Genomic DNA, 71,300 nt, shown 5'->3' with positions numbered 1-71,300 from the left:
ACAAGTTCCTCCTCCTACGCCCTGATGATCTGTACTCTGCACTGACAATCTCTGTATTAAGCATGTTTGTATACTTATTCCTCATTTTACAGAATCCCAAATACAGGATCTTGTGACTTTCTTGCGTTTTCTCAAAAACATTTGTGATGTGGTTTGACTTCATTCTGTCATTAAATAATACAAACGATGGGAAAATAAACACTACAAGAATTTTGTGTTTTATTAAAAATATGTACTGACTGTTGAATATGACAAGGCATAATAACAATAATGCTCTTTTTCAGTGGCTGGCTTGCCGCTCTCCTGCACAGGGAACGAGCATTTTCCTTTAAGCTGGTTACCAGTGGTTACAGGTGGCCATATTGGGCTTGAGTCAACAGCACAGCCTTTATGGGCAGGTGTGTTACCTGTGGCTCCCTCAGGAAGCACTTCCCAGGGCTCTGCTGCCACAGCTGACGGACACAGAAACCAATGAGTCAGACGACGGGACTAATCATGAAATAGCTCTTCTCCTGTCCGTTCACCATTCACAGCAATCCGCCTTTTTTTGGTCGGAGCTTAAGAATTAAGTCAGTCCCGCACGGCTCTTTGGTAGCAGAAGGAGGGAAGTGCTTCCTGATAATAAAGAGGTGCGTCTTATTTCCATTCTAGTGACTGACTGCGCACGGCTTTCACCGGCGGAGCTGGGGGCATTGACGCATTGTGGAGTCGACAGGGGGTAGCACTGCAACCCCGGCTTCGCTTCACAACGGAGGCATCTATCGGCGAAACCACGATGGCCGTGGTGCAGCTCGACACGGAGGACCATCAACCGGAGAACGGCTTCGTGTCCCCCGAAACCACGTCGCCGGAGCTGCTGACACGCATCGACGGTTCTGTTCTGCCGTTTCTCGGGGGATTTGGGAAGTACCAGAAACAGCTGATCGTGCTGACATGGATTCCGGCGTTATTCATTGGATTCAGCCAGTACTCTGATAATTTCCTCCTCGCCCAGCCAAACAACACATGTGTGCAGCCTTTGGCGAACCTGACGAATCAGACTGCAGGTCATTCCTCGTTGTTAGACAGTCCAAAAAACATCAGCGCGCGGCCGGCTTCCCTTTACGCCAATGGAAGTTACGGCAGCCACAATGACACGAACAACATGCAGTGTAGGTGCAGCGAGTGGACGTTCGAGCTGCACACGGGACTTGTGCAGAATGTGGTTACCAAGGTAAGCTGTCCATCTTGAGGACGGGCATCCTCTCCATCATATTGTGTTATGCATATGTGATGCCCTGTCCGCTCTAAGCCTCTTAGGATCGATTTACGTTAGTAAGAGGGAGACACACTGGCACTTATCAACTCTACACCCATCGCTGAAAAAAAATATGACTAAAATTACGCCCAGATCGCATTCTTTGACAGCTTTCTGCATAGTGGCTGTGGTTGTGCCTCCATTATTGCACCCGAGCCGTGCATTTCTCCACACGAGCGCTGGAATCATTTCCATTCTGTAGAGATCCACAGTAAGCTCGCACTTGGGTTGAAAGTAGTAGGGATGTGTAGGTGAGAGGCTGCATCATGCATCACCGCGACAGCTGACACAAAGTGTGACCTATGGCAGAGCCCCCATCCTTGGCACATTGGGCAAAAACTGCCTGGGCTGGTGGAATTTGCCGTTGTCATAACGGACATAATAGACTTGGAGCCTTAGATTTGGAGCAAAGGTCATTAGTGCACTCTCTAGAATAATGCAACCCCATCCCTGGTCAAACACTACCTGGCCTATAAACTGCACTGAACAAACACCAGAGAGATATTCTTACAGCTTTCAGCCTGGGCACTTTTCGTGTCACTGTAATGTTGTGACATTCCCTACCTGCACAGGCCAGGCTGAGGAGACAGCTCAGGCCTGCAGAGTTGGGCCGGTAGCTGGAGGAGGAAGGCTTTTTATGTCAAATTACGCCTATCAGCTCTTCTCCCTCTCTTGAGGATGCTGCATGCTTATGTCAAGATATCAAGTTTTATTTTGTTTGTGCGGCAGGGCATGACACTTTGAGCTCGCCGTTAATATTGATGCGGTAATGTGATTGAATCTTTGGAGAAATGATATTCTTATAACAGAGTTCAATTAAGACCTTGTGATCAGATTCAATAGAAGTTATTCAGCATTCGGTTTTGCTTGTAAAAAATCTAAAATGTTCCACGCTCTGATAACCTCATGATGAACTGCATTTTAATCTGCAGCATCTCCACCACTGAAGAGTTTTGCATGCATGCCATAATCAAAAGGCTTATCGGAGACAGTTAGATCTGAAGCCGGGCTTTGAAGCTTCTCTGTGTGGCGGGAGGGGTTGTGGCATTCTGAGCTTGCGTCCACTGTGATGCCAACAGCCCATCTGCTTATCACTGATAATGTCCCCATTTAAATGGAGCAAATAAAATGCTGTTCTGGCCTTTTAATTCAGTCATGAGCCCAAGAGGGGGGAACAGTTTAAGTTTTGATTTCATTTACTGGCTGTAGGGTAATTTGGGGGGTGGAGTTGCATGAGCTAAGGCCAGGCTGATAAACATTTTTATGGAAAGAGGCCTTCAAAACACTCAAAACCTGCAGCTGAATGTGAAGTCATATGCGAGGGGAATCGATTGGGTGTATCCACATTACCAAGAATCAAAAAATGTCAGTTCTCTCATGGGTAATGAAACAACAGTGAGAAGTTTCCAATATGAAGAAACACTGCTGGCCCTCCGGTCATGCTGGCATCGTAACCTGTACATGCTAATGTTTGTGTTGCCTTTGCATGCATACAGAGAATGTCATGTTGACACTACCACCACTGCAGATCGGTGACAGGCCCGAGCAGTTGGTGAAAGCATCTCCGGCTGTGCTCGTCTTCCCTGACCCATGCGGTTCACATTCTGACAAGGTCACCTGAATCGGATGGCAAAATGGAGCCAAAAATGTCGGAGAATTCAACCTCCAACTTGTCTCTTTTGACAAGCTGCCCCTCACTCTTTCAAGACCTCGTTTCTCTACCACAGCACAGAAACTAGGATGTGACACTACGGCAGGAAGTGATGACTTGGCATTTCTCCCTGTGTTTGGATTGCATAGGCATAACTGCACACGACTGGGCTCAGCTATCTGTGACATCCCTAAAAGGCAGAGCAGAGTGCCAACACTCTGGAAGTGTGGTAGTGCCTCTGTCACAATGTGCAGACACATTCTAACCACACATGCCTCTGCTAGCCTTTCATAACAAATGAGATAAACATGTAAATCTGTTTTTACATAGGGTTTGCCTCCAGAATCAGCAGCACAGCAGCACATTGCTGCTCACTCCTTTTTCTTGGGGTCACAAAGAAGGCTCTGATGGAGGCGGTTGGAGGTTGAGGTGGTGGTGAAGGATCCAAAGCGGTTAATGTGGACACCCATCCTAATTGAGTCTAAACTCTCCTCAGGGCCCATCTAAATTGGACTGAGCCTTAGAAATGAGAATGTATCATTACTCAGGAACAGATAGTCTCTCTGCAACGTACCCTTTCCAGCTCCTGTTCAGATGGGTAGCAGCTGCACACGCCGACCAAAATAGTGGCCTGAGAACCTCTTCAAAGCAGAGATTAACCTCCACGCTGATCCCTGTGAAAGTGTGGAGAGACACTTGTCGTGCAGGGATTGATGATCATTTTAACGCGTGAAAGTGAATGTAGGATTCCCCTTTTGTAAAACTTCGTCGTATAATGGCCTTTGGATTGGTCCATAACTACAAAACCATCCCGCATTTAAAGTTATATTATAAGGAACTGTCAGTTACTCTTTGTACACAGTTTTCAGTGGTGCATCTGCATTTTTGTAGCTTCCCCTTGATTGCATGCTGCTTACGGTCTGGCGCTTGGTTATTACCTTTTTAATAAAGTCACGACCTCACCTGAGAGCTGTTATTGGCTGTCGGTTAAACGCCCACTGCCCAAAGGTTGCAGCCCAGAAATGTCCTGGACACAGCAAAATAAGAAAACAATAAGAAAATACAGGCAGAGGGCAGAGTCTCTGCGGATGAATACACTGCTACACACACACTGGGTCATAAGTGATGACTGAGAGGTTACTTTTGTGTGTCTAAACTTGTTTTTTAGGAAAATCCTGCGTAGTATACATTTAAGCTATTTTTAATGTAATGACTAATGTTTTGTCTATGTGATGTCAGTAAAGGTCACAGGTTACTACAGTCCAAGTTGAAGTTCCTCATATTGCTCATTTTGTCTGACCAACGGTTTAAAACCCAGAGACATTTCATTTAAAATGATCATTTAAAATCTATGAAAAGAGGCAAATTCTATGCCTCCAGTGCTGTGCATTCTTGCTTAATAAATGAATTGTTGCTGATTATTTACTGTTGACTCTTGAGTCGATTAATCCATTGGTTGATCAATAGAAAAATAGCTCTAAGTAATAGCAGTTTTTAAGGCAAAAAAATCGAAGAACTGTTTTTGGGCTTTGGTAAACTGTGATATACATTTGAAACTATTTTCTATTTTTAGTTTAATTAAATAGTTGAGAGAAATAATATACTTCTCGGGCAAATTAGTTGCAGCCCTGTTAATTAATTGATTGTTTCAGTGCTGCTTCAGTATATCTGGTACAGTTAAACATGACAGAGTCTGTCATGCTCATGTTATTTTTCTTACGATGAAGGTTAGAGTATTGTGTGACAGTGATAAGGAAGATATGTTGTAAAAGCATGTTAGTGGGTACACCCAGACCCAGTATCACTGTGCTGGAGGTTGCACACCCATAGATCTGAAAGATGATACTGTAGTTGAACACCCATGCAGGCCTCTCTGGTCTGTGTCCCTTCATACTGTTTACCCAGCTGGTTGGCTCCTTCCACAGACCCAGGATCAGTGTGGGACACTGTGAAACAGTCTCAGCTGTCGCAAGGCGATGACCCCGCTGCAGATACCCAGTCAGCACACAATGACAGCCACTCTAAGACGCTTGAGACCAAAAGATAAAACTCTGTTGAGGCGCTATGTGTCTGTGTCTGTGTGCTGCTGGCTTGTTTCTGATAAGCGCCGTTCTGTAACAGGGAGGGGGGGAACATTATGGGGTCTCTGATCTTCGGCAGAGGTTTAAGTTTGTTTTTAGGATTGTGTGATGGAATTCTTGCCGTGGGAGTGTTCCATGCACATACATACATACATACATACATGCCGGGTCTCTTTGGTGACAGATGTGTAGTTTTGGTTCACAACTGTCGACAAAAGAGGCATTGAATAAAGGACTGTCAGACAAAGGTTTGTTGTTTCACCATCTGTCACTGTGGAACATAACTGCCATCAGCCAACTTGTCAAACATGTTAGCATTTTTCACACGATGTGCTGTATAGTCAGGATGATACAGTTGTATGACAGTTACTTCATACATGGTCACACCCAGATAATATAAACATGCTCTCAGGCAGTGAGTCCCTCAGGCTACATCTGATATATCAGATATCTGTACTGTTTGTTTCTTTGCTGCTTTTTACCGCAACTGCAATGGAAACTACAGATGAACTGCATTTGCCATTAACAGTTTTACGAATGTACCCAAGCCCATGTAGCAACATCGTTTGTACAGTCCACTAAGTGGTGAACCTCACTCCATCCTCGCTTGTGAACGCCCAAGTCTTTCCAAGATGTCTCTTTCATACCCAATCATGATGCTATCACCTGTTACCAATGAACCTGTTCACCTGTGGAATGCTCCAGGTGTTTTTGGAGCATTCCACATCTTTCCCAGTCTTTTGTTGCTCCTGTCCCAACTTCTTTGAAACATACATGTACAAAAACCAATGAAGCCCATGAAGTAAAATACGAAATATATGAAACTGAGCTTAAGTCAAAATGGATTAGCAAATGATCACATTCTGTTTTACAGTGTCTGAACTCTTTCGGTTGCTTTCTTGCAGATTTATCTTTTTGCCACTCTCCCTTTGAATCCCCTCTTTCACCCTCACCTAAGCTCCTAGCACATTGTGGGATTTCAACCCTTTGGCGAGGCAGCGATGCTAAAACTTGCACTTGGAAGCAGAAAGAGTCTGATAACCACGGCGACGGTCTGTTGCTAGGCAGTAACTATGCAGCAGTCCCTCCATGTGTTTTCTGCCTTCCCCTCACAACTGCCTTTAAGCATCTCGATCCCTCTCTCTTTAGCCTGTCATCCTTTTCCATACTCCTCTTTATTCTTTGCATTTCTCTGCATATCTTTCGGTGTTCTGCTTCTGCATTGTATAATCTGTATTCCTCCCTCCTCCTGTGCTTTCCTCCACTTCCCTCCCTCCTTCTCTCCTTCTCTCCCCCACCCTTTTGAAACCCCCCACCCACCACTCTGTAGTTCAACGAGTGCAGAAATGTGCAGCTGTAGTAGAGAGCGTCTTCATCGGAGCTAATGAGACTGTTTGGTGCACGCCAATCATCGGTGGCCAGTCATTTGAGAGAGGTCGACAGACACCCTGTGGGTTTCAACTGATTTGCTTTCGGCCCCTCATTGTTCTGCGTTTTCTGTCAGCTAACAGATTCATATGCGTAGAAACCCAACTCCACACACTGACTTCTATTCATTACTCCCAAATGAGCAAGACAATAGCGAGGGAGCAACTGACAGAAATAACAGGGGCATAGCAGACAAGCTGCGTGGATTTGACTCATGCTTAGACTGAATCGCAGTTTTCTGGGATTTCTGTGCTCTGCTGTAGCTGAAAGTCCGTCCATATGTTTTGCACTTGCTAATAGCAGTGTGGATGCCCATTAATGACGCTGTATGAGCTCGGTCAGAGCGTCGGCCTGGAGGAAAAAGCTGGTTAATAATACATGCCAATTGATACTTTTAAATAAAACACATTAATGATACTTTGGCTATCAAAATCTGCCATGCTCTAACCATTTGGCTACAGATTTCAACAGCACGTAGCACTTGCTGTGTTGTCTCTGGCATGTGAGTTGGGAATGCCCATATGTTGACAATCTTCACCTGTGGTCACCCGCAGATGTGTGTTGGGCACAGTCACCAGACTGTCATCCAGGCATGCAGTGCCAGCCCCTGTATAATTGCAGACTCAGAGTTTAAATTCAGTGCATATGCCGGTTTGTCACAGTCATGGGGGAGGACAGCCTGAGTTTTTTTGAACACCCTTGCTTGTGCAGTGATTGTGCAACAGGAACTTGTTTGCCTCCCTCTGTCTTTTTCTCTGCTGACATCGATACTGAAACCATGAATGAGTGGCATGCCTGGATCATGTGATGACTGGGTGGCTCAGGGTAATCCTGGAGCGTTCCATTCTGAACAGGTCACTATGGTAGAGGTTATGGGAGGTTAGACCCTCTCAGAGAAAAATGTAAGAATTAAATAAATAAATACACGCTGTGTTTCAAGACAAGGTTGAGCTGCTGCATGAAATACATTTTTGTGACATGGCAATATATTTTGCAATATATTGACAATGATAAATTATATGAATTCATATCATGTTTGGTGTATAGACGAGGCGCAGTCGAGGTCAACATTGATCAGCCTCCCATACGCTATGCACCTGCTATGGCTGTCTGCTCCTTCCTGCTGCTTGTGTCAGCACAGACAGCTGGGAGGCATATGGTGCCAAAAAAGATCCAAATATCCTCCTCCTCGCCGAAATTCATCTTCTGTTCAAACCAGGATCAACTGCCCATCTGGGATCATTACGCGATAATGCTAGAGGTAGTTGAAGTTGCAGGTTCGGGTAGATTTCTTTGGGTATTGAGTTTCTCCCTACAAGCAGTTCATGTGCATGAGAAGTGCACTCCACTGGGCTTTACGTTTGCTGCTGCACCTCTCTCTCTCTCTCGCTCTGTCAGGTCTATTTGTCACGACTTGTCGCAACTGTGGGGGCAAAAAAAATCAGGGAGTGCTTGATTCATGCAAAAGCAAGCACACGCTGCATTGTTTGCGCTCTAAGAATCCTTCTGCTGCTGCAGTAGAGAGTTTCAGGCAAAGAAGAAAATAAAGAGAGGCAGTGTGTCCTGTAATGCCGTGTACCACAGCAGGGGAGGCATAGATAAATCATAAACTAAGAAATGTCATCTTGTACACTCAGTGATTTTTGACTGAGGAAATTGTTGGTGTTAGTACAGATGTTTGAATCCCTGATCTTGGTTTTCAAGGACAAATAAGCTTCTCCAACCTTTCTGGTGGCACTGTAAGGCACAAGCATGATGTGGGCTTTGCATAAACATGCATACATTTATGAGTGGAGGAAAACACCAATGCATCATTTTGAAAATTTATACTGTATTTTGGTGCTCTCTTGCAAGTCTACTTATTTTTTGTGCTTTATTAGCTAATCACATATTAGTAAGGTATAATCAGGTACTCCATCAGAGTGTAACATCAAGTCTGTTTCAGATGTGTGTTATTTTGGGGGACCGTTGAGCCTAAAGTGCCAAACAATTAACATAAAAAAAGTGCTTGCAGTGTATTCTGTGTAAAATAATGCCTGGAATAGTTAGCAAAGGAAATGTAATTGTTGCAGGAATATCATGTCAGTGTCCATATTAGACGAAATAACAGGAAGCCCTTCTGTTCCAGGTTGTGCACGTCTCACGTTTCAGTGTTGTGTGTTCTGAGTGATAATAGTCAGACAGACCTAGTGAAGAATGAGAGTCAATAGATAAAAATATCTCATCCTCAAAAAAACAAACAAACATGTATTTATCTATCACTTCTACATTTGTTACCCGGCATATATTTCTGAACTAATGCCTGTGTTTGTTTGTCTCCACAGTGGAGTCTGGTCTGTGACTCAGCATGGAAAGTCCACATTGCAAAATTTTCTCTGCTGGTGGGATCCATCTTTGGATATTTGGTGTTTGGAATCCTTGCTGACTGGTAAGATTTTCACCAAAGCCTTTTTTCCCCACATTGAATACACACTGAGTCAACAAATCATTCTGATCGTACCCCTTAGGTTTGGCCGCCACCCAGTGCTGATCATATCGGTGCTGTTCATGCTGGTGTTCGGTCTGACTGTGGCCTTCTCCGTCAACGTCCCCATGTTCAGCACCCTGCGCTTCTTTGAGGGCTTCTGCCTGGCAGGGATCACCCTTTCCCTCTACGTCCTCAGTAAGTCTTTTAAACGTTTTGTGCTGATAGAACCTTAGCTAAGCCTTGCCCCTCATCGTTATTATTGCTTTGCACAGCACACGTGCAAGTTTTCGACTATAATGTTGACAGATTAACCACTCAAAATTTGAAGCAATATTTGAAACAATGGAAGACTTCACATGGAAGTGTATGAAAGCAGGATTCATGTTTCTAGCCAGTGACCATTGATTTTGATAGCTGAAATGACAACTTTGGAAATAGTGTTAGGTTACTGCTGTACGTATAGATAAGTTAGCCCGGCATGCTAACATCTGCAGTCTACCTTGCAGCAAACAAATAGACTGTTTAATCCATTAAACTTTGCTTGTTTGTTTGTCCCAAACTCATTTAATACAGAAGATCGCACTTACTGGCGTCCCATGCGCACCAATTTAGCGTGTTGAGAAATTACGTCACCATTTGTGGTTCTAAGCTGTGACTAGATAATCACTGTTTCTCAGAGGTTTAGCAAGCGATCAGATGACATGTGAATACTTCTTAGTATCTGTACTGACTGTCAATGCTGAATATTTTTCCCAGTTTGTGTCTTGTACTGACGTCAAAGTTGGCCCTTCGCAGAGCAGAGTCATTTTGCTTGAGGCTTGAGGCAGAAGTGCCGATGAGAAACGGCTCAGAGTTAATGCAGCAGTATACTGTGCAAAACGCAGGCTTGTTCCGCTGACGATCCACCTGTTGGCCAAACTGGTTTGTTTGGGTTTGGCTCCATGTCTCCGATGTAGGAGCAGCTTTTATTGCACTGCAGGTTGGAAGGGACAGTTTTCTTTGTTCGGCTTGCGTAAATATTTAAGCATTACATAAACATTATCCCCTGTCATGTCAAAACATAATCCCTCACACATCTCACCCTTAAAGGAAAGAAGGAAAGAAGATACACTGAATTTTAATCTAAATCTTTAGATCTTACATACTTGAAAAAAAAAAAAAAAGTATATATATATATATATATATATATATATATATATATATAAGATGTGGCCCACTAAAAGGCAACATAACCATTTTAACGAATATGATGAACATACATTTTTATCACGTGTGTTTGAATGCTGAAGTACTGTAACCTTCCGCCCAGTATTAGTCCTTGGTATCCTCCCACTGACGCTGTTCTCATTACGACCAGACACACCTAATCAAAAGGCTGTTCTACTTCAATTTTTGTCTCTAGCTGAGGGAAGCATTCAGCGAGAAGAAGAGTAATTGTGTTGCAGTGGCCTCCTAACATTTATTAAGCTGAATGCCATTGTCGGGATAAATTCTCATTACAGGCTCCTTACCCTTGAAGTGAACTCTTTAATTTTTATTTATGTGTACCAGCATGTGTCTTTTCCTGAGATTTTAATCCTCGTTACTGCAAATCAATAATGTGATAACGGCAGAGGGGGTGGGGGTGGGGGTAGAGACTGTAATGCTCTCGGAGATGAATCCTCGCTGTTGATATGACCTTCAATAATTAGTTCTGTGGGAATGTTGTTAGTTTCTAAAGAATGGGAAGGAGGGGACTTTTTGATGGCATCCTGATAATTGGACGTGCAGTTGATGTATATTTTGGCCTTAGCGATGGATCCTTAAAAGCCTGTTTGGCTGCAGTGCTTGACCAGTACAGAGAGAGGTTTGCAAAAGTGGAGGAAAGGGAGGAAGTGAAGATGAGAGGGAGGGAGCAAGGGTGAGATGATGAAGGAAGGGGCCCTCAGTGTCCTTGTCATTCTAATTTACTCCACACTGTATACCTTGAAAAGCTTCGCCGCGCTCCCAAAATAGAAGGACCGTTTAGTCTGCGCCCAGGACAAAGGAAAGAGGGTGGGACAGAAGGGGGCAAAAAGGGTGGAGTCAAGCTGTACAGTGCGGCGCCATATCATATTTAAATGAACTTGACATCTGCATCCATTGTTTTCACATTAGCCCGCAGTTTATGGTTCAGTACATCAGCGGTTCTCAACCTGGTGGTTGGAACCCAATAGGAGGTGTCTCTACATCTCTACAATACAAGCTTATATAACAGGCCTATTTCTGCTTTTATCCTGTGAAATTTAGAACAGTATCCAGCCTGTAAGCTTATTCTGAAATTTAAAGAATTAAATGAAATAAGATAAGAAAAAAATCATTTATTGGTTGAATTATTACAATTAAGACTTACTGCAGATACTGCAGTTCTTATGTATCTGTCTTGTTTTATCTTGACTTATACAGTCAGTTTAATGTGCTAGCCATCATAAAGGATAAGATTGATCTGATTTGATCAGCTTTATGCAACTTGTTGTTATTTGACGGCTGAGTTAAACAAGCATTTCGAAGCATAAACCACTCGCCTCTGTAATGGTGGAATGCCGGAGCAGCTCCACAGTATTTGACCTTTCTGACTGATAACAAGGAAACAATATTTGAATGTATCCGCTGGTTTCATCAGCAGCAGCGCTATGATGTAACACGGCTGCATTCCAAATAGATTACACTCGCGTCTGGAGTCCAATTATTGTGAGTCGGGGTTGAGATTTATGTTTTCCCCCCGTTTGTGTCCTCCTATTCTGTCTGTAGTTTCAACTTTTTTTTTTGATACGGCTTCCTTTCTCACCCCACCTGTCTCCTACTTTTGCTCTACCATTTTCCACCCTGATTTTTTGAATCCTTTGCAGACTGTATGGTAGAACAGCAAACACAATCTGCAAAACCACAGTATAGTGCAAAGTAAATGAAGTAGTCACGAACAATCTGTTGTAAGTTTCTAGGTGTTCTTTTCTTTATTCAGTCGTTAACCCAACGCCTTAACCTCTGCAATCAAACTCAAGTACCTGTGCGTTTGAACAATGGGATTAGTGAGCTAGACATTGCCAAGAATATCTCAACTATTAGGTTTAAAATTTCTTTAGCTTTATAGGAAAGTAACTCAAGAGGTATTAACCTTGTTCATCCTGACTTGTGAAAGCCCGACATTTGGCACTATAATAATTACAACAATACTAACAATGACACCATGATTGTAGAGTCTGGTTAGACAACCCTTGTTCCATTTGCATCAACAGCGAGCTTTTCAGCTTTTCTTGCTCCAGCCTGAAACAGGAAATTATAATTTAGGCTACGGTTCCTCATTTTACAAGCTTTAAACAAGCAGCTGGCTACATAAAGCGTCATCTAATCAGTCAAATGTACTTTCTCCTTGCAGTTGTTGCAAGGTTTTCTATTTCAGTCAGGCACTTTTTCAGGAAATTATCAACTAATTTCCTCACATATGCTGTTTTTACTAATCACCCATGATTCTTTGGAAATGACAGTCTAGACCTATGAGCAGCTTGTTGTAGTCTTCTAGTAAAGTCGTCTTGAGCAGGGCTCAGCTGGACGGACGAGCATGCTTATATAGGTTTTGTGTTGCTGTACCGCCACCCTTATTTCTGATCATGTGTGGCCTCTGTCACATGCTATTTACCCTGCAGCCGCTCTGTATTGACAAAACTCCACTAGAGCAGCTCCAAGAGTCACAACACAATCGTTCAATAACACATTACTGGAGGGAATCAATCGTTTTTATTTCAAGACGTTCTGTTTCGAGTATTTATTGCATTTGTGTGAACGTTGGCTACACGCTAAGAGTTTGGCAAAAGCTGACATAATATTGACACTGTGTCCGTCATATGACATTTCTGCATGTAATGTTATGAACCGCATGACCCTCTTTTGTGGCCTGTTTTGTATGACTCTTCTTACAAAGGAAAGTCAGAGCCAAATCCCAGCTTTGACTATGTTTGCACTGGAGAATTTACTCTAATCCCCCGTTTTCCATCAATCCATATGCAATTAAATCTTCGTTCATGGATCTTGAAGGTTGGGCGCCATGGTGTGCCATAATTTTTCAATCTATAAAATAGCTATATGAGACATTACAAGGTGTTTGGTTTGACACTTTTATACATCCTTGTGAATACCATAATGCAGTAATTAGAAGACAGCTGCTTCCTGAACCCTCTGTATGTCATCTCATTGAGGAGACGGCATCAATCAGGAAATCCATCGAGATTTCAGGACATGGGTGAGCCTCATTTAAGAATGCAGAGCAATTTGCGCACAGCCACAATCCGTTCCGCCAGAATGGCCTGTCGAAGTCAGGCCCACTGCCGGGCCCAACATGGCTGATATGAGGTGACACTTACGCTAACTGCCACAGAGATGCAGAGAAAACTGTAAAAGAGAACTGTTGGCGGGTTTGTTTCAGTCAAAGGCAGATAATGGAAGAGAAAAAGAAGAGAAAAAAAGGCGAACTGAAAGACCAAGAGGAATGTTGAAACTGAACAGAGGATATGAAAAGCAAGATGTTTCACCTCTGACTGTGAAAAGTGCCAGACCGAGTGATAGTGAAGTGTTTCTGTATGTCAACATTAAGCCCTTTCCTTTATAAACCATGCTAATTCACCTTTCTATCACATTGACCTATGTTGGCTTCAACATGTAACAGCAGAATAGCAAAGCCGTTAGCTATAGAAAGTCATCTGATGCGGCACTACTGCTATTTATACCTCACAGCTCCATCCAGTGTGTGCTAGCCTTTTTAGCATCACAACACTGGGCAGGGCAGGCAAGGCTCATAGTGCCTCCAGCTCAGCATCATTGTGCTGCTCACTATTGCGTTTTTACAGTAAACATAACCCCCCCCCACCACCACCACCCCACCCCCAACACTCACCTACTGCCCCCCACATACAAACACACACTGCAGTCCAGCTTGCTGAGTCATGCTAACTGGCTGCGCTGGGTGTTTGTGTGAGAATTTTGTGATCAGCTTGAGATGAGGTGATTGTGTTCTGGGGCAGTGGGCCAGAGCTCGCTTTTTGTTTACACGGGTTATGTTACGCATCCACATCAGCTGTTTGGGCCTAAATATCAGACACTTTTTCTAAGACATAAATTGCTTTTTTCCCCTGAGGTATTTGCGCAAGCTTAATATTTTTCATCTCACACCTTTTAATTCCCTGAAAGCAGCTTTTAAATGTTTTTAAGTACAAGATGTTTACTTGGAGAGGTCAGTGTAATTTTGCCTGACAGTAAAGAACAAATGTCTCGACACACATCTGGAGTGGAGTTCTCATTCGCTGACTCAGAGGTGGCAAGCCTATACGTGTCTTGGGTGTGTGGGAGAGAGTGATGCAGTAGACACAGAGAGAGAGAGAGAGAAACAAGCTGAGAGATGCAGAGAGACAACAGACAGACAGACAGACAGACCACATGATTCTGTCATAGTCTTGTCTTGTGCATCACAACGAGCTTTGTGACTTGTCTATCAGTAACCTTTGACATACATACTCATGAGGGCTGCGTGTGGTGATCTTAAACGCAGTCTAATGGGGGATGTTCTGAGACAACCTCGCACTAATGGCAGACTCAAATCGTTTTCACTTCCTGTATTTTAATAAGGGATAGTGTATCCTTTTGATGTCTGATTCTCTTTCTGTTGATATTTACACATTCACGATTTCTGAGGTGCAACCTGAACAAGCTAAGGGATATTTTTTGGATAGTTTTCCTCCACATTTGGTTTTAAAATATCATGAATAATAAATTTGCAGCTATAGGAAACTTGTAAATCAAGTTCAGAGGCATCAGTGCACGTGCTAAGCATGTGCACTTAAAAATATCAGTAAAATGCCTTTTTTTGTGCCAATGACAGATCATGACTACATAAATAAGTGCAATGACCTCCATGGGTCACACAAAAGTAAACACACTTTGTTCGATGACAGCGGCTGGCACAGAGTGGTCATTTACCTAATTTAATATTTACCAGTTCAAAATGAATTTGGAAAACCTCACCCGTTGCTGTGTGCCACATAATGCCAATAATGGAACCCCTCCCTGAGCTAAAATAACCTTGTTTTCGACGCTGATGTAGTACAGTGGTTTCTATCTCGCTAAAATACGTACATTATTTTTGCTGTGCCAAGAAGCCTGATTTTGTTAAGATAATGATTGTAGTCGCTGCTTGTGGAAACTTGTCACATCGGGAGAGAAAATGAGAGAGAAGTGGAGAAAACAGCCATGAGAGAAACGGTGATTGTAACATTCATGTCCAGTCCATGAACGTTACATGACCCCACTTTAGCAAGTGTCATTTCTGAGGAGAAAAAAAGCTGTCTTGTATTTGAGTCAATACAGTAATTTTGCTGCTGACACGCCAGCTCAGACTGTGTTGATTGTGTATCACTCCCTCTGTGCATGTTCTGGATACGTATGGGTAATGATCAAGTACACACACGCATACAGAAGACTGCATTTTACTGGGAAGTGCATATTATCTGATGGTAAATGGCATTATGGCACTCTGCTGCACCTTTCTGTAACAGTATTGTGTGAAGAGTGTTAAAGTTATAATTTGACTGTGTAGCTGTGTAAGTTATTACCTTTGATCAGTCAGGCCACTGTCCTCAAGGTTTTAAACATTTATTGCAACAATAACATGCATTTCAGTTTGCCGGTGCTGCTCTGCTCATGTGATGGTTCAAGCTTGATACAGACTCTCCCTTTTTTATACAACCCCCCTGGCTCAGCCTGAGATACGCAACACATGAACACACAGGAAAAAATATTTTGAATTCCTATGAATATAAATGATAATACAGGAGGAGGCTGAGAAGTAAATCTGTAAAAATGTATGCAGGTGTAGTAGGAAGGGATGGTTCTGGTGTACACAGTTAGAATGAGTGCCGTACATTATGTGTATGAATGGACTATGTAGTTATAGGTGATCATATATGACAGTGTATAAAGCATGTGACCTCTGTGCCATACTCAGCAATACTCAGTTTTTATTTTCTTACCACAGAAAGGGCCTTTGAGAGCACTTCCTCTTTTTTCATTTGTTTATTTTCATTTATTGGTTTATTTAGCAGGGATCATGCATAGTTTCCTAGCTGTGCCGGAGTTAGATATAAGATTATATGTAATCTGTAGTCCCTACATGGGCAGGAGACAGAGAATAACATCTCTGTTAAGAAAATGAAGACTGTAATATAAAAGCCCAATTACAGGATAGTACATATTCACTGTACAACAACAACTCAATAACAACCAGATGTTACAACATTAAGAGGCATCAAATTTTTAACATTTATGCATGATGGTTGCAGGAGTGGTGTGATGTTAGACATGGTTTCATCTTGAATTTATAATCACTAATGCTCCTCGATCCAGACACGATGGTCTGTGGTGTATGCTTCCTGCTGCAGTGCTGTGCTGCATTTTCTCAGGTTAGCCAGGCCAGGCCAGACCAGGCCAGGCCAGTCTTGTCCTCTACACTGTTCCTGTGTTATTCTGTAATGAGGTGCTTTCTCTCTGTGGTGCCCTCTTGAAACCACAGGCATTAATCTCTCTGTGCACTGATGAGGCGCAAGGGGCGTCACAGAACGATGGAAGCTCTATGTTTATCTGTGTAAAAGGCTTCCTTTGTGTCACTGTCAGAATCCGGTTTGTCTGACAGGCAGCATGCCTTGTTTACTTGTCTCCTCTCCCTACCTGTCTCACCCTCTGTGTTGAAACTGTCTGTGTCTATGCCATTGATGGATGTCGCTCAATTTGGCCTGGCCCAAGTAGTGTGTGCCAGATCTGGACTCTGAAGAGAGAAGCTTTTCATTTCCCATCATATGGCTATGCCTCCCTGAGGACGGCAGACAGGGCCACGTCACACCGCTGCAGAGCTATTGTGCTGCCATCAGATTGAACTTTACCAAAGGGACTTTTTAATCACTCTGAGTGTTGAGAATGATGAAGTATATAAAGCGCCAGGGTGGGACACAGACTATGGACTGTGCACAGAGAGCAAATGCTTTTCAGCCATTGAAAGGTATTTTCCATGATACACAGGTTGACCTGACCTCATCCTTTCCCACAATCCGCTCTAGCCGTCTCCTGATAAATGGGTTAAGGTGCAGGCTGAGTTTCTTTCCTCTAAGCAGGGTTAAAGTTCCCTTTTGTGCAGAGTTTGCGATTTTGGTTGCTAAGCAAACTTCCTCCTCTAACACATTAGGTTGCATCTATATCCTACATCTGTTCCTTTCTTGACCTAATGGTGATGTTCTGATTGGCCCAGAGTGGAAATCATGTATAACCCTTGTTTGTGAGAGACATTGCCTGACATAATCTCAAGATATCTCAGGCCACAAATCCCTGAGTGAAGTCCAGGGATTGGCAGCTTGGGCAACCTTTGCACTCTCTTTCGTTCAGTGTAAAAACGAATGAGTTGTGTTTCAGGCTGTTCTGTTTGGGCTGCCCGAAACTAAGTCTTATATTTGCGTCAGAGAGTACTCTGTGTATCAGCCACCCTGTTCTCATTTGGAATCTTCCGGAGAGCCACTAGCTTGGCTTTGTGCTTCATGTGTGTGGGAGAAAGGGAGTGGGAATGTTGGAGCTGTGGGGTAGAAAGAACATACAAACACAATCACACTCAAACATTATCAAAGGAAAATATGATCCTAGTGGTGTTTTACTCACATATGTTTTATTGCTGAGAATTCCAGCACACTTTGATCAAAGGAAGGGGCCTGTGGGTTGTTGAGGCTAGTTGGCATTCTTTGCAACTCTAGAAAAGGGACTAATCAATGAGTTTGACCTTATTTTTAGTCAATAGCCCCCCTTTCAGCACTTAGAAGAGAGGATTCCTTAGGATATTTGCTTGAATCATCCTATATATAAACAAAGAGAGAAAATAATGTGGAATCTCCCTTTGTAGTGTTCTTTGGAAGTTATTTGCCACAGTATGTGTAAATAAACTGCAGTTTGTGCTCGCTCATATGTACCCAGAATCTTGATGATCTACCTTTTAAATGCACCAACTCCAAAATAAATGCCATGAGCAGGGAAGACCACTCTTCTTGTGCCTTTAATTGACCTGACAAAGACTGTTAACCTCGTCAGCAGAAGTCTATTCCCGCTCCATCATGGCATTGGCTTTCTGCCATAGCTTTTTGGATGATTAGGTTCTGTATGTGAAGGGTACCTTAAGAGCAATGTGTCCAGTTCTCAGATGCTCTCCTAATCAACTCTGGGTGAACCAGAACTGTGTACTTGGCCCCACACTGTTTGATTTGTTCTCCTATGTGGTCACTATGTTCAACTGAGAGTGCAATTAGCCTTCAGACAAATATCTATTTGGTCTGCAGCACAGTAACTCCAAGCCAAGGTTCACTGGGTCCTTATCAGGGAAGTGCTGTTTGCTGACAAAGCTGCACTGGCCTGTCACTCAGAGGAAGCACTCCAGAACCTCATCAGCAGCTTTGTACATGCCTGAATTGAGTTTGGTCTCACCGAGCATTTCCATCTGTTAGCGCAGCTTAAAGTGCAGAGCTTTAACAATGTTTTGATAAAGAAACAGCTGTGGTGGAACACCTACACAGTTAGGTCTGGATGAGCCACATGCAGACCACACACATAAAAGTGGACCAGGCCTGTGAGCTCACTGAGTACATTATTATGGAGCACTGTGAGCATCCATCATGAAATGGGTGACAAATTAAAGGCTTGAATACATTTGTGGAGAAACATAAGCAATGCAAATGGATGGAAAGAGGTCTTGAGTCTGAAAATGATGAAAATGTGAGTCATATCCTGTGGCTTTTACAATCACCAGGTCTCAAGCCAATTAAGCACCCATGGGAGGTTTCATGTGGAGTGACATGTTGTGCTTCAGCTGAAGTGCTTGGTAGATGGTCGAACAGGGACTGAAACCCTGCACCTTTTCAGACATTTGAACTTGGGAAGGCTTCATCCAACAATTTTTCTAACTTACAGCAATCTGCTAAGCACATCCACATCATGAAGCAGTTGCCCAGGTGTGCACCTGTGAACTTACGGCAGGATTTGAACTTCTATCTCAACCTTTCTCCTTTCATTCTCCGACTACTTTGTTCAGTTTTAGTGTGTACAACTGAGTGCCAAAAATGCTTGAGCGTGGCCATTCAGAACAGCTATAAACACCAATAGTACAAACTACTTCGATTCAAGCATAACCCGAACTTCAGAGGGAGCTCTCACCACATTAATCAAAACAGAAAATGAGGGGATTCCTTTTGGGATTGTTCATCCCTTCAAGCAGAGCTTCAGAGACTCTTTGCAGCTTGCAGATGTCCTTGATGCACAGGGTTGGTCAGGACTGGCATAGATTTAACACTAAGCCAATCCTGACCCACCCTGCACTTCATATGATAATTAAACTGAATTGCCATTTCAATTTACTTCCTTCATTCAGCCTGACATTGTGTTCATGTTAGCCAGTTTCTTTTGGGACAGCAGGTTCTTTTGTTTTGTTTTGCCATACCCAATCAGTAGCGAGTGACTTATCTGTCCTGTTGACACCATTTTCAACTGCCGTTTCCAACAAGAAGAAATATGTTGATATTGGAGCTCCAACAACCTTTGCAGCTGTCTTGATATCATCCATGCTTGTTGCCATTTTGGCTTTTTTTCTGTCACCGGGTAGACCCTGTCTAAGGGGCTCTCATTTTTCAGTCTCACCCACAAAGCTTTGATAGGTCTAATATTTCTCCAGCTGGAGCAGCTCAATAAACACAAAACTAGACCTATTTTAATTTCTGATATATTTCAGATGTTTGAGATATGTACCAGTGATTTAGCGGTCTGGAACCAAGGTACCATTGATGCTGAGGCATCGGAATTCACAGCAGTAGAAGTAAAAAATGTGGGAGGAGAAAAGGGAACACAGCTTCGAGATGGCAACTGCAATACAGCTGCACTTTGCTTTAACCTGTGACACCTGCGAGAAGTCCTGTAGCTCTTGGAGTGTATACCCACTGCAGCTGCTACTAAAAATAAATCATAATTATGCCTTAAAAATTAGTCACAGCAAACATACCTCTATTATCTGTCAGTATAGAGAAATACCACAGAATCTCTTTACCATTAACTTGTACTTAACAGATCGTGTGGCCACGATTAGGCAGTGACATCATAGCATGGGACCATATAGACCTCATGTGACCAGCAAAAGGTCATGACATTAGCCTGTGGGTACAAGGAGTGGCTGCACTGAGTGCCTTTTGTGGTCCACCAATTTCTTTCACAAGTAAAACAATGGGCCTCCTTGACTGAGCTGCGTACTTGACAGAAGGCTAGTGATCTACTACAGCATGTACCAGAGTCTGATTCATGTTCTTGTTTTGCCAAAGTCAGCGAACCAGCCAAAGCTTCTTTGAGGATTATCGTCATTATTAATTGGCTATTGGCTTGATCATTGATGATGTCACTTCCACTGCGTACAGTATGCATGAAAATATATTAAAATGTTTTTAATAGATTGCATATATTCGTCACCTCAGAGATCCCCATGTTTGCATCTTTGGTGTATTTCCTGTATGTGACATCAGAGTTGTTAGTATTAGATTCATGTCAGTAGAACACAGGCTGCGGCAGGGCATTGTGGGAGTGCTGATCTAGTGGGTTGTGCAGGATTAGGGTCAGCAGGAGTAAGGAGCTCAGGCCTCCTTTCCTTTCCACAAACTCTGGTGCTCATTCTGCAGCTCACTCTCCAGAACATGTGCCATATTTTCTACACATTCACATGCATTTTATTATCTTTATATTATTCATACAGTTTGTATGTGTGTCCGTGCGTGGGTGTGTGTGAACGTGTTTTAATAGCTCACCACAGGATGTACTTTTTTTCCGGTCACAATGCAGTGGCGTGTTCAGTGCACATGACGCCTTATACATAACCGAAGAATTCAAATCCCATGCAGTCCATAACCAGTGAACCTTTTCTCCCACACAGAGAAGGGGTCTCGAGGTTAGTTGGTTCAAACTCAGCAGGTCTTGCACCCATCGCCCTGCTCTCAGCTCATTGGCTTTGTCATTCCAGCTGCGATAGTGTCTGTGAACAGAGAGCATTATTCATGTCCTCAGAAGGGGGCAAGTCCTAATTGAAATTCTGGTCTTTTCCACTGGAATGAAGCAGGGCTGCCGACACCCACTGTATTATGCTGGCCTTGTCACCTTGAAAGGCCCATCTGGAGACTGTTCACATTCCTGGGCAGCAGAAAAAACCCATTAGAAAAAAAAAAAGTGATGCATGACAAAAAGGGGTGAATGAAGCAGGACAAAAGATTGCGGCAGTGTGAGAATAGCAGCATTACAGTACTGTTCACTTTCTATGGTTTGATGTTAAGCCATCCTCTACACTGCAGTAACTGAAGGGCTGGACTGTCTGTGGTTGCTGGCTGCCAGTGTGGTGTGCATGCTAATGTCTGAGTGAATGAATCAGTGCCATTCTGATAGAGGAGAATTGAGTACAAGGAACCTCTTTCTAGTTAGTTCACTCTCACAGCAGCCCACTGTCTTGGTCTGTCTACTGTCTCTGAACAACAACTGTACATGCAGATTCATTGCTATTATTTAATGTCACAAAACATGCACTGTAGTGACTTTGTTTTGATGATTTTATGATTCATCAATTAAATAGAATAAAAAATACTGTACAACATTTCCATTACATTTTCCCTAAGGTGACGTCTTTAAGTCGCTTCTTTTGTCGAACCAGCAGACAACAGAGAGGCAAATGTTTGGCAGATTAAGTGATGTAAACAGTTTTAAATGTGATAAAATGTGGGTACAATTTTTCATTGAAGCTGTCTAACTGATGCGTATTTCCTGTGTATTCTTGTAACTTGGATGTGACTGGCTACAGTTCTGGTTTAGTTAAATAAATGTAAACTAATTTGAGGTGTTTCTTTGTCTTAGAAGTCAAAGTATTAATACAGTAGTGTTCGTAACGTGTTGTATCAGAACGAGGTACACCTCTCTACTCGAGTATCATCATCGCAGTCAGGATCCGCGTTCTGGCCTGTCTGCCTCACCTTGTAAGAGGGGGTATTCTGTTTTGATTGTTGATTCACCAGCACCATCATCCTACTCTCAGCTAACTTTCAGATCCCACGTTCTATTCACATACTTCTGTTTGTTTGTAAAATCTCTCTTAGTGACAACTAGCTTTATACACTGGAAGTCACTGTAGCATCACAACCTGTAGCATCCAATTTTCATTTCAATCTCATTTTGTGTCTTTTGACTGTTGCAGTAAATCTAATAACACACGCTCCCTCTTTCTTTGCCTCTCTGTTGTCTCTGCCAGGGATTGAGCTGTGCCTGCCAGGGTGGCGTTTTTCCATGACCATGGTGGCCAGTTTTGTGGTGTTGGGTGGTCAGCTGCTGATGCCTGGGGTGGCATACCTCTGTCGTGACTGGCAGGTCCTCCAGGCTGTCATCATCTGCCCCCTCGTGCTCGTGCTGTCCTACATCTGGTAAGCAAACGACCCGAGCATCTGCTGCACTCTGGCACCAGCCGTCTTTTGTTTTTGTTATTCTGTTGAAGTTCAAAAAGGTGTTTTTCACTTTAAATTCTGCACGAGACTCTCCTGCTGCAGAAATATGTGATGCCATCTGCAGTAAAATTGTACGTGTTAGATTCTAAGCAACCAATGTTTTTTTTAATCATCTAAATAAAACCTTGCTAAACAGTTTCGCACGTTTACTTGCTTTGAACAAAGTGAAGGAGATCTTGCCTCCAAGGACATTTTTCAGCAGTGAATTCCCGGCTGAATTAAAAGTAATGTCTTTCCGTTAACTCATTTGCAGTGACCTCTACCATGACTGCAGTCCTGTTTGCTAAAGCTCAGGCAATAAATACTTGTGTATTACTCCTATTTATTCAACCGTGATGCACAGAGCAGTGCTGGTGTGTACAAAGTCAGCAGAAGAAAACTGAGTAATCTAGGTTTTATCAGTATCAGAGGCCTTGGCTTTCTTCAGTGGTGTACCTGAAGAACAAAGGGTGTTTCCACTCAGATGCAGTTAAAACTATTCGCTAATCTGATGAAACGGCGGTCATGGTAGTGACATAATGCACTTCAATCAGTGTAGGAGACAGGATGGATGGGGGATTGAAGAGGATTTCCACAGTGATTCAGTGCAGGAGTCAGAAACTTTAAGCATACATCAGGGTAGTCACTGAGTGAACAAGATTGCAGAACTCAAGGACACGAAGTGGGTTGTGAAACTGGTATTTCACACACATATTACTGGACATTGGACGGTGAACTCAAACTAGCCAACACTGTAATGTAATAGAGCTCTCCACACAGCACCCACCACTGAGACACAAATACATGAGCAAGCTTGAGTCAGCCCTCACAAGAGGATTCTGGGGATTTCAAAAGCGCGGACCCATGTTGACCTTTGTGATGAAGCCAGACAGCGTTTATGGGCACAAATTGGATTCATCACTAACAAAGCAGCCGACGCTGCAACTAGAGAAATACAGCTGATTGGGCTGAAGAGTTCAACACTGCAGGTGATCTAAGTTTTGCTGATTTGGGAAAACAACTTAAAAAACACCACCAGCGCAAGATCATGAATCATGCACTTTCGCTTGCATGGACATCTGTTCCAGAGGAAATGTGGCATTGTTTTTGCTGACTATCTGCCCTTAAATATGGCCCTCTGCATTTTCACTGTCCATCGTCTTTTCAGTTGCTGATCAATAAGGAAGCGGTGAACTGATAACGATTTATCAAATTCACATATGTACACAGCAGTATGACGTGATCCTTTCGATAACAACATTTCTGTCTCACACCCTGAGTGTGACGTCAGACTGAAAATGGCCGCCGTGTGAATATGGGCTGTGGCTGGCAGTCGTGCTTGTTCATTGTTCCCACTGTTAAGACATCTGGTCAGGCTAATGTGAGACCTATAAGTGGTATGCGAGTGTGTCTGAGTGAAGCTGGAATGGACTGTTCAGGATACAATTTCTAATCTTAGCTTACCATTACAGCTTTCTTTTCTGCATTTTATTTGAAATGTGCTGAAATGGGCACAAAAACAAAATTCAATACTGCTAAGCCCCGGTAAGAGAGATTTCAGTCGGCCTTTTTAAAGGAAGATTCGATTCGTTTTGACTCCTTTTTCTTGTCTTATTAACAAGGACATCCCCCGTCTTTCTGACAGGATCTTCCCTGAGTCATTGCGTTGGCTGCTGGCCACTCAGCAGTACTGCCGCTCCAAGTGGATCATGGGACGGATAGCAAAGAAAAACCGGGTGAACATGGAGCTTGATGCTGACAATATCCTCACAGGTAACAAATATATTGATGCTAATTTGAAAGAAATCTGCATTAAAAGGCTGCTTTTGCATTTTGAAATGATGATTTCCGTATGTAAGTACTTCTGCATGTTGTTATGTTAGTCATTGTGCTTTTAGAGATTTGCTGCAGTGTTTTTTTTTTCCTCTCTTTGTTATAGTATCCCTCAACTGTGCTTTCCTAAATAAGCCAGATTGACAAGGTTATATCAGTTTCCTGTCTGGTTACCATAGTAACAGACCACTCCAGGTTGCAGTGGGTGTTGAACATTACATTATGACACTCTAGGACATTCATTAATTTCATTACAGCCTGGGTGGGTGGACATGAGCTGACACGCTGGTGTACAAACAGCAGATGGACGCAGGTCACGCACTTTGACCTCGGGGTTAACTGCGTCTGCACTCAGGCCTGCCAGACGCCATGAGCAGAGTGACCAGTGTTGTTGCTAAAGGTCAGAGTGGATGGCATTCGCGTTAAGCTTTAACATAGTTGTTTGCAGATGATTGCATCACGTTTTTATTAAGCTTTTATACAGCGTCACAACTTCTCTGGGATCGGGGTTGTACTATGCTGTACATTGTCTTGCCGTTGCTTACTGTAGTTAACAATGCATTCAGGAAACTAGTGCAACTGCTGGGAAAAGTCTCAAAGAGGAACCACTTGGTGTGAAATTGACTGCACTTTTTCAGAGCTCAGAGCGCGTGTGCTGATGCAGCAATGAGAAAAGTACATTGCCATAGACGTTAATTTGTCCACACTTGTTTTTATAGTAACTGGCTGTCCCCGACCCTTACAGTAATATTTCCTACTTTTAACTGCTCGCCACTAAACGCTGCATATGGGCGCTGAATGTTCGTCCTGCTGCATTAGTAGAGCAGTTTTTCAAGACATGACAGATGCGTGTGCAGCCACTGCTTAGGTCATCTTTGGAAAATGAGCTGAATGATTTGCAAACAGTAGATCACAGTGGGGGCAGTCTTACTCAGAGGTTTGTAGCTCGGCCAAGGGATCGCTGGAAAGTCTGAGTGATACAGCCGGAGATAACCTTGAGGCGGCGGTGTGGAATGCTGCCACACGCGTGAGTCAACATGAACACACAGTACCACAAAGCAGAGGTGTGTTTCTGTGGAAACCCGCAGTCTGACACCAAAACATTCACCCTCATGCCATACCTCATATCACTTGCGGCACAGGAGTGTTGCCCTCTAAGGCACTGGTCCTGTTCTTCTGTGAGCGTTGCCATACCTGTCCCACAAAGCTGCGGGAGACAAGTCATGTGGCTTGAAATGTGCTCATTAAAAATACATGTGGAATTTTCTGTGGTTGCAATAAATCAGGGCCGTCCGTGTGTGACTCTTTAAAGGACCAAGACTGCTGTTGAATGTTCCTTTAACCTGAAAACTCCATATGACATGAGGATAATAACAAGAGCCTGATGGATAAGACTGATATCACCTTATTACAGATATGCTGGAATCAGTGTATAAAAAAGAAAAATAGAAAAATACATTTTTGTGATACTTTGTGTTGCCAAAAATATAATAGTTTTGTGTAATAAAAAAAGAGAGAACAAGGTACAAGTAATACGGGTTTTAGTTTAAAAAAAGGGAATATCAGCCAAATTCATTTATAGATTTTTTTCAACGTAGTCAACATAATCAGAAACTTAGGCACTCTCTTTTACTATAGTCTATTCTGCATGACCGCCCTTTGCATGCAGAAAGTCAGATATTGTCCAGTCTCTAATGTTACCTTGTTTGCTCATTTCCAGAACTGCAGAGAGCTCTTCAGAAGAAACCCAAAAAGACGTGCATTGTGAAAATGGTCGGGACGAGGAACCTGTGGAAGAATATTGTTGTGCTCTGTGTCAACTCGTAAGTGCTTGTCTCATGTATTAGTTCTCAGAAAACCGTTAAGACGTTTTCGTGTCAGGCTGTTTGTGGGAGGATCTGAAAACCAAGAGAGACAAAAGGGAAACACTTGTGCGTGCTTGCATGTCGTGCATGGGGCAAGGCAGCACCAGTGAGACTCGCCATTTTGTGTAGTTAAGATGTCACATTAACCTGGAGGCTTGTACAGCTTTGGTCAGTAGCTCTCCGTGCTTTTGCCCTTCAATGTTTTGTGCTCCTCTGGTGGGATCTCTCCTTCTTCTCTCCATCTGAGACCTCCTGTCTAACTCGGCAGGCCCAGCTTTAGCTCTGCCTCGGCGCACGGTGTCCCTGACTCCTCAAGTCAGCATAAATTTTACATGAGCTGTGTCCTTATGAAACATTAGACGACCGCGGGAGACGGTGCGAGTGTTTGCTCGCCTTTTTGTGAATGCTTGTGTGTCAGTAAGTCAGTCTTCACGTGTGTGCCTAAGTTGAGATGAGAGAAAATGTCACAAACCTTTAATTGTTCCTTTTCCATCCTCATGTTTTAGATTTCCTTTGATCTCCTGTTTCACCATTCTCTTATATCTCTCCTACTGTGCATACACTAATTCTGAGTATCCTCTAACTGCGCCACTGTATCCTCTGATACTTTCTGTCCCACCTCACCGCTTTGCCCTTTGCATGTTCTTTACCCAGGCTAACAGGCTATGGGATCCACCACTGCTTTGCCCGCAGCATGATGGACCCCGAGGCTCAGGAGACGACCATGTTCCATAACTTCTATGCAGACTATTACACCATGGCAGGCATTGCGGTGGCGTCCTGCATGGCGCTGTGCCCTGCAGTAGGCCTGATGGGCCGGCGCGGTGGCCTTCTCATGTTTATGATCATCACTGCCTTAGCTTCACTGCTGCAGCTGGGCTTGCTCAACTGTGAGTACTTTCTGAAAGACACATGTCCACTTATACGTGCATTCTGTTCCTGAAGGATGATGTGTATTGGTTCTGAATAACCGTGAGACTCTATAATAGGATTTATTTTAGAGTTCTTAGGCCGTTACTGTTCTATATTTTTCTATTTATCAACAAATCCCATGAATTTAAGTATTGTTTGTGTATCCAAAGCCTCGTATATCTTATTCCTCTGTGCCATAGAGCTCCATTGTTGACCAAAAGCTATTAAAACATGGGCACTGATGTTTTCCACACGCACGTCCTGCTGCTGGAAATACTTAGTAGCAGCAAATATGTATCCATCCATGGCAGAAAATAGTCCCTGACACATGCCCGTTGTACTCCTGCTCAAGTAACGTTGCCTAAATACAGCACTATGCTTGAAATGACTTTTAACCATTAATGAATACATAAAATATGGAAATGAAAAACCTCTTGTTGCAGGTTTTGCACAAACCTTTAAGAAGCTGTCGTCAAAGAGGAACTTTCATAGCGGATTACTGGCCAGTGTCCAATTAGGGCTGGACAACATGTCATCAGTATAGATGATTGACTTTCAGCACAATCGTTCCATGATGATATGATCATATCACAAAGTGGCCAAATGAATTAAAAAGTAATAGAAGAAGTATTGCAGTTTTTTTCATATGTGAAAAATATTAAAAGAAATGGCCAAAGGAGTAATTTTAATTCCTCAGTAGATTTGTGTCTATAGAATAGGCGTTTTTGTTTTTACATATGTTGAACATAAACTGGCTTCAATTTTAGACTTCTTGAGCATTAGCAGTCCAAGTCCGGTGTCTCCTACACACATACTGTAAATGCAAACCGTGATGAGTGTACTACTGCAAGCAAGGGCTTTGTTACCTTCAGTTGTTTTCTGATGGAGTAGGCGAACATGATTACAAACTGCTGTTTCAGTCAATGTGTACCCACGGAGTGCTCCACATCAAAACAGTACACAAGTGAGTTTATTCAGTGACAAATGAGCGAAACTTAATGTTTAACCTAAGTCAACACATCAAGGTTATGCTCATGTTTCATGGTCCCATTTGAGGTTGTTTTTATGTTGTAACTGTGTTGACAAGCTTTGCTGAACATGTGTGCATGTTTTTTCGTTTCTCGTGTTCGACCCTGGATTGAATTATTTATCGTATTTATAGTATTTATAGTGCATGTGATTATTTAGTGCTTTGTGTTTCTCACTGATACATATCTGCTCATTCTCCTCTAGTGCTGGGGAAGTACAGTGGCCATCTGAACATAGGTAGGATCACCTATTTACTTCTTTTCTTCTTAAGTATTGTGTTTGAGCTGGGGAAATAAACTGATCAATAATTGGCTACTCTTGCTTGGATGTTATTCCACTATCATTTACATCAGCGTCACATTCTTTCAATGTGTAAATTGAATTGTCTAGCTTGCTGCACTATCTTGATGAGGTTTTAGAAAATGTGCTGCATGCAGGCATCCTGCAGTATTTCATTGGGCATAGACAAGCCCTGCAGAGACACATAATGAAGTCCTAGATGTAATTATGGCTAGCTTTTCACTTATTTATCTCCTTTGTGTTGAAGAGGGTGAGCGTCTTTGTTGCAGAGCTGTGAATCTCACAACCAGTCCTCCTTCACTGTTCTCCTCTGTTTATCAAGCTCTTTATTCTCTCCTCGCTCTTGCCTCACGCTGAGAGGCAAGAGCTGATCACAGAGCAGTCTCCTCTGATCGTCTTTATGCCATCTTCGGCATAGAAAACATATTCAAACCATCTTTGGCCTAAATGGATTATTCTTATGCAAGGCAATTCTTCAAGAACTCATCAAAGTAAACTTAAGGTCTGGGAAACTTTATTGGGACTTAATGTGTAGGTTTTCGAAATGCACAGTCAGACATTAGTTGTAATGATATGTTCTAAAATGCTAAAAAGTACCTGCTAGTTTAATTTCACCACTCATGAATATTTTGACGTTGAAATTTATATACCACTGAATTTGCAGAATTTCAATGTTTTACTTTGAAATCTATCTTTCAAGTTGTACAATTTCAAAAAATTTGAGTGTTCAGGTTTCAATTAAGAAAACAAAATAAGGAAGAAGATTTTCAATTTCAGTCAATTTCTGGTCAAAATATTGTGTTTCTTTCAATTAGATTGAGATAGATTTCAAGATTAAACATGTGGGCTACCAATGATAATAAATCAAGTCTGAAGGAATCAATCAGACCTTTATCCTTCAAGGATGAGTGACTGAAAACCTCGTACACTGGGATGTTCTTATTTTCTGAAACCGAAAACTATTTTCTGAAATTGTGCAGCGCTTTTGTCCTTTTACAGATTGCAAAGTGTAATTTCCATATCTGTGCGTCTCCTGCTTCGTCTGCAGATAGCTCAGGTACGCTGAATAAGAACTTCTCCATCGCCTTCTCCATCATCGGCATGTTTTCCTCCCATGCGGTCAGCAACTTGAGCATCTTCTTCTGTGCTGAGATCACACCCACGGTGATCAGGTAAGCCCACTGAAACACTGGGACCGTACCATCAGAGGATGACGACAACATGTGGAAAATGTCCTTTTGCTCTCAAAAGAAGTGAATCTGTCATGTTTATGTATAGCACATGTTCTTAATGGAAAACCAAAAAACCAAAAAAAACTAAAACAAAAAAAAAAAAAACAGCTAATGCTGGGTTGACAAGCATTGCAGAGAATTTGAAGTTTTCTTTCTACGCTTGTTTTGTTGTCCTGGTTAGTTTATAATTCAGTTAATACAGTGGTTGGTTTCCATCACGTCACATGCTCCTGCAGATGGATTAGCTGCTCCACCTCCTGTTAAAGAGGGGTATGAAATTATTGAACTGCTGGAAACAAGACTCTCAAAGTTCAGTGTCAAATGTAATCCACATCTTGTACAAATTAGCCATACCCTCTGAGAATATATGACACGGCATTGGATGTTCATTATCTAGGCTTATGTAAAAGGTGTTGTTCTGCTGACAGTTCTCAAAGGGCGGCCTCCTCTGGTGAACTGAGGCAATTACGTGAGCAGAATGGCATTGCATGAGGAAAAGGGTGTTGGTGGTACTGCAGCACTCTCTGCTGCTGTTTGATTAAATGGCACTGACTAGTCGACAGCAGCGTTCAGCAAAAATCAGGGCTTCCCTTCCTGTGAATGATTTATGTGAAAATTCTTCAGGACAGCCTAAAGTTCATGATTTACTTTTACTGAACTGAGCTGTCTTCTTGTTGGGCTGGTTTACAGGAGGTTTATGAGGTTTTTAGGTATGTGTGATCACAAATCCTAAATCCTACCATGTGATAACATTTTCCATCTCATCGTAGGGGTGGTGGGCTGGGCCTGGTCCTGGCCAGCGCCGGTTTCGGCATGCTGACTGCTCCCATCATGGAGCTCCACAACCAGAAGGGCTATTTCCTTCACCACATTATCTTTGCCTGTTGCACTCTTATCTGCATCATCTGCATTCTCCTGCTGCCCGAGACACGCTACCAGCCCCTCCCTGAGACCCTGGCTGACGGCGAGAGCTACACTCGTCAGCCTCTCCTTCCCCCGAGGAAACCTGGAGAACAGCGCCTCTTGCTGGCCCAGTCTGAGAGCAGCAGGGACTACACTAGGGTGCACGACACGCCACTCCACGAAGCAGCCACCATTGTCGCATCCACCATGGACTCCACCGCGTCTTCGGCTGTTGATTTGACCGCTCAATCGGTCGGCGATATGTCCCCTCCCACATTCATGGAGGTGCACCCTGGCAAGCCGGAGCCTAAAGACCCCAACGGTCATTCAGTTTCACCTTTAGCCACCACTCCCATCACAGCTGTGGGTAAAGATGGGATCATACATGCCAGTAAAGAGCATCTGCTGTCTTCCACTCCTTTACACAAAGCTCCGTGTGTCACAGACCCTCTTTTATCCGATACAGAAGAACCGCCAGCAATAGTTCTTGACTCTGTTGAGCCACTGTCAAATTCTGCCACTCCTGAAATGAATGACATTGGTTCTTCCCCTACAAAAGAGTCAGCTGGCACCCCTGCCCCGTCAGTGGACTCTTCCACTCCCCCCGTCCCTCAAACTGTGCCTGCTCCCTTATTGATCTGCACCACACCCATCATCGAACCCCCGCCTAGCTTCACGTTAGAATCCCCCGACCCTCTGGCTAATGAGATCGAAGGTATCACTCCGAAATTCGACCCACCTTTGCTTGAGGGCGCCTTTGCCACTTTAGCGGACTCCCCAACTCCATCTGTGCATGACAGTCTCCCTCCATCCCTTACTCCCTCTCCTGTTCCAATGACAGACTGCAACATTTCCACAGACCCTCCACCCACCATTAGCGCACACTCTGACATTCCTATTCACCTAGAAATAGTAGAAGAATCTACATCCACTCCTTCCACTAGAGACTCCCCACCACCACAGTTAGACTCTACCTCTCCCTGTGTTAATGATATATCCCCTTGTTCCCCTGCTCCCCTTAGTCCAATAACTGTTTCCCCTTCATCCTCTCCCCCTCAACCCATTGACTCAGGCCATATGCCCCCTGGGGACTCCTCCACTCTCCCTGTCATAGATAGTGTCACTACTACCGCACCGATTCCTACCATCCTCCCCGTCACAGACATTGTCCACACCTCCACTCCAGAATCAACCACTCTGACTCTCACAAACATTGTTCAGCCCACACAGGATTCAGCTGCTTCCCTTGCCATACATTCAGCACCAACTTCCATCACGGATTCAGGCTCTACAGAAGCAGCTCCCCCCTCTCTAATGGACTGCACTGTCTCCTCCCCCATAGACTCTGGTGTCCTTTCCATCAGGGACAGTGCCAGCACGGAAAACAACACTGTCAATGGCGTGGCGTCATCATGATCCAGTGTTGGCAGCCAGGAAAAGAAGCTTTACGGTTGCCGAGGAAGCAGCCCACGCCACATGAATAAACGAGCAGGGGGCGCAAACTGTCCTGCTCAGACTTCAGGCACTCAACAAAGACTGTCCCCACCTCGAGTTGAGTAGGCATGTCTTACAGAGCTGCTGTACGTTTCTCAATGACCCCCCCAACCCCCCCTACCTGCATTTAGCCAATAAATGAGACCACACAAGTGAGAGTGCCAGAGGCTGGTTCGTGACAATGTGACAGTATCTTCAGCTCTTTTTGAATGTCACTGGAAATCACCAGCCTATAAACTACTTTGATGTTAATGAATGGGAAATCACTGTCTGTCATTTTAAAGAGACTTACAACTATACCCACAATCACTGAGAGGACTGGTGAAAAATGCAATGATGCTAAAAACAAACAAAAAAAATCAAATCATTGGTACTTTTGCTCAAACGAAGTGTCCGTCTAACATGTTTGTATAAAGATATCGCCTTTCCTGTATGGACAAAAAAAATCTGAATGTTACAAAGTATTTTTTGCCGTTACAATCCAAATTGGAGTGATTTTTCTAAACACAACGCCAAAAACTACTCTGACCAAAATTAAAAGTAGACATAGTGCCAAAAATTAGTATAAATGCAGTATTTGCCTGTTTGGGGAAATACTGTTTAGTGCAGTCCCCTGCCATAGACTGTGTGAGGATTAAAGTGAATCAGATGAACCCCATCACAAACTTAAAAAAAAATACAAAAGAAGATTAAAAATATTACCAAATTAAAAGACTGAAATGCTATGTCACCATTCGATAAATTAGGAGAAATGAGATTGCGAAATTGGTTTGAACTCATGGTTCGTTGTGTGAACAGCGATATGAAAAGAAAAAAATGACCCATATTTTGTCGGTCTGAAGAAACTTTTATTTTTCCAATCGTTTTAGTCAATGAAATTTATGGTATGCAAATGCTTTGATTTGTAAATGCGATATTGTAAGTAAATGCATAATTAGTTGTTGAGCTTGATTCAGCCTTTTTTTTAATTCAAAGTATTATTTTGAATAATCTCCCATGGCGTGCCCTTATTGTACAAATCTATACTTTCTTCTTACAGTATTTGTGGCACCTCAGTGTGGTGGCACCTTATTCTGTGCAGTTGGGACAAAGCATGAAAATAATTGTGAAACGAGCAAACCTTAAAAAGACACAAAAGCTATTTTTGAGATGAAACGAATGGATGGCAAAACGTGCCGTGCGACTGCCAACTGTCGCAGCATCGCTAACCTTTGCTGTGTTTTCCAAATCATGGTCCGGCATTGACATAGTCTGTGTATGCCAATGTGTCCGTACATTCACACGCAGAACTATGTTTACCTTAAAAAATGCAATATTTCATATATTTGTCAAATTGACATTGTAAAATACAGGTCAAATCCTCGATTCTACATAAATTAATCTATTCATATTCTTGAATTGACAGACTCTTTCTTAAGGAGGCACTTTCTCTTCCAAAGCTTGTGTCCACCTGTGGACAGCGTTGTACTTGACTTAATACTGTGTGTAACAGTTGTAGTTACATACTTCATGCATTGGAGGTTGTAATATTTGTCAGAGAAAGATGTATGATTACGGATAGACCACTGTTTACAATAATGATGATAATAATAATAATAATTACACGTTACTGTAAAACGTACAAGCCAACTGAATGATGTCTTGTCATTTCAAATGTGATAAAACTCTCTCTCACTCAGCATATTACATCTATCCAGGAAGTATTGGTGATCTATTAAGGTGTCAATCAGGAGTCAAAGGCAACCCCAGACTTTCTGTTCTTCACACCTTCTTGTGGTACTTCACTCACCAAAATTGTCTCTTGCTTTTATCCAAGTCGAGTGTGCACTGACAAAGGCTACATATCTTTTGGTATGTGAATGATTGAGCAAACCCGCCTGTGGTTGTTTTCCTCAAATGCAGCTTGACTCAAAGCATGAAAGCTCTATTTTTCGATCGATTCAGGATGATCTCTTAATATATCATCGAGACAACGAACTTCCATTTAGTGAAAGATTCATTTAATGTCTAACAAACCATGCTGCTAAGCCTCAAAGCACAATGCCCTGCAATCATGTGATGTCAAATTTGGTGGAGCTTGGCGTCTTGACAGTAAAAAGAAAAGAAAAAAAAAGGGAAAGTGGAGTGGGATTTTGAATACAATACAGAAACACATGTTAGCTTTTGCAATAGACCCACATGTAATCTACTTTGTGGAACAGGGTGTTGACACTGGATTTAATAAGGAATTCTTGGCATCTGCAGTAGAGAGTGGGTTGACTGCAGTGGTCAGTATCTTCACATTACTCGGAGTACTTGTTGTCTGTGAGTGTTGGTCTCTCTGTCTCAGTGTGCATATTGCAGAAATTGAACTGTGTACCGCCAAAACCCCATGCAACACCAGTGTAAAGACAGTAAAACAGCACAATACATCCAGTGTCTTCTCTGAGATCTGTTACTTCCATTTTCACAACTCCCATGCAGCTATTTCACGGTGCTGATCGGAGCTATTACAACCGTAAGCATTCAGTTTGACTTTATTTGGAGTAAAATTAAGGTAAAAAAAAAAATCAGTAAAAGCAATCCAAAGCAATGTTAGCACCAGCGATAGGGTAGACTAGAAGACAGTGATCTGTGGAAAGTGCAAAACAAAAAAAAAAAAAAACGAAAAAGAAAAAAAATGCCTTTGTATATAGTAAATGTGTGGAGACACCCAGCTTCCATAAGATGAAGGATCATAGATCATAAGATGGACTGATGAATAGTTCTGAACTTGGTAGATAAAAGTCTCAGAGACAAGTCCCCAGTGTACACATTTCAGGTTTTGCTTCTCTGCAACTCAGAATCTCTTCAAGGAGAGATTTGAATGAATGTAAAAACCATGGATTGTACCATTTACAATTTCTGATTGTTTGGTTTCATTTTGTTTTTATTTTAACAGACATAATGCACTTGTATATAAGCCATACCTGTTGTTAAAATAAACCACTATTTATTGATCAACCGTGGATATCTGTGAGTCCTTCATTTCATTTCATGGATTTTATTAACAGTTGGATCCCAAGAAAAAGAAGTCAAATATTCCCACTGCTAGTTTGAGGCCATGTATCTGAGAGTAACAACAAAAATAAAAAGGGAGTACATGACTGTTTTTTACTCCACCTTTGTTTTAGTAATCCAGTAGGGTTTCAAAATCCATGAGGGTTGTTGTCTGTGTGTGAATTACTTTGTGGTGATATGATTAATTACTTAGCACCTTGGGCACAGACATGCTTTGAGCTAAATGCTAAACTCTACATGCTAATATGCTCATAATGACGGGGAACACAAACGTCACTATCAAAGTCATAAGGACTCGTCCTTTGGGGACCATGAATGTCTATAAAAAGTCATGGAAATCCATCCAATATTTTTTGAGGTATTTCAGTCTGGATCAAAGAGGTCGACCAATCAACAGACCAAAGCTAACAGCTAAAAACTGAAAAGCAATGGTCTTTGCCAAAGCAGCCTTTGCTTTTTAGCCAATCCTGAAGACCTTTTTTTTTAAGATATACATGTCGTTTAACATATTATCACTACTGAAATGTGGCAAATCTGGGACAGGGTAGCAGTGTAGAAATAACAGTTGGTTTGTGGGATTTGGCCCAAAGATAATTTTTACTCTCAGGGTCCCCAAGCGAGTTAGTCCAGCCCTGCTTGGAGCATTTTCTCAAATCATAGGAGCATCTGCACTATTCAAACTAAGACATTTTTTAGTTAATAGCCAGGGTTAAAATGCCTTATCAAAGTATTAGATTATATTTTTCAAGCAGGAGTTTTACTCAACTCTTGCACAGGCAGCTTATGTTGCTCCTGAACATGGTACTCACACAGCTCAGTCCTGATTGAATCAGCACATATGGAACTGCTGCCTTCAGGATTACACTGATAAAATTTGACATTTCCTGGCAGGGAAAACAGTTGCCTGAGCTTCATAGAGAAGCCTCAGTCCAGCGAAAAAAGGCAACCTTTTCCCTGCATGGGACAGGGTGATGTCAGGGGGATGATGCGGCATGATCGGCTGGTCCACTGCATCAAACCGGGCCGCTCCTATTGGCTGTCTGGGATACAGGGATGCTGCGTTGCCTGTAACGTCATCTGACCAGCAGCACGTTTATCTCGCCGGCTCAACACTCGTCCTAGAAATGAGGCAAGTGCTGATTTTGAGAAACACAGCGGCAAGAGACTGACGACTGGACGCCGGTGAAGTCGAGACAGGACGCTCTCTGCCCGCATCCGCAGCGCACCATGAGGGAAATCGTTCACATCCAGGCTGGACAGTGTGGAAATCAGATTGGGGCGAAGGTACAAATATAATCATTTCATTTAGGGAGGGGGGGGATGATGGAGTGAATGCAATTTTAATGCGGGACGTCACACGTGTTTATTTGCCAGGGATTTTTATGTTGAACAGTACAGATTCGAGTCATTTCAATAATCATTTTCGCGTCTCTTGGACAGACATAGATGAATGTCTGTTTTACAAAAAGTTTGATAAGGATTATGAATTGTTTATACATGTGCAGGGTGCGGTTCAGTCGGTCTGGGCTTTGCTCCCTGTCAGCTGCAGTGATGTGGCCCTTTGCTGCGTGTCATTTTTTCACCGAGCAGATGCGCAAATACTAAAATAAGACCTGACGCACACGCTTTCACTCGTTTTCACGCCATGTTTTGTTGCTCAATGACCCCAAACAACTGAAGTTCAAACGATGTTGTTTGTCCCATCTTAGTTCTGGGAGGTGATAAGTGATGAGCATGGCATCGATCCAACTGGTAGTTACCAAGGTGACAGTGACCTGCAGCTGGAGAGGATAAATGTCTACTACAATGAGGCATCAGGTAAAACAAATAAATAAACAAATAAATAAAAGTTTGTTTTAAATAAACCACATGTTTGCATCTGAATATGTTACCACTAAATAGTCCTTTGTCTCCATTGCTCATTAACCTTGCTTGACCTTATGCTATGCAGACCTCATTTGAATGCTCATGTCACAAATTTAGCTGCAAAGGGAAAGTAGGTCCCACCATGAGTGCAGGAAAAAAATAGGACAGTGAATCTGCTAAAATCTCTCTCTCTCTGTCTCCCCCTGTCTCTCTCTCCCTCCCTCTCTGTCTCTGTAGGGAGAACAGGTATCCGCAGTCTCTGTATAGCTGACCCTGAGCTCACTGTGCCATGGTCTCATCTCAGCGTCTGATTTTATTGGTGTGGCATGTTGAAGGTCATTCCAAATGCATTGCATGTCATTCCACACAGCTGCTGTACATAAAACAGTCAAACAATGAGGTTAAGTAATCAGCCTCTGGACTGATGCTGTCATAGACGGGCAAGTCAGTGCAGATCTCAATCCATGTGTAGCCAGGATTGAGATCAAACAGTTCCCACTCATCTGCTTTGGATAAATGCACAGGAGGCACTGCAGGCCTGAACAGCACTGTTACTGTCTACCCCTATCCTGTTTTTTAGCAGCAGGCATTATTGATTCTTTGTCTCCATGTTGCATGCTGGTGTCAGTGTCACCCATACTGGGTCACTACTGAATGTGTACTGACTGAGCATCCCATAAATGGATTTTATGGAACAGACTGGCAGATGTTGACAAGCAACATTAAGAATTATACAGGCAAGACCATGAGAGAAAAAAACAGGTTTGGGTAGGGGAAGTTTTTTGTTGCATCCTTGTTTGAATGGACTCTGCAGAGATCAGCACTTTGAAAGCCCCACCGGTCAAGAACAAGCAGTGCAGCACGCTGAGGCAGTTTGCTTGCAAGAGGGGTTACAGACGAAGAGGGTGGAGCAACAAAAAGTGCAAGAAGCGAGCAACAGAAGGCACAATGCGGTCTTTGAATATCCAGCTTCATGGACAGGCTGTAATATCATTTAGACAAAAGATGTTTACCTAAAAGATGGCATTAGCAAACAGCACTGCTGTGGTAATGACTTTTAGATCACAACACTGAATAGGGAGAAAAGAGTTTTTTCCATGGCTCACTATAAATGTTCTGACATCATGCACACTGAGACTGTCGATATTTTACTCCACCCCTCCACCCATTACCTCTTTCTATCCCTCTATCCTCTCCTCTTTTTTGTCCAAAGGCAGCAAATTTGTCCCCCGTGCCATTCTGGTTGACCTGGAGCCAGGAACCATGGATTCAGTTCGCTCCGGCCCATTTGGACAGCTCTTCAGGCCTGACAACTTTGTTTTTGGTGAGTAGACAATAAATAACGCCGTCACCACTCCTTCACTCCACCCTACTGCACATAGAATAAGCATGAATGCCAGCAGCTGCTGTCATATCCTGTAAAGCTGTGCTTAGTTTCACCTGAAAGCACTGTACAGTATTGTATATTGCCAGCACAAAGCTTCTGCAGCCACTCAGCGATGAGCCAGGAGTGTGATGCATTGTCCATGTGCAGCTGTGTCAGACTGAGACAGCTCTCGTGGTGACTCAGCGAAAATGAAGTCTGCTCCGAGAGGATGCTGCAGTGCTGAGCACAAGTGAGGATACAGGAGCCTATAAGCTCCATCACAGGATGACTTTTCATTTCTCCTGACCAGAAAATACACAAACAAAAGCACCGTCTATAAGCTTTATGATAATATGCCTATATTCTGAAGCTCACCAGAAATATAATCTACCATGTCTAGACCTTAAATGAGCTAAAGAACAAATGCACATTTACATGATTCCACATGATTAATTTTCAGATTTTTGTCACTTAAAATAAATAACTTCAGGTACTGGGTGCCTGTTTCTAACAAGGTATACATAATAAAAGTTGTAATTATCATTTTGTAACAAATACTACTTATGGTTAATACTTAATTTATTAATGCCTTATAGATTCATAGTAAAACATTAAGAACAACATTTCGATTGCTAGTTTGTAAAAACAAAGAGTTTGCAGTCATGCTAGCAGCTCTGAGGCTGTACTTAGGAACAGTGGTGCTTTGAGCTTCATGCTAATGTCAGCATGGTAACATGCTAACAGTGACGATGTTAACATGTTGATGTTTAACAAATGTAATCTTTATCACCATTTACTTTCACTTGTTAGCACTGGAACGTTTTCTAATTGGCACTTCAGTCAGTCAGTCATAAAGGCAAATTGAGAATATGACCTAATGTTGGTGCTAGATGAAATCAGGGGATCATCCAAGTTATTTTGTTTAATTTTGAAGGGGACACGAATGCCAGCTTATCCTATAGTTTTTGAGACATTACAGTAAATACCAAAAATGTCAATCTCATGTGGCACTAGAGACAAAATCAACAGATCACCAAATTAATTAGGGTCCATTTTCTGTGGATCGTGAATGTCTGTAGCAAATTTTATAGCAATCCATCCAATAGTTGTGAAGACATGTCTCTAAATGCCAAAAATTTCAACCTTAGGATGGCACTAGATGAAAGTTCAGGGGATCATCAAATTCCATTAGGATCCATCCTCTGTGACCATGAATGTCTGTACAAAGTTTCATATGAATCCCTCAATACAGCTTATAAACCTGTTCTAAAGTACGCCTTAGCAGAAAGCTATACCAATATTTGTCCAACATGATTTGTCTCTTAACGTTACATGCATCATGCAGGTCAAAGTGGAGCAGGAAATAACTGGGCCAAGGGTCACTACACCGAGGGAGCTGAGCTGGTGGACTCGGTGCTGGACGTAGTGAGGAAGGAGTCTGAGAACTGCGACTGCCTCCAGGGCTTTCAGCTCACCCACTCACTGGGTGGAGGCACAGGTTCCGGAATGGGTACGCTGCTCATCAGCAAGATCCGCGAGGAGTACCCTGACCGTATCATGAACACCTTCAGCGTCATGCCATCCCCAAAGGTGTCTGACACTGTGGTGGAGCCCTACAACGCCACTCTCTCCGTCCACCAGCTAGTGGAAAACACAGACGAGACCTTCAGCATTGACAATGAGGCCCTGTATGATATTTGCTTCCGCACTCTGAAGCTGACCACACCTACCTACGGAGACCTCAACCACCTGGTATCAGCTACCATGAGTGGGGTGACTACCTGCCTCCGCTTCCCTGGCCAACTCAACGCTGACCTGCGTAAGCTGGCTGTCAACATGGTGCCCTTCCCCCGCTTGCATTTCTTCATGCCGGGCTTTGCGCCCCTCACAAGCAGGGGCAGCCAGCAGTACCGTGCCCTCTCTGTGCCGGAGCTCACACAGCAAATGTTCGACGCCAAGAACATGATGGCAGCCTGTGACCCTCGTCACGGACGCTATCTCACTGTGGCAGCCATCTTCCGCGGCCGTATGTCGATGAAGGAAGTGGATGAGCAGATGTTGAGTGTGCAGAACAAGAACAGCAGCTACTTTGTTGAGTGGATTCCCAACAATGTCAAGACCGCCGTTTGCGACATCCCTCCCCGTGGCCTCAAGATGTCCGCCACCTTCATCGGTAACAGCACGGCCATCCAGGAGCTGTTCAGGAGGATCTCTGAGCAGTTCACCGCCATGTTCCGCCGCAAGGCCTTCCTCCACTGGTACACTGGAGAGGGAATGGATGAGATGGAGTTCACTGAGGCCGAGAGCAACATGAATGACCTGGTGTCTGAGTATCAGCAGTACCAGGACGCCACTGCCGATGAGATGGGTGAATACGAGGAAGATGAAATAGAGGATGAGGATGAAGTCCGCCATGATGTTCGCCACTGATTGCAAACCACTTACATGACACTCTGAGTGAGCCAGTCTCTCAAAATATTAATTGTTGTTGGACAAATACAGTGAGATCATAAGAAGTATGCTACAGATGCAGATGTTCAACTAAATATTGCAGTGTGCACATGAAAATAGCTGTTTAGCCAAAATTAGATTGCATATAGACATGGCTTGTTCTGACAAAGAGTAAGTAAGCGGTGTTAAAAATACGCAAGTGCCATAGTAATCGGTTTTCCAAGTCACGCTTTGCCAGTATCAAAATAAGTACAGTCTTGTCCTTAATACAGTTTTGTAACATATACTTCAAAGTTCATTCACTGTCCCAAGTCTCCAATTAAAGATACAGTCCTGTCAATACTTCCTGTCATGTTTTTATTTGATAATTACACAGGTGGAAGGGTGAGTGAGGTGAAATTTCTTTGCATTTATCACAATATAGGTCCGTGTTTTAGCTGTAATGTGTGATATATTTACCCCAGAATTTTATATAGTATGCATGAGTCATGCTTTGGTTAAGGTACAGGTCTACATTTTATAATTCTCAACAAATTCCATAAAAACCCAAACCTTAAAAATCTGATGATACTTGTACGACTGTATGTGTATCCAAAGTGTGATACTGCTTATTTCAGCTTCTTTAGGAACTTATTTAACCTTTTCTAAAGATTGAGGAACATATTTGTGACCAGTTTTTAAAAATGTATGTCTTCAGTGGGAAAGAATGAGCTTGGGGCTCATGTCAGGACAGTATTGAAAATATAGATGCACAGGGTCCCTCTAAGATGGCGACTATAGCAACCTCTTTTCAGATGCATTTTCCAATATATGAAGCCAAGCAACCATAAGACTTAAAACTCGACTTACAAGAATCTTGTTTGGTTTGAGTTTTGTAGGAGTATGGAAGCCATTGTGAAATCTCTATCTGCTCTGTCATTCTGCAGAGTGACACACGTCCAAACAACCAGGGAGGAGTCCGGCAATGAATAAAATAAATAAACCTGCACAGAAAATGCAATAGTAAAGTAACAGAGGGATTTCTAAACACACATTAACCAGTGACAACTGAAGAATGTAATGCACACCATGGCAGTGACATGATGAAACATGTTGATATGAAGCTTGTGATTTGCTGCAAGAGCCTTTAGCACACATTGCCAGATAGCTCAAGCAGAAACTGGCTGTTCAGCTACTCTCTAAGGGTTATAGAGTTGAAATATGTTTCACTTCTGGACACACCCCAGTCAAGGCTGTCAAAGCAAGAATTTTCCATTTGATGAATGATAGAAAACATCTGCTTTGACATGACTGATGGCCAGACGAGCAAATCCAAGAATGAAATGTAACCCAGAGAGAAGTGGGGCAGGAATTTTTGCCCTGAGAGGGAAAAATGCTCCTCACAAAAGGCTTTTCAGTGTCTTCACAAGTAAATCAGATGTCAATCATATTAACAATTGTCCTGTTCTCTTGAAGAAATTAGGTGCAAAAGCAAATATTTACTCAACAAATAATGTCAGAAGACAAGAACAGGAGATGCAAAAAAAAAAAAAAAAAAGAGAGAGAGAAAGTAATCTTTGCAAGGCAGAACCGAGAGTTACAAGTTTTATCCAAGCTGTCAGACCGCCTCAAAGTCTCAAAAAAGTGAATTGAATTCCAGGTCAGAATTGATGAGGGGTTCATTAACAAACTATTTTAAATGCTGCGCTTACAGACAACTCTGTCTGGAAATGGAAAATGTCTACAACATGTCTACAATGTCTACTGTCTACAACTCCCTCTTTTGGATCTTCTGTCACTCTTACAAGCATCGTGAGAACCAGTCAGTGCTTGGCGCTTCCAGACTCATTGCTAACTTTACCCAACACAATGGGGAACTCAGTCTTGCTGAAACTGAGACGGGTACATACCTTAGTGAAAGTGAGACAATGAACTACCTTCTTTGGCAGCCTCTATGACAGATTCACTCTCCAGTACTCACATGATTATTATTATAGCTGTGGCATTTTTCTTACTGTGGAAATTAGAAAAAAGATGCATGAGAATACTGCAGTAAAAAATGCAGAAGAGATACAAGTTCTAACTCCTTTTCTTTCTTTTTTTTTTTTTTTACACACAGCAGACATCCACCTGCTCCACCTGCTCCACCTGCGCACTGTCAAACTCACACCATACCCACATCTGTTGAATGCATGACTGGCTGTCTGACATACATAGTGGTGGAACATGTTCTTTGACTTATGTGTATCTTCATTCAAGTAACTTCACAACACTGCTGAACCTGTGCTGTTGATTTAATTCTTAAATGCAAAATATGTATGCATAAGAGCTAAAGCTACAAATTCATTGAAAACTACTCTCTGGACTTTTTTTTGTTTTTTGTTTTTTTTGCATTACCTGCACAGTAACCTAATCTCTCAGGGAAAGTTTATTTTCTACACTCTAGTCTTTGTTTACATAAAGCATGACCGAATTTTACCTTCAACCAGGAAAGAAAAAAAAAAACAACAAAAAACTGTTGCATCCATTTCCCTCCATAAGCATGCCATGTCTAGTTAGAAAGGCTTGAGGCAAAATCCTCTTGCCACTTCCACCTCACTGAATGAAGCATGTTTTAACTTATAAAGAAATATGCTGTATTCAGGTCAGGAGTGGATTGTATGTTTTTAACCAGGCAAACGCCACATTCTGTGTGCCTGAATGGTTTCCATATGTGCATTTGACAATTAGCATTTCTCAGATTTTCAGTTAAACTCAACTGATTTTACACATCAAAGTCTGTTCACAGGTCTTGCACAATGCTATGTAAGTGACAGAAGTTCTAAAAAGCCGTTTGTGGCTCCACTGGAAGCTGCATGCCTCAGCTAATATCCCTTGAGTCAACCTCAATTGGGGCTGAAGATTGCAGGTTAAAAAAATGAAAAAAATCTGGAGGTGCAGAACGGTGAAGAGGTCCGATCTTTATCTGTAGCCACTCCAGGCTATAACACACTGGAATCTCTGACTACACATAGGCGGTAGTGTACAACTGATCATTTTAAAAAAAAACTGTTTGTAATGAGTCCGGCAATGTTACAGGAGTGCAATGCTGGACTATTCTTTAATAGCATGTTAAAACACCGCATTCATTTATCAGGGCAGGAAGTACTTTATGCTCCAGTGGAAGGATGTTTTTGTTTCCACTTGATTTGCAGTGCAAACAAATACATTTTCTTAGAACTAGATGACCGAAACATTTTATCAGCAAAGATTGTCTCTTTGAAATGAGACACTAGGTGGAGTGCCATCTGGACACTTGTGCCTCTACCCTACCTATGCACCTATTAAAGGTGTCCACAGCAATGCCAATTTAACATGTTAACAGTTAAAATCTGCAGTTATGTGCATTGTATTCATGTACTGTGAATTCCCCTTGGGGATGAATAAAGTATCTATCTATCTTGTGAAATAACCATGTGGGTCACATGCAGGTATGTGATTTCTGATTTGCAATACTTAACATTACCTGTATTGTAATGTAGTGCATGAGCATGTTCCTATATTACCTATTAATACTAGAGTGCTGTGAAGTCAGACAATAAGGTCAATATAACAGTTTCATTTTCTGTTTGATTTTATTATGAGAGGAGGTGCAAAATGGAAAATATGAAAGAATGAAAAAAAAAAAATATAAGGAAACATCCTCATTATCATGTACAATGCTGCTGTTGTATTGCTGCACTGTTCTAAAGCGACACATGCTGTAGCACAGCATACAGCAGCAAGCAATACAGCATATCACAAACCAGAGATGAAAATACCTGTCAGGTCAAGAACAGCAATATCAAACAGTGTCATTCCACCAAATGTTTTCAGTGCTTGGCAACCTCATCCTTGATCTCTCTATCCCTTTCTTTCCCTATCCACGCACCAAAATTACGTTACCCTTCCGCCCACACACAAACACACAATAAAAAAACAACGTATTAAAAGCCTGTTAATTATGGCACAATATACATTTGTAAAAATAGAACCATCATGCTATTGTACACAATTTATACAACTTTGGCACTTTAGATCTCTTGGAGTTAACACTCGGCTTCTTGTTAATGTACAATTTAGAGACCCACACATGTTCTGCAGAAATAATAAAATGAGTGCAATAGTAAATCGGAGAATTTCCTTAGTATTCTCTTCTGCGGTTTATGGTCTGTAACGACTTTGTTGTCCACTGATAAAAGGATCCAATCCCTTGTTGGTGCACTAAATCATTCAAACACTCTGGTGTTGGCTGCTCTGCAGAGGGTGCTTTCCTAAGGTTTACAGTACAAACAGTGTTTATCTATGTTCTATGCAGTTTCCAAGGAAGCAGTGGCCACCCATTTAACAGTGCCAGATTAGTTACAGTATAACTAAGTTAAAAAATCTAAAGGTCAGCAGAACAGTTTACAGCACGGCTAAAATATTACACAACGCAACACAATCATCTTTAGAATCACACTTCACTCAAAAATACTCTAAAGAATCTAATGTTTAAAGTCTATATTGTTTAAAACATTATATTCGCCACAGAAACTTTGCTTTACCTCTGCTTGGGTCGCTCTCAACGGCTTACGGTATAATTATATTCATCCTATAAATGTATTATGTTGCATTTGAACAGGACATTTGGTGAGTGACTAAAGGTTCTACGAACTCACATAATTTCATTAACAAATCTGTTAATTTGTGTTGTTCTAATTTAAATATTGACGTATAATAGTATGACTATACAGATTTAATGGGAGTATTGATCTGTACCAATGACATGACTACTTGCCAGGTGCATTATGATAACCTTGTGAGATTTTAGAAGCGCTTAAGTTCCACTACTGACCTAAAGACCGAATGTTCCCACTAGCCATCTCGTGTTCCAACCTATAATCTTTTTTTTTTTTTGTTCTTGCACTGGTGAATTATACGTTTTGTGTTTCTCTCTCCTCCTGTTCTTATTGGTGTGTGGATTTGTTTGAGTTGCATTTGGAAAGCTATGATCAGACGGTAAGTTTGATTGGTTTCCAGTTGCAGCCTCCACTAATATAAGGCCTACTGCAACCAGTGTGGTGGTTTCCTTCCTGGTCCTTGATCTGATATGGACCCGCATCAACTAACTGTAAATAATCAAGCTGACATTTATAGCTGCTTTGGGGAATGTAGGGGCGTTAACCTTTTTCTTTTTATTCTGCTTTTTCCAGTTTGTCTTTGTTTAGTTCTGTTCTGCTTACTTTGGCTGTTACCGCCCTGAGCCATACTAGTTGTGTACCTGGAATAAACACAGTGCTTTTAGGGCTGTCATTTGGTGCCTAACAGGTTGATCTTGAGACTGGAGGAAAGGGGAAATCACACTTCAATTTTTGCTAAGCCTTCCCCTCTGCTGGAATGTAATGAGGAAGTTGCTTTGTCCCAGTTCTATACTTTACACTAATACTGTAAAGTATACACTTTCAACTAATGTATGGAAATCCAGTGGCTTTTATGGCCATGATAGTTATGTAGTCAATACCATGTTTTAGCTATTATAAGTAGTAGTGTTATCATCAGACAAGGACATACAGTATTGCACTTTTGGTTAAGAAGGCTAAACTATCCTTTTACCAGTTTTACCACAATTTATCACAATCTATCTTATATCAACATATACAGCATATATTCATTTACTACATGTACATTTTAGCATACCAAAACATATTTTGGTATATGTAAAAACAAGTGTGACATTTGCTGAATAAAATGGTTGCTTCACGCTCTTGTACTAGATTCAACATTCCTCTCTGTCACTGAGACCTTCTTATGCTGCACAACCACTCTCTGGCTTCCTTGCAACTTGGGTGTGGCTGTCAGGCCAGAGTTCTCATTTGACCCTATAGAACCATGTGAAAAAGTTTTCACCTGAACACCTGGACCTCTTAACTCCAAACCCTGGTCTGCAGATGCATGTCCTGCCTGAACAAAGCCCTGTGTTAAGTGTGCAACTTGCTCTCCACCTGAAGACCCATTCTCCACCAAAAATTGTCTGGACCTTGAGATGGTTCCACGCGGAAGGCCTTGTGCCACCTGCCCTGACACCCCACCCATTCCTACTTGCCTATCTACAAGGACCACACCCGGAGAACCTTGGAGGCCACCAACCTGCACCAGCCCCTGACTAAGCCCAATTTGGCCTACTTGACCCACTGCCTGCTGGGTGCCCCCTGCCACAAGCACCATTTGGGGATTGGACTCAACTACGTACATGGGTGTAGCAGCATAGTACATTGCAGGTTGCTGTATGAGCAGCGTCTGATTGGGAATCGCTATCTTGTCTTGTACCTTGGGAATGGTGGCTGAACCCTGGGCTCGCTCAGTGATTCGCTCCTCCTTGACAATGGTGGAAGACGCTACATTGGAGGTGTTGATGTTTATGTGGTCCCTGTCCCTGATTGTTTCCCTGTGAGTATGGACATGTGTGTGGGTGGAGGGCTTGAAAGGAGACACTGGTCTGGGTGGAGGGACAGAAACTCCTGCACCCACAGACTCGGTCACCAAGGTTGACCCTTGACAGATCTCAGCCAGTGTTTTGAATTTAGGCCCAAGGTCATTGAGGAACGAAAGGTCATCATCATTCTCAAGAAGACTGCAGCAACCTACAGAACCTGCCAGAGATTCCTGACCCTCATCGTCATAGACCAAAAGAGCGTCCTTCTGCTGGGATTGCAGTGCTGCATGGCTGGATTTCTGGAAAAAACACAGAACCAGAATATATTGAGTCCAAAGTCAGCCATACTTAACATTTCACTTCTGATAGTTTGATACAGCTTTTACTTGTTCAAACATACTGGAATGAAAACTGGCTAAAGTTACATTCTGGTGGATATATTCTGAGGTCAATCTCTTTTAAGCTTGATTTTCTTTCTAGCAGTGTAAGCTAATTCTAAAATATTGACTCATCAGTGAGATGTAATGAAAACTAGCTTAAAATTCCAAATTTTGAATAAAAAAACATTAGACTTGGATGAGACTGGTATGACATTTTATGTACTCACACTTGAATAATACTCCTCCAGGAACTGGTCTGACAGCGCCATCCCATCAAAGACCTCATTCCTGTATTGGGAGAAGAGATGTTCTTGTCCTGCCATCATCCCAGCACCTGTGTAGTCCATTTCCACTAGCCCACTGGTATGGTTATACTGGTTGGACAGCTGTCTGTTCTCAGAAGTCCAGACTGAAGTGTTTACAGCACCACCTAGGGCCGCCCCTCCACCTGCTGGTCCTCCTACATCAGCCAGTCTGTCAAGGTACCCCTTTCCCCCAAAGTTGTTGACGTCCTTGGCATTGACTGCGCTGCCATCAACTTCTACCGGGACGTGTAGAAGAGGAACTTCCTGTGAGAAAAATACGAGAACCCGTCAAGAGATGCAGCGTTTTTGACACATTTGATTAACATATTTTAAAAACTAAAACTATATAAATATTCTACAAGCTCCATTCATAACAAGGCTAAACTAATCACAGTACCTTGTCTTCTCCCTGTCCCTCAGTGTGATATGAGATCAGCTGTTGTTTGGCATCATATGGCAAGGGCTTGAAATTTCCAATAGCTGCTGCATCTCCACACAAGCAGAACAGCAGCAAAAGGGGCACCACTGAAACACATGTTTGACACTGTGTCAACAGAAATTCTGATAAAAGTACACACAAATTAAGTCAAATCATCAATCAATGAATTACTTTCATTCATCGAGGGGATTTAAATATATACGATGCAGGAAACAATGTACAGACTCATAAATCAATCATGACTTATGACCCATTTGAAGTGTGTGGCGGTGTCTGTACGTGTAGGGGCCTGCCCTCTGTCTGCACTTTTCAAACTTTTCTTCGCATTTTGCGATGCCTGGGGCGTTTCTGGGCGTCAGCCTTAGGGTAGTGGCATGTAGCCCCCCATCCAATAGCAGCGCAAGCTTAAGACTCTATAAAAGCAGAACAGATTACATGGCTGTCTCCGCTTCTCTTCTCCTCCCTGCTCTGTCTGTGTCAAGAGCTGCAGGTCTGTGTGTCTGTTTGACCAAGGGTGGGGCTGAAGTACACACACACACACACACACACACACAAAAACACACACACACTCCGCTGAATTTATACAAAATTCGGCAATGCCGCACCTCCTTGCAGGGTTGTGCAGAGAGGTGGGCATATTTATTTGTGCTTTAGAACCTAAATCCTATCTATTTGTATGACTTTGTTCCCTCTCTTCCTCACTGTAGCTCCAAAGCTCTCTCAGTCATGTTGAGCTGGGGAGGAGGGGCCAACTTTTAATGTTTGACTTCAAACAGCAACCGACATATCCTGCACAGTACACCTTTCACTTATGGGGAAAAAATGCCAAAGAATTGTGTAATGCATGTAAGAGTCATGATCTGTCACTTTCAGAAACTATCTGCAACCTACCCATTTTCTTTCATCACTCTCTCCAAGCACGCTACAACATGTTCTACCATGTGAAGTAACTTTGTTGCAGGACTTTAATGGTTCTAATCAAAATAACCAAGATCCAGGAAAAAAAACAACGTAATACTCTACTCACGCAGCAGAAGCAGCAGTCCCAGGAGTAGCAGCAGGATACCTGACGCTCCAAAGCCTGTGGTCTTTGTACTGCGTGACACACAGCTTTTAGTGTTTTCATTGCAAGTGCACACAACTACATCCATCGTCTGAATATCGTCACATGACTTTCCCTGCTGGTCTTTGACTTCCACTGCTACTTTGTAATGGCCCGGCCACAAGTTGGCGTGGTCCCGCAGTATGGCTGTGGTTGCTGAAGAAAGATGAGACCTACATTTTAACGCATGCTGCACGAGCTGTAGAGGAGTTTTTGCACCTTGTAATATATATGTACAGTAACGCATCCTTTCTTTGAACAGAAGCAATAAAACCAAGATGGACATTTTTCACGACAGACATTTACTTGGTCATGGCAGAAAAAGAACAGATGAGACAAACAAAATGAATGACCGTTCCATTCAATTAGAGTGTCTCAGTAATTCATACCAGTGATTAAACATGCACAACAGCAGTGCCCTGAAACTGGAACACTTAAATGGAATACAGCTCTCCAGAAATGTAATGTTTTGGAGTTAAAAACAAGAGCTGAATTTGTCTAAAATTGCCTCTTAGGCCAAATGGTTAGGCTGGATGTGGATTTAACAATGATTTGCAGGAAATTTGCCAAGCTGTAATTATATTCTTACCATTGAAAGGCTCTACTGTCCATTTCCCCTTGCTCCTCCCCTCAATCACACTGAACTCAAACGGTGCTGAATTGGGGAACGCATCTCCGTCTACGGCTGTAACATAGATGACGTTATCCTCCAGGCACATGGTGTGAGCGGTAGTGGTCAGTACGGGACAGTGATCATTGAAGTCCTCCACCTGAATGGCTATGGTCCCTGTGGCAGTTTTTGAGGGAATGTCTGGAAACCAAGTCAAAAGAGAGATTAACGTTAACCTGTTGTCCACCTTATTAGTCCACTGGAGAAGAATGATAATTGTCATATTAACAGAACTCACCACTGCTGATGCATATAATCTTGGCATAATAAGTTCCATTGACCAAGAACTTGGATTCTCTGTCAGGCTGCTTATTCAGCCTGATATCTGCTGTCTTCGAATCAATGGTCAACCAGTTGTCACTATCAAGGATTTTGGCATACCTATGAATATGAAAATCCATGAATGTGAGGACAAAAATAAGCTATTCATGTAAAATGCATGAATTCAGACACATAAAGAGAGGTATTTATACATCTGCTGTTTCTTTCACTTTGTGGCTGTACCTTACGCCGGTGGCTGTCTGTAGTGTGTCACTGTCAATTGCAGCGTAGCTAGTGATGACTCTGCTGAGGGAAAATGAAGACCGGTCCTCAGAGAGAGTCACCACTTTGACACTTGGTTGGAAACGGGGGCCTTCCTTCTGATTGACCACATTGATTTTAATGGGGTAGGATTTTTGGGTCACTGACATGGACCCACTGCCAAAATTGTACTTCGCTTTGTTGGAAACAGCCACTTCCAAGTTGAGCATCTTAAGTTCCTCATAGTCCAACGCCTGCAGATTCAGAGCAAGTGGAGTTCACATTAGTCATCGCAGTGCTCACTGAATCAGACTCATTCATTTCACAGAATTTCAGCCCATCAAAATGAGATGACACTCTTTTACCTTGTTAATCATGATGATCCCCTCATTGGTCTTCGAGTCAGTGGTGATACTGAAATAGCCTGCCTCATTCCCTGAAACTATCTCAAAAACAGCCAGCCAGTTGTCAGTGTGAATCAGATCCATGTCAAGGGCTTTGATCCTCATTACTTCCACATTGATGGTGTTCTCCTCCACACTCCCCTCATACTGCAAGTTAAACACACCCCGATAGTTGCGTCAGAACAACTGTACAGCATTATTACACAGGGCAGTAAAAATGAGATGAATGGAAGTTTTGGTTGTGGTGAGTGTGTAAAAACCTACCGACTCTTTTTCCAGTGTGGGAATGTTGTCATTTATGTCCTGAATTTTGATCTCAATTTCTCCGGTTCCTGTGTTTCCTCCCAGCTGTCCATTCATGTCTGAGGCTCTTATAGTGAGCTTATATGTATCTTTTTTCTAAAAAATAGATCAGAGACACAACGCAGTGACTACTAGAGACCATCTTGTGATGGGATCCCGCCAGCCACGATGCCTGTCAACGTGTTGATTCTGTAATCATTACTACACTGTTTCATGAGTACTCAGTACAAATGGGTCAGAACACACATCTTTGAACTTGACCTTCATTTTGATATCAGCTACACCCCTGTGAAGTTTCATGATGACATCTTGCACAGACACAGCGGCAACCTTTGTCTACAGACACACATATAAACACCTGGCAAAGTACCCAAAACCACATCTGTACTACTTTCCGTTCCAATAGGTGTCTCCAGGACCACATTTTTCTGTGATGAGACACACGCAGATTCACTAGGTGACAAGGTCACAAGGTGGAGATCAGCCCTGCTGCAGAAGCTGATTGTTGGTTTCCAGAAAATGTTGTTGACTAACATGAGTATGATTCCGTCTTAATATTTGTTAAAAATGTACAAAAAGTGTCTTTCTCAGTGACTGTGATTCAACAACTGACAGTTTCTGGTAGAAAATAGATGTTTACACAGTATCATGATACTAATTTGACTAACCGATACAAATAAAGGTCATGCATGAGATATGACCTACTTACAAAAGTAACAGCTAATGGAAGATGCACGTAATGTGACAGTGAGATTTACTGCGTGATAATGATCAGACTATTGTGTTGAAGGCTGTTCTAATGAATATAAGTAGCTGTACAAGAGATGAATTTCATTCCAGTCAAGAGACTCACCTCTCTATCTAGAGTGCTCTGTCGAACAAGGATCTCTCCAGTCTGAGAGCTGATGAAGAACATCCCACCGACGTTACTCTCCTCCACAATGGAGTAGGAGATCATGGAGTGGAGCGTGTTCTCTTCGTCAGCATCGGTGGCTATCACTTTCATCACAACAGTACCTAGAAATCACCAACACGAATGAAATAATACATCACTTCATTGAGTCCAGGTAAAAATACTTTGCCATGTCGCAGATACACTGCAGATGTCTTGAAATACCTGCTGCACTTGATTCATTGACATATCCGACTTGCTGTATTTTAATGACCGGTGGGCAGTCATTCTCATCCAGAACAACAATTTTGAGGTCAATATCCTTTTCGGCGTAGCTCCCGTTGGGGAATCTTGCCCTACCTTTCAACTACAAAAACAGACATTACAACTTTTTAACATTTCCTCACTGTACAACTTGAGGGCATGGCTGAACGTTTTAGATTTTACAGACAGAGAGTGTGCAAGTTATCTTACGTTATACACTGGGATCTTCTCTCGGTCCAGAATGGAGTAGATTTTCACAAAGCCAGTTTCAGGGTGGACACGAAATATGTTTTCAGGGGGCTTGTCAGCACCAGGCCCCAACAGAGAGTAAGTAATCCTCGTGTCGTTCTCCTTATCAGAACGAATCTGGAAAACAGAACCACAAACACAAAATGAATCCACCTGATCAGGAAACATATCACAAATACAAGGAGAGGTTCAATCATGTCTTATATGCGGGAAGTTTTTCATAGAAAATAATCGTTTTCTGAACTCAAATGTACACAAAGCTGAAGTGTCACATCCAAACTGCTTTTGCTGACGCTGATGAGAACGAACACGCACAGATCGTCATAATTGTTTGTTAGCAACCTAACTCATTTGTTCGCAACCTGGCTGACAGTAATCACAGCATGGCTCAGAGCCTAAGGGTTCAAACAATACAGCTGAGATACGAAACTAGATAAGACGTGTGTCTCAGTGTCGGAACAAAGACGTATTCAGTGACACGTACTGCTTCTAAAACTGACTCATTATGAATTTGGAATTTTGCCCATGTCTGTGGAGCTGATCTCACACATAGTCTAAGCTAGGCTTTGAAAAAAAACAAAAAAAAAAAACAAAAAACACCTGTGAGTTGGAAAATACATTCAATTGGCTTGACAAGGATGTAATTATTTTTAAGGAGTGCTGCTGTACCAACACTAAATACTCATCAGGCTGTTCAGCTTTAATCAAATTGTTCAGACAGAAATAGAGCAAAAACAAGTACACACTCTGGCAATATACTGCAAGCCGGTGTAATCGTTGTTCTCCTTTAGCTTTCTGGGAGCTGTGATCCATTCTCTCTTGTGTCTCTGTAACTGAGGGCCATTTCCTCCTGCCCTCACAGGAACAAGCTGCAGGTAAACAGAGAGGGAGGAAAAAGTGGATCATTCAACCTGTGGAATAATCACATAATCATATGGCACATGGTTTCTCCTGCCTCACACACATTTGGCACTCCTTTACACCTTCTGTCTTATACATCTGAAGGCCATACATGTCATAAATGTGTCCTCACAGCAAATAAATAAATAAAAGCACAGTTGATCCATCTTCTCCTTTACTTTGCTTTTAGAAATGCACAACTGGAGCACTTTAATATCATCATCCATATTAGAATCTACACCTCAGTGGTGTCAAAGCTCCTCTATAGCTGGATTTGAGCGAGCCTCTAAAGTTTTTTTGGGGGGGAAGTGTTTCTGGAAAGCTGTTCTGCCGGAGAGGAAATAATTAAAGAAAAGCGCTGCTCCGTGACCAGTCTCCATGTAAACACTTCTTTTACTCTTTCTAGTCATCTACTGCAAATACCCAGTGGTTTAACTTTGTCAGCACACACGAATGCAAATGATGCGCCACAACAAGAGAGCCACACCTGATGAGGAACAGTTACTCCCCACACGGTAATGAATCCGACATTCTGAACATATTGAGCGCTTTTACTCACCGTTAGGAGGACGGTCAGTAGAATAAAGAGGCAGCATTTGAGCAGCGGAGCCATCGGCTTGAGAAACAAAGTTTTAAATCCTGCTGCCGAAGTGAAATGGTGTCAGCTCGAGTCTGAGTGCGGTCTCTCGTCTGTTTCCTGCAGACTTTGACCCTCCGTCAGGGTACGGACTCCTCCAGCGATAGGCGGGTCCTCTCAGTTAGATTGCGCACCAGCTCCTGCTGATAACAGGCGGAGAAGGGAGGTGGGGTGGCCACTTTGTGCATAGCTGTAATATTTGTGCGCAGCCTATTGTTTCTGACTGCGAGAGAAGAAAAGGCAGTCTGGACTGAGAGGAAACGACTCCAAAACTGGAAACTAAAGGTGTCCGAACACAGACAGACAAGCTTTTATTAGCAATCTGGAGAGGCAATGTGTAAAAGTATGTGTGTATAAAGAAAAGATGCATAACAATAAAACAAAACAACAAACCCATGTTGACTTTGCAGCATGGGATTAAGTCCAGCCTACTATCTATTTATGATTTTGAGATTTTGAGTTTTTTTAATGTCTTGGAGACCTTTTAGGGAAACTTTCTCACTCATCTGCAAAACTTCACCTGTGCCTGTGACATTCCCAGAGTGCACCTCTGTTTCTGAGTTCACCACTCCAGCATTCAGCTGCAGGCTGTCATCCCTCTGAGTGCGACAGTTTGAGGACCAGAACAAGTTTTTTAACCAGCAAAGCGAGGCCATTTTTGGAAAGGGAGGACATGTTAGCTCCTCATAACCTCATGTTTGAAGGTTAAGACTTGGTTTTCAGTGTTAGAATTAGGTTTAGGTTAGAAGGTTTGAAGGGGCTAGAGATGCTTTAATTCAGTGAGTGTTCTCATAAGGATCGAAGTACAAGCATGTGAGTGTATATGTGTGTATATGTGTGTGTGTGTGTGTGTGTGTGTGTGTGTGTGTGTGTGTGCAGGCGTTGGCAGAAAAAAAGGTAAATATTGGCACAGTGAGAGTTTGTGTTGCCAAGTTACATGAAACTGTAGCTTCCCATGTCCAAAGGTGTGTAGGGGAGGGCTGGTTTTATCTTGATAAGAACATCAGTTTCTACAACTGAGTCATGATGCTTTCAGCTGACATTTCACTGAAAGTGAAATGACACGAACAAGAACTGACGCGCACTTGCGTCTTTTTTTTTTGTCCTTTTTTCCCCACAATGAGAGTGGTGGCTTCAACTATCTATTATTTATTCTCACTCAGTGTGTAACAGCAGCACAAAGGTGACTGGGCGGTTCCTATGGTACCATATGACACATACAAGAGTTGCATATCAGAAAAAGGGAGGACAGAAACACACACTTGAACCGTGTGAGCTCGAAGCTACCAAATTTCTCAGTCATTTGGAAATTCAACACCGATTTGACAGAATGAAATGTTTAAAGACCAACAAAAGGTGAATGGCCGCTTTAATGTGTGTGTAGTCCATGCTGAAAATGCAGCAGAGTGAGTCTGTCACAAAGCCTGTCACATGAGCTGGGTGTCATATGTCCGTCCGGTTTGAATTACCGAACGGCTTATGGGGGACGCAGCATTTCAGTGTCAACACTGCTTCACAAAGCACCTTAGTGTCGCTGTAATGGCTGTTTTGACAGACCAATAGATTTGGATTTGGTACAGTAGATCAGGAAGGATAATTTCTCAGGTATTAGTTGCAATGGTATAACTTACGGTAGACTGGAGAGCTGAATTAAAAACGATTGTAATAAGAATAAATAGTGTATTTGTGAGTATTTTTGGCTTTGTTAAATCCATCTCCCTGAAACTAAAGCAGTCTAATATGACAGCTCTGTAATAAATCCTAGCTTCTTGAGCTTTCTAAGTTTTTGTCAGGACCCTTGCAGAGAGGTGCTGGTTCAACTTTATGGTCGCTTTGGAGGCTTTATCTCATCCAATACATTTACATTTCTGGGGGTAAACACATAGAAACACCTGTCAGTATATCACAGCACAACTCAATAGCAAAAATGACCATGAAGTTGAGTCAACACCAGCTAAAACAGTTTCAAACACACATATTAAGGTAGGATTTATTTCGCTGTTGTGGTAAACTGTTTCAGGTAGGTGTGCCTGTCTCTAATAAACAGGTAGCTTTACTGGCAACTGTATATTTCACAATATTTGATGTCATTCATTTTGATACGATCACTACTGCAAGTAGTCAGACACTAATAATCACGTAGTTATCAGTGACGTCATTCTACGTATGAAAAAAAAAAAAAAAAAAAAACACCACTCGGCATTTTGTCTCACCCAGATACGAAGCATCGCACATGGTGTGGCTGCTCCACCCTGCCCTCAGCTGGCACTCACCCAACGGGAGTGGAGAGCAGGGTGGAGGAGTCACATAAGGCGGGCTCAGAAAACTTTCTTACCTCAGGGACACACGTGCAGCTGTTGCAAGCGGAGCAATGCCAACTCTCTGTCTGCTGCACCTACGAAATGTGCTACCTGTAAACAACTGCTATGAGTCTTCTGGCATTCACGTTGCGCCCTGGCAGCACATAGTGTTTGGTGTCATCACGCAGGCCATTTGTTCCAAATCAGATTTTCGCAACAGCGGATTGATTCATCTGGTGTAACACCTGCGAAGATGGTAACAATACCAGACAGCACACCCTGTGACAGAACCGCACTCCAGTTCAAATTAATTGGATGAAGTCATCTAAAGACGTAAAGATATTTTGTGTATAAATCCTGTAAAGTTACGGCTCAAGAGTCATCCTGAGTCACCCCAGGCTTTCTTTTCTTCCAGCCTCAGAAAAAGTCATTAAGTCAGGCTTTATTTACAGAACCTAAAGCACCTCGTTGTGGCTCATTTTGCAGAAGCCTCACAGTGAGTGAACAGTGCGGGAGACAGAGGACAGACACCGTGTCACCAATAGAGCAAGCACAAACATAACGGACTGATCTGTTCATACTTATATTGTGTGGTCTGTACACACAATGAAGACAGAGATAATTCACTTTCATTTTAGCTTGGGAGTGACAGCAGGGTATTTCACTCAGTCTGTTTTACATTTACTCGTAAGACTGTAAGCCTCGAGCCCTTTCATTATGTCCACGCCCATGACTCACAGCCTGCCTGACATTTCTCTCACCTTTCCTGTCGCAGCCCCACATAGTCTCGCTTCCCAAGTGCACTTTCAAACAGGGTCTGCCCCCATTACTGCAGATCTGAGTGGGACATATTTTAAAGGACGTTGGCCTGTTGCTGCTGGCCCTGCCAGCTCTCACTTTTTATCAGCAGTTTATAGAGATAGTCAGCGCTTCCCTGTGGGAACAGAGCCTCCCCCACACCAGGCTCCACTCAGCACACATTCCTGCGGTGTTGAGTGAGGAGCCCAATTCTGTTCCTCTCACCAGAATGCTTCAGTGGAGCTGCAAGAGGACAGAGGAGGGGCATGCAGGGGTCAGTTTCCTGTGAAGACCTGGGAGAGGTTTCTCAGACCAGATACTCTTGAAAAACAAGTGGACAAACAGTCACTATCAAAAGGATATTGCCAAAATCTTTCTAACGCACAGACACTTCACTACTTGTCGCTCACACACCTGCTTGGCACGAATGCAAACCGATATAACACACATGGAAGACATTGCAGTGCATTTGGATGCATTTGCAGCTCATGTGGCGCAACAACAACTCTACTAAATTATATGGTGTGTAGCTTTGTTTTGATGCTTTGCAACAGCCTACAGTTGATTTAGCTGCAAGAATATTCAAGCAATGGTTCCCCCTGCTGGAGGAAAATATACACATGTTTGCAAAGTTTAAGGGAGTCAGCAACAGGACGTAAAGCCCCGAGGTGCCTCTCCTGCTGAATCCGACCAGGCAGGCTCCCACAGGCTGGGTGGGGCGGGCTGTCAAGGTGTGTCAGCCTATTGATTCAGCGTCGACAGCGGCAGATAGCAGAATAAAGTCGACCTGTCTCCGCACAAGGCGCAAGTGTGGGAGTAGACGAGTTTCTGCTTCGGCGCTTTTCACGCTCGTCAGTCAGCCTCAGGTCGATTTACCGTCGGTGGTGATCAACTTCCTCCAGCCGACCAGGACGACGTCTGGTCACAAAGTGTGTGAAAAATGGCGAATGTTTTAATTATCAGCATCTACCTGTTGTCGGTGAGTGCCTCCGCTTTTATTCTGGTCCCTGAAGAAAAGCCTTCATAGATGCAAATGTTCAAGATTTCTCCTTCTAACGTTCGTCGATAGTAAAGAGGAATGTTGTTATAATGTAATTAAAGGTTCGCTTTTCATGAATGTTACCTGTCTGTTGTGTGAGAAGCTTGTGTGAAACTCGACCCTCTGCTTCAGGTCCTGTCCCGTGTCGATTCCTGTTTCCAAGCGAACACTTTGTCCGTGAATGTGTCGCAAACTATTCCGGCTGGACGCCAAGTCATTAAAGGTATTCCCCTCTTTATTCCTATCCTCTTTTTCTTTTTCCCCTCCTCTGCATGATTTCCATTGTTTTTTTGTTTTTTTGCTTTTGTTTTTGTTTTTGTAACCTCACTTCACCTTTGCCTCTCCGCTGAAGTTATCGGCTGTAAATCAGTTCGCTTGGTCGTGTCGGACCCGCTCTTCATGGTCGAGAGGACCGGGGAAGTGGTGGCTCTGACGCCGGTGCAGGTGGCGGCAGACGGGCGGACATTTTCTGTGCGGGCTGTGGGAGAAAGCGGCGTGGAAGGTGAGATGGAAGTCCACCTCGTCCGCAGTGCAACGCAGGGAAGAGAGGTAAGCTGGTGCCTGGTTTTGTCCTGAAGTAAGTCGGAATGTAAATGCACCTCTCTGTGAAGCACCCCTGACCTGCCTGCATGTCACAGCACACAGGCCAAAAAGTCCTGAAGCGCACCAAGAGACGCTGGAGTCCCCCAGACTTCCACATTCTAGAGAATGATTCAGGACCTTATCCAAAAGACATCGAAACGGTAATCTTAGGCTTGAAACTTCAGCATTGTGGTGTGTTTAAAGTCTTTGCGTGCTCATTTTCCTCCTGCCTTTCTTTTCTGCCTCATTTTTCTTTCCAGATTATGTTATTCTCACACCCAGACGCACCCATTCATGATATGACTTTTGGCTGAATTTAAGCAGTGATTAATCCCTTTGGTGTGTCTACACCTGCATTAAGAGAATTTTCTATAACCATTTTTAAGTATTGTAAGTTTACTTTGAAAGATGGTTTATGAATGAATGAATCTGTGCTGAACTGTGTTTACTCGTATATATGTGATGCATTCTCTTTATCCTGGTCCTTATTTTCATCAAATGGGTTTATCTCCATTGAATTTTACATTAATTGTCTCCTTGTTTTATGTATTATTATTACGTGTAAATGTTAAGTATTCCATTTCTTTTGTAGATTGTATCAGACTCGGAAGCCGAGCACAAAGTGTACTACACCCTGACTGGACCAGGCTACAGTCAGCCTCCGGATGATATTTTCTCTTTTAACCAGAACACTGGGATGTTGAGTGTGCGAAAGGCCATTGATCGTGAGCAGTTCCCAGTATTTCAGGTGAGGGTGAAATAGGGCTGCAACCAGTGATTATTCTCCTCATCGATTAATCTGACGATTATTTCTTGCAGAACCGGTTTATCGTTTGGTCAATAAAATGCTATAAAGCAGTGGAAAAGTTCAGTAACCCTAGTGGTTACTATGTGAATAACCTTTAGAGCACTGGTCTGGCATTGAAGATAGATGAAGCCACGTGATATGCTTTGCACTCCTTTGTATTTTTGAGTGTGTTAACCCAAAACTGCCTTTTTTTCCCCTCACAGTTAACGACAAGGGTGTTCGACATTCATACAAAACTGCCGACGGACGACCCTCTGCCGTTCAAAGTCATCATAGACGACGTGAACGACAACGCGCCGACGTTCACGGGGCCGCTGCAGTTCTCTGTGCCCGAGCATTCCAATCCAGGTAAGGACCAAGACATATACACCGGAAATCCTGCGGTGTTTGGGCCCCCTTGTGTGGGTGATGATAAACTCTGTGATCACGTTTATTCCACAGGTACAGTGGTGGGGAAGGTGAATGCTACAGACAGAGATGAGGAAGGAACCCTCCACGTCAAGATCAAGTACAGTCTCCTGACTGGATCAGACCTGTTTGCCATCAACCCAGAAACGGGTGTCCTCACCACAGCAGGCGCAAGTAGCTCGCTGGACAGAGAGGTGGGCACTGGCACCATTGTATTAATAATTTACTCTGAAGTCCCAATGAAAATTAGCTTAACACTTACCTTTTTCTTCTATCATGTTTTTCCTTTAGGTGAAAGACAAGTACATGATCGTCGTACAAATCAAAGATATAGATGGTGCACAAAATGGTCTTTTCAACACCGGAACAGCAACCATTTCTCTGACTGACATCAACGACAACCCCCCGACTTTCACAAAAACAGCTGTAGGTGACCAGCACCGACACATCTGTCTTCTCATGTGAAGCCTTTTGTGATCACCGTGCAGACTGTAAAAACAGTGTGTGAGTTCAACCTGTTTACAGTTTTCTCTCTTTTTGTTTCCTTTAGTACACCGTCTCTGTCACAGAGAATGAAAAGGACAAACTCATCCTCCGAATCCCTGTTGAGGATAAGGATTTGGTCAACACGCCGAACTGGGTTTCCAAATTTGTCATCGCCAAGGGGAACGAAAACGGGAATTTCAGAATTGATACGGACCCCAAAACAAATGAGGGTCTTCTGTATGTCACGAAGGTAATATTTCATTGGATTATGATGAAATTAATAGTAGTACACCTATTTAACATGACAGACTAACATATTATGAAAAATCAAGGCCGACAGCGCTGACAACAGATTTGTTTCTCCAGCCCATAGATTATGAGAAGACCAAGAACATAAAGCTTGAGATTGTGGCGCGTAATGAAGCTGACCTGAAAGGCACGCAGGCCCAGTATGTGTCCATCCCTGTGGACGTCGCTGTCACCAATGTCGACGAGGGTCCACAGTTTGCAGCTCAGACCGTCCGCTTCACTGTCAAAGAGAATGTACCAAACGGCACCCTGATAGGAACTTACGCAGCAGTAGATCCAGAGACCGACAGCAGCAAAGGCATCAAGTGAGCCATCTTCCTTTGATACTTGTCTTCAAGAAATGAACTTTCATGTGGCTGACACAACCGAAGCCGGTCCCCCAGACCCCAATTCAAGTTACTGTTGCTTCTCTTAAACACTGGAGGGCAGACTTTCACTGCTGAATTAAAGAATGTGCTGCTAATACACAAGTACTTTTTCTCCTCTGTCTCTCAGTTATTACAAGGTCACGGACCCAGCCTCCTGGATTAATGTCGACAGGAATACCGGAGAGCTGAAGGTTGCCAACACAATTGACAGAGAGTCAGAGTTTGTCCAGGATGGAATTTACAACATCACCGTGAAGGCTGTTGATGCGAGTAAGTTGCTTGTAAATGCTGAATGTTCCCCTTTCCGTGACTTCTTTTGCATAAGACTCCTCACAGAACTCAAGTTGTTATTAGAATCACAAAAAAATGTGCTTATATTGCTCAGGTAATAACATATGGTCAGGTACATCTCCTGTGCTTCCACAGTTCTGCTGAACTTTACAAACCCTTGAGCGATAAAGGAATCACAGGCTTTGACACTGCTGCTGTGCTAATACTCAGTATCTGTTAACTCACTGTCTCTGTCACATTTGGCAAATGTCCATCATGCTGTCACCAAGAAAACTGGTTTTAGAGGCTTCTAGTCTTCATGTTAAATCACGACACACAGCATGTTTGTCACGGTCACGTCTCTGTGTGGTATTGTTCGGTTGTTAAAAACCCCTGCTCCACCCTCACCAGTATCTGCCTGAACAAAACAGCCAGCTATGTTCTGGCTCTGTCTCACCTGTTGACAGGATGTGATGTGACAAGTCGTGTGCAATGACTCACAGTTATCCGGTAATGTGGCGCCTCAGATGATTTGTTATGCACAAGCATCTGGGAGGTTGTCCTTGGAAACTGTTTGGAAAAGTGCAAGAACTTTGAAAAAATACCCTGGTATTTCTGCACAGTTAAACATTAGACAACACTAATATTATTAGTATTCTACTTTTTGTCCAGTTGGATTCCAGCGGTGGCTGCGTGGGATTGTCTCCAACTGGTGTGATGCGATTTCCAGTAAATCCAGAGTGTTGTAAAGTCCAAAATTTATTGAAAAAACATTCACAGCGTGCTTTTATCTTACGGAATATTCTGCCTCCTTTCATATTTGTTACTGTTTGGCCTTTTCGAAAACATTTTCTGTGCTTGCTGCACACAAAGGGACGCACGCGCCCACTTGTGTTTACGGGGCGGTCTAGCAGCAGTAAATCTAAGCCTGTGATTATTATTTCATCATTATATTATGCCTGGATTGCATTAGTCTGCTGCCTACGTGCGTTTATGTTGATGACACAAATGTAATTAAAAAGTAAAAAATGACTAATGAGATGATCCAATCACTTTCTTCACATTGAGGATTTTGTTCAAGGATTTTTACTTTAGCTTCTTAAAAAAGTTTCCTTTGAAAACCTCAATAGAAGCTTCAAATTGAAATAAAATGGTATTCGGTGCTGCCCTACTTGGCAGATAACGATCTGTCTGTCACTTCAACCAATCAGATCAGCGATCCTCATGACGCAGTAAGACTCTTGGCGAAGCCAGCCGGGAGAGTTCTGGTGTAACTGATGCTGTTGCAGCATCGACGCTAACCTCCTCATGAATCGCTGTTGTTGTTTTTGGACCAACAGTCACTTCCCATAGCTGTCATCACACCTAAACCACACCTGTAGTTCCTCCTAGGACACCGATTGCTCCAAAACAATTGTGATTCAGGCACAAACACATCACTTGAAGCCTGGCGAGATGCAGTCTTTATCCCAGATACATGTCAGCATTTTCCAGTTAACTGATGTCAGAACGCAACAATGTCTGCCTTGTTTTTCCTCACTGCTGACATGCCCTCATTTGCCTTACACCAGTACTAATGAAATACAAATGTATTTCAGGCTCCAAGACAGGCACGGGAACAGTCCTCATTATGGTGGAGGATGTCAACGACAACGTGCCAACGGTCCCCACCAGCGAGCTGGTGCTGTGCGAGAAGGAGGGAGAGCTCGGCTCTGTGCTGGTCGTGGCTGAAGACAACGACCAGTCTCCCTTTTCTGCCCCCTTCAGCTTTAGTTTGCCACATGATAACGATGGCAAATGGTCTGTGACAAGATATAATGGTAGGTGGTTGTATTTTTTTTAATACAGAAACGACTTTAAATGTTTGATGGGGAAAATATTTGGATAAATCCTTTTTTTTCTGTATCAGTTACTCACACCGCGTAGCCTGGTTTGGTGACTGTAGTTGACTGGAGACGCGTTTAACGACAGCAAAACATTACTGAGACTGTAAAAGCTCTGTTTGAAATGTTCAAACTACTCACACAACACAATCCAAGGCTTTTTGTGTGTTTGTGTGTGTGAAAGCTATAAAAACAAACCCCTGTTGCAAAATCTAAGAGAAACATTCCTGGCCAGCGAGCGAGCCAGAGGCAGACATAAGATTATTTACAGCTCGACTGATAATGATTTTTTGAGGCTGAAACCAACTGTGGTGGAAGAAGAATCCAGATCATTTATTCAAGTAATAGTAGCAAAACCACAGTGTCAAAATCATAGATGAAAGTCCTGCATTCAAACTCTGACGTCAGCGAGAAGGACAGAAGTGTTGCAGGCAAAGTGAGGTTCGACTTTGTTATACATGTGACGTTACCGGATCGTTTGCTTTGATGTAGAAATGTGTAAGTAGCAGTTTAATACTGTAGCACTCTGGGATGAAACATAAACTTGTGCTCCCTGGTGGACAAACTATGCAATGCTGACACTGTTTCTAAAGAGCTGCAAACATGTCTTCTGTACTGCAGGTTACTTTTGAGGTGACATATTTGCTCATAGAATCAGTTAGAAGCTGATATTGGACGATAACATCGGCCGGTTTTGGGACATAAGCGTGCACAAGTTGATTTTTGACACACAGATTTTGCTGCAGGGGCAAGATTTTTTGCATTCTGTGCCTTTTGATTTTTGTATGAAGTATTTGTTAAAAGCATGAAGATGAACCCTTACTCTGCTCTGTCCTGAGAAATTCACTTCACACAGTTCAAGCTGTTTCTCAGTGAACTACATCTCTTCATACTCTTTCCACATGTGTTTCCTCCTCAGACACTGCAGCTACGTTGAAGCAGATCAAAGTGCTTCCTACGGGGATACACAATGTTCCCATCGACGTTACAGATCTGCAGGGCTTTGGTCGAAAACAGACGGTGAAAGTGAGGATCTGCCAGTGCAGGAACGGAGCCTGCTTGGCCAAGCAGAGCTCTGTGTCATTGGGGGCACTAGCTTTACTGGCTATGCTGTTGCCTCTGGCCCTCCTCCTACTGCTCTGTGAGTCCCCCACTGCTACACTCTTGCCAGCAGAATTGTGTAGGCTACACTGTGTAGATAATGAAACAGAAATTTTGTGCTCATGCGTGTGTGAAAGCACAAGAGGAGTGGTAGAAAGTTAGAGGTTCTGTCACTGAATTATGCATTGTTTATCTGGTACTGAGCAATGATACGTGGTGGTATTATAAAGTGTCACGTCATTATGCTCACTCTTGTGACGCCTACCGCACATGAAGCACTGTTTGTTATAAAAAGCACTTCTTGCCGCTCATTTCTAACATGCTTGCTTTGTTGTTGCAGGCCTATTGCTCGCCTTTTTCTGTGTGACAAAGAGAGAGAAGATGGAAATTGATGCGGGAGATAGTGGTGGAATCCTGCTCAAATCAAACACTGAGGCCCCCGGGGAAGAAGTGGTAAGGACATAATAATGAAAGCATTGCTGGGCTTATAATAACCCTTGTAGAGAAACTTTGTTTTTGCTTCACTTATTTAATTGTTGCCCAATGTTTGTTTTGTTTTGTCATCTTGCTCGACAGGATTCAAGTCTCATCACTGTTCCCGTTGGTGGGATTGAACAAGCAGTCAAGGGCTCAGTGAAGGGTTCCATGATGAGTCCAGGATGGCCGGGGAACAAGAGCGGCAGCACGATCGGAGTCCAAAGCACACATGAGAATGGGATATACAAGTCCGGCGTTGTCACCAGCGATATGCAGGAGTACTATTCCGGCCAGTATGACAGCCAGTACGGCGCTCAACAGTTTAATACTCAACTTGTTGGTAGCGGCATGGACTTTGACAGCAGGTACCTCGCCCAGGACTCCGCTCTTCTTCACAACTGGCAAACAAATGGCCGTTATCTACAGCAGGTAATGTTGTTTTAAAGTTAAAAGAGAAGATTTTTGAATGTATATAGAAGAACCAAAATGTGTCCAAGTGGAAGGAAAGTGTGGCACAGTGAAAGATGTGCAGATGTGTACACCTTTCATTCTCGGAGGTTTAATAACTTCTTTGTTATCTGTAAAAACTTGAGTAACTCTCATGTGCAATATAATCTCGTCCTCTAAGCTGTGATGGTATCCTCTGTAAACTTTAATATTTCTCAGCTTCTTGGTGGGAAATATTATGTCTCTAACTTTGTTGAGTTGTTTGTTCGCTGTGTAATATCTGACTGCCAGTCATATCCTGAGCAGCCTCGTTCTATCGGTAGTATCTCCCCTCCTACAGCTCAGGCGTAGTCCGCCCTGAGTAATAACCCGCTTCCTCTCCCTTCCATTTTGTCTCGCAGAAGCTGGCCTTCATGGGAGCAGAGGAGGACGGGCGCTATGCAGACGACATCATCCACGCCTACGGGTTTGAGGGGGCGGGCTCTGTCGCTGGCTCCATCGGATGCTGCAGTGACAATGGCGACAACAATGACCTCAGCTTCCTAAACACACTGGGACCAAAGTTCAAAAATCTGGCACACGTCTGCAGAAAGACATGAACAATGAAACTGTAAAAGAATGGTGTTTACTTTTCACTGTCCAGGATGTGGAGAGGCCTGGGATCTGAATGCTTGGCATGCCCCTGAACATGAATGAGAAAAAATACAAGCAGGTGGCCACAGTGTGTGCACACAGCTCTGCTTTTGCTTTTTGTTGTTAGTTTTTTTTTTTTTCCTCTTTGCTCCATTTTGGTAAAAAGTCTTTTGCACTGAAAATTATCCAAATGCATTTAGTTGTACATACTTTATGTTGTGTGTTGCATGTTGTTTGCATTCAGAGTCTTGGTTTTCCATTTATCCACCCATCAGCGAGACCCATTCATCCTTTTTGGGGGGTGGCGGGGGTGGGGGGGGGTTGGTTTTGCAGGTTCATAATGGTAGTTGTATTGAAATGTGCAGTAAAGGGCTGTGGGGCTTTCTATCACTTGGGGTGTTTTGGTCATTGTTGGTAATCTTCTACTATTCACAGGAAATGACAGTTTTGTGTGGCTCAATTTAAAATGTTTGTTTAGTTTTTATATATTTTTTAAAGAAAAATAAAACAAAATAACTAAATAAGAACACTAATACTGCCTTTTTCAGTATTTCAGCTGTAAGTACTTGCTTCCAAATTACATGTTGATCATTATTTATCGCTTTTAAACAATAATGTTGAGCGTCTTCCACAAGTTTTCCAAATCATACAGTAAATATCTGTGCAAACACTGCTGAGCAGCGCAGGTCCTGACCGTTGACTGGGTGTAGTTTCAGCCCTCTGTGCCACAGAGGTTGTTACAACATTCTTAAAGTAATCCTGTCAAAGTCAGCAGAAGGGTGTGAAAGGGAGGAGTGAGGCGTTACCGCCACCGCCTGCAACCCTCTGAATACACCGACAGTGACCAGACAAAAGAAAAGCTTAGCAGATGAGAGAAATGTCCTTGTGCTTGCTCATGAAAGGGAATCTGAATTCTCACGTGTGTATATTCAAGTTGTTCGAGTTGTAAATTTGCCTGGTTGTTCAAAGATGTTTCTCTTGATGAATGTGTGCTAAAGTAAGCAGATGTAGTTTTATACAAGTCTGAGCTTAATTTAATGGAAATAAGATTTCTGAAATAAATGTGTTGTTGAACAGATCCTGAGCAGTTTGAAGCTGACTGTAACTCCACCACATCAACAAAAGCTTTGCGCACAGCTCCGATCTCATGCTACAGTGTGATTTTTCTGCACATTAAAAGAACGTCTCAAACTCTTTTGACTTTGTACTTTGGCAGAGAGATAAAACAGAGCATGAGTGCAGTGAACAGTTGCTCACTGTGCTCAGTGCCTGTGTGTACGGTGGTGAATGATTTACTGGGTGTGGCACTTTAAGTTTGCGCAATAGGCAGCACACAGTGTTACCCCTCCTGGTGTAGCTAATGTTTACCTGCAGCGTTTTTCAGATCAAGTTGGTGCACATTAACACAAAGGACCACTGTGCCTTTCCTGTAATTATCCAATTTTCTCCATGCCAGCAGTTGCCCCAAAGTTTAGCAACAACACATTTTTGAACCTGTTTATTTTCTGAACAGTGAAGTGCCTCAGTGGCCGTCATCACTGGAACAGATTTCCCAGTGAATTTCACTGCAGGGTCCAATCAGCGTCACTTTAGATTAATTATTGATAAGATATTTACAATGGTGAGATTCTGTAGATAACAAGCTTAGCTACATTATGCACAGACCTCCATAAATAAATAAACCAGTATAACAAATATATTGAAACCCAAATTGAAATCCACCACGAGTTGGTGATCTCATTACCCTCAGGCCCACTATGCATTATTAATTTATAGATAATATTAAAAAAAAAAGCAGTGGTGCTCGTAAACAATTCACCATTTTTTGTCTAGATAACATGCGGATCATGCGTCAGTGTGATGAATTACAAATGTGGAAGCTGGAAATATAATTACAGGATCTAGAAAGGACCATCTGTCATGTGATTGTGCTGATGAGTATCAAAGATGACAGCAGAGAGCAGGGAAAAAAAAGGGGGAAATTAAATCTTGGAATGAAATTGGTCTCTTGCTACGATCAAACACCGCAATCTTGTTAAAAATACAACAACATTATCTGCACAGATTACAATAACGCTGTCACAATTACGGGAGGATGTGAACGAGATGTGAACATCAAAGGTTTTTGCTCAAAATCCCACTGGGGCCAATTAGGACAATCTCGAAAAGTCACTTAACTCAAAATAATGAAAATAAGCAGTTAACCCAAATATCTAAAGAAGGCACTCCAAGCACGCAGCCCCTCCATTACCCCTATTTTACCAACAAACAGTCCCTTTTATTTCTTTTTTAATTACTATTCTCTGCAGAAATAAAAGCTTTTGTGAATGATGGGTATTCTAGAACTGTGCAGTGAAAAGCTGCACATTTCATGAATCCAATTCTTTGGCAAAACAGTTTTTCTGAATAATTTCACGCACCGCATTACCACAGGCCAGATATTTAGCATGTTGTGGTTATGAGAGTTCAAGCTCTCTGTTGTGCTGTCAGGGATCTCTGACTAACAAACTGGTCACAGTGATGACACAGCATTGAGACCTGGGAGTGAATAACGCTTGAGCAGCAAAAATCACTTGACTCACAGTTCATTTATAGACGCTTACAATTCAACGGGTGTGAAATGTATCATGGAAATCCAAACTGAGGGCCGGGGAGGAACAGGCTTTGACAGTTGCAGATCTCATATGATAATACGCCTTGTTTGGCCTCGCTCTGTCATTCGACATATTTTCATTCAAAAACAAAGTTGCATCGTGCAAAAGAAGCATTCCTGTAAAGGCGCACTGCGCAAAACAGCACGCTCAGCTGTCCTAACATATGGCGTGTGCTCGCCATGGGAGCTGAATGACAAAAATACCTTAGCAGCAATTAAAACGACAACATACGAGAGTTTCAGATAACTTCTTTAAGGATAATCAAGTGCATCCTTATGCAAAGTAATGGCACTGATAAGCCACATAATTCAATAGACCACTTTGTGTGTCCACCCTTATCAGAGCTGCTTGAGCCATCACTTCCAGTCACTTCTGTAAAGATGCAATTAATTCTACAGCAGTGGCGTGAAATTAATTTATTGCTTGTAATTAGTTTTCGGCATACTGTGAAAACAATCTCTCCAGATAGGGTGTTTTCACCCTCCACCGGAGAGTCTGAGGACACTTGGCTCCATCTGAGTTCAATATGGAGTGTTGTCTTCAGCTGCCAAGAACGTGGAGCGCAGAAACTTCTTAACCCCCTGTTGACTCCGGCCCTGGGATTTATAGTTTTTAGACCGCATGTGTGAGATATTTTAGCTGCTATCAATGCACATGACAAAGTAATTTCTTCAGAGTGTGTCTTGGGAAAGCACAAACCAGGTCATGTATATATGGAAGCGAGGCTGGTTTGTGAATAATTTAATCAGTGAATGCGTGCGTATCTGCATGCAACAGGCCCCGTTCAAATTACTGTGATGTATTCATGAAAGCAACAGCAATTATGCATTGTTTAAAATGATTCTCATGTTACTAATCATGTATGATTCATCGGCGATTTCCTCATGAAAGGATTCTAAAAATACAAGATGTCATTACTGCCAGTGACACTAGGTGTCACACTTACCTCTTATCTGAGTTTAACACAGGCCGTGGAGGTGGCTGAGCCTGGGTAGTGGTGGTGGTGGGGTGGGGGCCGGTTTTAATGGAAGGCGGCTGATTTCAGTCAAGACACTTTCCCTGTCCGTCACACGTGTAACCAAACACCTGAAATCACTTCAATTAAGCTGTGAAGTCACGACAGCCTCGTTAAAGCGATGTGACAATCTGTGGCGGTGAGCCTCGTCGTTCTTTGATGTGGCACATGCCAGGCTGTGCAGTTATCACATGCTCTCAAGTCACCTTAACTGATATTTGGTGTCACTGATCCAACAGGATCAAGGTTCTCATTGGACCTCCGTGCTCATGACTAAAATGAGACAGGAAGTGGCCACCAGGTCTTTAGGACGGTGTGCTAATGCGGTGGGTGGAACTGCCAACAGTAATGTTAGTTTCCTTTTAAAACGGACTTTTATCTTACACTTTCACCACAATCAAATCCCAGTTCAAAGGAATATGTTGAGCTTCTGTTGCTGTTTTATTTACACTGACCTAACACCAGGTAACAAGGAGTAGAATTTAATTTCAAAGCTATTTTCCATGAACATTACATGGGATTACAGATAGAATGTAATTAGGAGAAAAAGGGTGACAGATTTCACAAATTCATATGATATGTGTGGTTGTACTGTCATCACAACACCTACTCCTTACCATCTGGCAGAATGTATTGCACCTACACTACGTACACAGGAGCTCAAATTACTTTTGTTCATTTGAGGTATTGTGTTTCTTCCTCGAGTTGCTGTCCACATCTTTCACACCCGATTGAAATGTGCAGCTTACAGATTAATTAGATAAATCTGTTTAGCAGCGGAAAGCCTCAGTGAGACATCTGGGTCTTAATTAGTGGAAAGGATTCAAGTGATAAACAGAAGAAAGAAAATGTGTGTAAATGCTAAATTAACCCATTCAATTAAATCAATAATTATTAACTGTAGAATACCCGCCTGTGAGCTCAATATCAATTTGTCATTTATGTCATCTATTTTCCTGATATTTGCTTTGTGGGATGCAGATAGAGTTTGTATTTTTCTGATTTTTCATCCGATTAACTGCTTTCTAAAATCAGGATTTTGTGGTTTTCTATGCACTGACATCTTAACGTCATCTCATAGATCAGTGATATTGCACTTCCAAAAGGTTAACGAGTGGACTGACCCTAGCAAACATTGTCTGTATAATATGTCATTATTCCTCCTGGATTTAAATGATGAGGCTTTTTTATCAGTCAGTGGACAAAAGGACATGAGCAGTGCTGATGTCATTACTCAGAAAAAGCAATGTATTACACATTACTTATTACTTTTTTTTTTTTTTTTTTAAAAAGCAATGCATTACTATACTCACTTACATTCTGTGGAAAGTCATTCATTACACTACCTGTTATATTTCTTTTGCGTTATTCCGCAGCATCACCTGAGATGCACTGTCATGTAATTGCCACTTAAGCAGCTCTTTAATGAAGTGATTTCACAAAGTTGCA

At 42.6% G+C, this 71,300-nt stretch overlaps 4 protein-coding genes across 4 annotated transcripts; 3 read left to right on the top strand and 1 right to left on the bottom strand.

Annotated features, from left to right (window-relative positions):
• The first annotated feature begins 402 nt into the window (after positions 1-402).
• LOC143329067 (solute carrier family 22 member 23-like) lies at positions 403-34,621 on the top strand. The gene is made up of 10 exons (XM_076744742.1): positions 403-1,213; positions 8,782-8,885; positions 8,965-9,119; positions 22,276-22,444; positions 24,150-24,277; positions 26,058-26,160; positions 26,857-27,092; positions 28,348-28,380; positions 29,492-29,615; positions 30,446-34,621. Exons 1-10 carry the CDS (start codon positions 776-778, stop codon positions 31,992-31,994), a joined length of 3,039 nt encoding a protein of 1,012 aa, XP_076600857.1. The 5' UTR covers positions 403-775; the 3' UTR covers positions 31,995-34,621.
• A 1,548-nt stretch (positions 34,622-36,169) lies between these two features.
• Positions 36,170-41,136, top strand: LOC143329350 (tubulin beta-2A chain). Its single transcript, XM_076745193.1, has 4 exons — positions 36,170-36,395; positions 36,821-36,929; positions 38,191-38,301; positions 39,689-41,136. The coding sequence occupies exons 1-4, from the start codon at positions 36,339-36,341 to the stop codon at positions 40,771-40,773; spliced, it is 1,362 nt and encodes a 453-aa protein (XP_076601308.1). The 5' UTR covers positions 36,170-36,338; the 3' UTR covers positions 40,774-41,136.
• A 3,250-nt stretch (positions 41,137-44,386) lies between these two features.
• LOC143329419 (desmoglein-2-like protein) lies at positions 44,387-58,565 on the bottom strand. The gene is made up of 15 exons (XM_076745286.1): positions 58,495-58,565; positions 54,196-54,413; positions 53,483-53,605; positions 52,698-52,853; positions 52,449-52,590; positions 52,185-52,348; positions 51,293-51,427; positions 50,990-51,175; positions 50,607-50,878; positions 50,341-50,483; positions 50,022-50,243; positions 49,358-49,588; positions 48,289-48,416; positions 47,814-48,155; positions 44,387-47,505 (listed from the first exon to the last, which is right to left on the bottom strand). The coding sequence occupies exons 2-15, from the start codon at positions 54,247-54,249 to the stop codon at positions 46,531-46,533; spliced, it is 3,273 nt and encodes a 1,090-aa protein (XP_076601401.1). The 5' UTR covers positions 54,250-54,413; positions 58,495-58,565; the 3' UTR covers positions 44,387-46,530.
• dsc2l (desmocollin 2 like) lies at positions 58,053-67,376 on the top strand. Its single transcript, XM_076745288.1, has 16 exons — positions 58,053-58,350; positions 58,543-58,633; positions 58,763-58,959; positions 59,049-59,153; positions 59,585-59,740; positions 60,004-60,148; positions 60,242-60,402; positions 60,500-60,634; positions 60,759-60,944; positions 61,061-61,308; positions 61,499-61,641; positions 63,240-63,461; positions 64,444-64,665; positions 64,966-65,078; positions 65,202-65,531; positions 65,951-67,376. Exons 1-16 carry the CDS (start codon positions 58,312-58,314, stop codon positions 66,146-66,148), a joined length of 2,691 nt encoding a protein of 896 aa, XP_076601403.1. The 5' UTR covers positions 58,053-58,311; the 3' UTR covers positions 66,149-67,376.
• Positions 67,377-71,300: the final 3,924 nt, after the last annotated feature.

Source organism: Chaetodon auriga, chromosome 12 (genome assembly GCF_051107435.1).
Source record: "Chaetodon auriga isolate fChaAug3 chromosome 12, fChaAug3.hap1, whole genome shotgun sequence".
In the NCBI taxonomy this organism is placed as follows: Eukaryota; Metazoa; Chordata; class Actinopteri; order Chaetodontiformes; family Chaetodontidae; genus Chaetodon; species Chaetodon auriga.
The sequence above is the reverse complement of the archived record's forward strand: the minus strand, read 5'-3'. Positions and strand labels throughout refer to the sequence as shown.

What these genes read in the sequence shown, in the direction of transcription:
- LOC143329067 (XM_076744742.1), top strand. Translation starts at nt 776, where the DNA reads ATGGCCGTGGTGCAGCTCGACACGGAGGACCATCAACCGGAGAACGGC. An exon ending in GTTGTGCTCTGTGTCAACTC is followed by an intron (nt 26,161 to 26,856) that starts GTAAGTGCTTGT and finishes TTCTTTACCCAG; the next exon opens with GCTAACAGGCTATGGGATCC. An exon ending in GCAGCTGGGCTTGCTCAACT is followed by an intron (nt 27,093 to 28,347) that starts GTGAGTACTTTC and finishes ATTCTCCTCTAG; the next exon opens with TGCTGGGGAAGTACAGTGGC.
- LOC143329350 (XM_076745193.1), top strand. Translation starts at nt 36,339, where the DNA reads ATGAGGGAAATCGTTCACATCCAGGCTGGACAGTGTGGAAATCAGATT. An exon ending in GAAATCAGATTGGGGCGAAG is followed by an intron (nt 36,396 to 36,820) that starts GTACAAATATAA and finishes GTCCCATCTTAG; the next exon opens with TTCTGGGAGGTGATAAGTGA. An exon ending in GCCTGACAACTTTGTTTTTG is followed by an intron (nt 38,302 to 39,688) that starts GTGAGTAGACAA and finishes TGCATCATGCAG; the next exon opens with GTCAAAGTGGAGCAGGAAAT.
- LOC143329419 (XM_076745286.1), bottom strand. Translation starts at nt 54,249, where the DNA reads ATGGCTCCGCTGCTCAAATGCTGCCTCTTTATTCTACTGACCGTCCTC. An exon ending in AGAGCACTCTAGATAGAGAG is followed by an intron (nt 51,428 to 52,184) that starts GTGAGTCTCTTG and finishes TCTATTTTTTAG; the next exon opens with AAAAAAGATACATATAAGCT. An exon ending in GGATCATCATGATTAACAAG is followed by an intron (nt 50,879 to 50,989) that starts GTAAAAGAGTGT and finishes CTGAATCTGCAG; the next exon opens with GCGTTGGACTATGAGGAACT.
- dsc2l (XM_076745288.1), top strand. Translation starts at nt 58,312, where the DNA reads ATGGCGAATGTTTTAATTATCAGCATCTACCTGTTGTCG. An exon ending in GTCTTCTGTATGTCACGAAG is followed by an intron (nt 60,945 to 61,060) that starts GTAATATTTCAT and finishes TTGTTTCTCCAG; the next exon opens with CCCATAGATTATGAGAAGAC. An exon ending in ATGGCCGTTATCTACAGCAG is followed by an intron (nt 65,532 to 65,950) that starts GTAATGTTGTTT and finishes TTTGTCTCGCAG; the next exon opens with AAGCTGGCCTTCATGGGAGC.